The sequence below is a fragment of the Cupressus sempervirens genome, chromosome 4, assembly GCF_028749045.1.
Source record: "Cupressus sempervirens isolate cs-2001-9-10 chromosome 4, ASM2874904v1, whole genome shotgun sequence".
Taxonomy (NCBI): Eukaryota; Viridiplantae; Streptophyta; class Pinopsida; order Cupressales; family Cupressaceae; genus Cupressus; species Cupressus sempervirens.
In genome coordinates this window covers 551,556,442-551,628,530 of record NC_143121.1, presented here as the reverse complement: position 1 = coordinate 551,628,530, position 72,089 = coordinate 551,556,442, and the positions used below count along the sequence as shown (strand labels likewise).

The window sequence follows — 72,089 nt, the reverse complement described above, 5'->3', positions numbered from 1 at the left end:
GAAATAAGACAAAAATTAATTCCCCTAGTTACCAGTTTTGACATTATTATTGGTTGTCTTGACTAATCAAATATAATTGCATCGCAATAGATAATATAATTTCATATACAAGTTTGGAAGACTCAGAATACCAATTAAGCTTGCAAGTGTTTTTAGAAAAATTTCAAAGATATTAAGAATATACACCATTAGAACTGTAGCTAGCCTGCAGTAGTCCTAAATTAAATGGATTTTGTGACTTAATAGGGTTCATTCTATAAGATGCAAGCACTGAAAGACAACTTAGGAGAATTTATTTAGTCACATTATCATTTCAAATGCATACATCAATTCAATTTGGGAGAGAAAAAACTATTTAGTAACTATAAAATTCTACACCAATTCAATTACGAAAAACCCTCAAACTACTAAAGACGTCAAATTGAACCCTCAAGCAAATGAATATTTTGCATACCTGTCAGTGCGTGAAGTTCTCTGATCTCTAGTCCTCTGAAACAATCTATCTACAATATTTATAAGCAGCAATTGAGAGCACGAGAAGATAAATCCCTAGTATTTTTTTCAAGAAGGGAGGGTCGAATAAAATAGACCTAAATTGCCACATAATATAAGAGGAAAATATAGCAATAGTGAAAGTGTTTTTTTTTCCATGAGCAAGAATAAAATAGAATGAAAATAGATCAATGAGTTGATATCCTAATTAGGAAAAACAAAAATAAAATGAAGCTATGGATTTCTTTGCGGGATGATGTAATGACTGCCCCTACAAAACAAATGCCACATCAGCAATCTCCGTAATATGCAAAAAAATCAACGAGAGTCAAAGTCTTTTGAATATTGACTAGTCAACATTAGCCGATTAACTATCATTAACTTTACATATATGCTCAAATTTAAAAGAAACTATAAATTCGTTACCAGATTACTAATACCAGATACCAGATACCAGGTGGTAAACCATGACGACCAAGTTGAAAAGAGCTCCAAAACCTGTCTAAGAATACAAGGCAAGAATATTGTAGGAGTGCTTTTCCACCCTACCACGAAGCTGTTAAGCTTCCCCAAAATCTTTCCTAACATGAAAGATACCCAGCCCGGCAACAAGATAGTCTAAACAAGTAAAACTTAGAGGAGTAATGGAATTCGTGTTGTTAAAATAAAATTCATGGTCTAATTACCATTCACTAACACGTGGATATCTGCATTAGTGTATGAAAGAAAGTCAATAACATTTCTTAATCAACATGTACAGATCTGTTTTCTATCACATTTGTATTTCCCCTATGCATTATCTACATCTATGCATCAGTTCAAAGTAATGTAACACTTAATGCATTTATTTTAATCTATGTCATTAAGTACAGTGTTAGTTTTAACAAGTCGTTAAAATACAAATGAAAAGGAGATGTTATCAAAATTCCTCATGCTTCTCATAATATTCTTGAGAAATAAATAACAAGGATTCATATCCTTCTTTCCTGGTTTATCAGATGGAAGCATACTTTCAATTTCTATATCATTAGGAACTTTCATCCATTTTGAACAACTTTATTTGCAAGTAAAAACATATGCAGTGTTAGGAAAATATTTGTTTATTTTTATGGAACGCCATATCCAGAGTTTGAATTATATTAACATTTGTTTTCATCTACTAGCAAGAATACTTTCTTCAAATAAAATAATACATAGCTATGACATTCCTACTCATTTCTTCAATAATAATTGTTCTCTACTGTTCATGCATAGCCAGCTCATTGACACATCCAACAAGTAATAATAAATAAATGTGTGTGATGAAGTTCACCATCTAGGAAATGAAACATAAGGAGTTTTTCTATAAAAAAATATTTTAAACTGTTATAAAGAGGGACAGTAGCTGCAACTTATTGAACACAACATTGGAGATCAAATCCAACATTTACCATGCTTCAATGCTAAATTTAGATTTTTATATTTGATTGATACCAAGTTAATGGTGATCCTCTCTTTCAAGAATAGAATAGTTGAGGAGATTGTTTCAATAGAATAATTTCACTCATCAGCAACAAGAAATCTGACTTCATATGAATAAAAGACTTGCTTCTAGGCATCGAATGAGACAGCCGATAAAGAGAGAATGGTCACAGTATTTTGGATAAACACACAATATTAGGATAATCCTATTTAGACTCTTTGAGCTAGATGACCCATATCCTATTCATAGATAATCGGCTAAAGGGAAAGAAAAGGAACATTCATGTTATAGTATAGAATCTTCACCGTTTCCCTAATGTATATCTGTTCAATTAAACATTTATAACAAGTATTGTGGATTAATAGGCCACACAATCAATTCATGTACTAGACTGAACTATAAGTTACATGCACACTACAAAGTTTGCCATTTATAAAGAAATGATTTCTAACTCTATAAAATGATATCCAATCCATTAATCATACGGCAAAAGATCATCAAGAATGGTATTGAGTTGTTTAATGATAATGGTTGGAATAACGGTAATGTTCTATGTTCTTAATCAAAACCATAAATTCAGTCATCCCCACAGCCAGAAAACAAAGACACTATCATTTATCTAGTATTGGAAAATACGCATTTCATCATTTTGCAAAGGAAAGTTAGAAATTTTAACCAAAAAGATTGGAACCTGGTAGTACTTCGTGGTTGTCAATATCTCCTCTTGTGACGCTGCCCGTGGGCAAGTGTGGACTTTAACAAGAAGGCTAATCCCAGCCTAGCGAGAGAAGAGCAGGTTGAACTATACGGATGCATTCAGTTATTCTCTTCATGGCATTTGCAAAAAGCTTCTTCTTCTTTCCTGCTGGAGCAGCGCCTGATGCTCCCAACATCACCATCTTCATGTCGTTGGTCTTGTCCATATGCCTGAAGGGTCGTATATTAAGCCATTGCGCCTGGGAGAGTCGGAGGGCAACATGGTGTAGGGAGAACTAGGTGACTCCGGTGTGTCCGTGGGAGAAAGATCAAGTGCGTCACCCATTGCAGAAACCCTCAGAATCTTTGGAGCCAACTCCATTGGAGATGCAACCAAGAAAACACCTTGGCAGCCCGAAATGGGTGAATCAAAGCTGCCTTCCACTCGCAGATCTGCGTTGAAGAGCTTAAGCCTTTCATGGGCACCAGGAAGTTGATGTAGATAGTTTATATCATCATTCCCAGATGCTGGAAGAATAGTTGCATGGACAGAAAAGCCTCTGCTGAGAAGAAAGTTAACGAGCGATGAGCCATAGAAACCATCTCCACCTACTACGCAAAACTTTCTTTGCATTGTTGATCTCCTGCATTATAGCCTATATTTCAATTGTGCGCCCATATATCCATATATGGAATACCAACCAAATCTTTAATCTTTTTTTGGCCTTCTCTCATTAGTTCTCGTTTATTACCGGAGAGAGAGATTCTCGCAAGTGGGATATCATCTCGGTTATGTAGGTTATAACGATTTGGTGGTTATTTCCTTATAACAACTTTTAACAAAATTGGTCATAGTTTTATTCTAATTCACGCAATTAATTTAATGGCTTTGCCCAGGTGGCAATCCAGTAGCGATTTATTCGGTATGTTAAGGAGTGGGTCGTGACAGATGAGTAGAACACATGCAGCAGCAATAAAACAAAAAAGAACATAGCAATCCTCGATAGAAATCAGCGATACAATTTGGTTAGTTATATGGTATCAGATTACAGTGAGAAATCTTTCCTACAGTCGTTTGCAACCAAGATAATACCAAAGGTTGTATTTCTAGCATGAGATGAACACCCATGTTCGGCCATTACAAAATAGCAACAACTTCTCTTAATTCACCCTCAAGCTTTTATATTTCTGAAAGTCTGGCTGTCATCAAAATCTATACGGAGCCTAATACACGTGACACTCCTCTAACCTGCATGCAGAAAAGTCTTAACTAGTGGATTATGTGACAAGTAACCTTCATTGACAGCTACTCTTTCTTTTGCCGTTGTCTACACGCCATAGCCTTGGAGTTGGAGTTCGTTGATCAAGATAACACATCACATTAAGACACTAAACCCTAAGCACCAATTGTACTAAGTCTCTGCAAGAATAGCCTTTGAAAGCGTGCGTTCTCTGGTGTCGATTACTGTGAAGGGCTCTGGTCACCGTCTAAAATGCAAATTAGAGCCCACCAAAATGATTCTTGCTTAAAGATGAGTTTAAAATGAGCGACTTAGTAACTTGAAACATTAGAGATAGAGCTTCTACAAATAATCCCAGACATTTGATTGGTTGGTCGATGACAGATTAATCACTCCTTGAGATTGAGCCTTGGCAATAGTTCTCTGCCATGGCAGGAACTAATAATTGAAACTTTATTTTGTTTGTTTTCCAGCTATAATACAGACGTTAAAATAAAATTGTCATTTGACCAATTTAAATTATTCTAGGTAACAACAGTAGTGGATGCAATGGAAAGAACATGTATGGCTATTTATAATTCATTTTTCATCTTAACTTACTTCATACTTTAAAAAACTTGAAAACTTGTTAAGAACAGAGGTAAACAATCACATTTTTCATTGTTTATAAATTTTATTCTCTCCAAAATATCAATTATTAATTTTATTCTAGAAACCAACATTTTTTAATTTTTCTTTGGTTAATAAAATCTTATAGCAACTTGCCACTTTTGCCTAAAAAAACAAAATTCTCTAAAGAAAGTGTTCACGCAAACTGTAAAATTACAAATCTCTTAAGAGAATCCAACAAAGCAATAGCAAGATTCAACTTACAGATATGGATCAAAGGCTCTAAAATTGGTGAATACTCTGTAAAGTTTTATCTCATGCATTTATTTACCAATGAATGCTTAAATTTTGATTTTAATAACCATTAACCAAGTCAATCTACTCTGTACATGAGTAGAACTAGGGAGAGAAAAATTGCTTAACATTAATGAATCCTTCTGCCAATACTTGCAACTACCGCTAAAATGGGAAGCCAGTTAAAACTAATTCTTTGAGATTTGAACAACAAATAGGTGGTTTAGAAGACAACCTTTAGACACAATGCAATCGCAAATAGTATCATGACATTCAAAAAAATGGAAAAAAAACATGATACGTATCACATCAGACAAAATCAATACCATGAATAAATTTTATGGACCAACAGCAAAGACTTAATCCCCCATCGAAAGCTTTCAAGAGTACTTCTGGGCTAAAAACATGTGATAAACAAGGGCAAAAACTATTGCAAAATATTAAGGCATGAGATAAGATTTTACTAACCATATTAGAAAAGAGAATAAGGAAACAATGTACTTACTCTAATATCTATAGTATCCGAGCTAGAACACTTTGGAGAGGTTCCTCCTCTTTTTTACATGCTTCAGTCAAGCTTCCAAGCTATACTTCAAATTTATTATCAAGGACAATGCTAGTTGCTTGAACACCCATGTTTAAACACCCAGGGTAACTGCACCCTATATAATACTAAACATATAATTACGCAGCTTCCAGACAAGATAAAAGGTATATATTTGAAAGGACCTTCAGGATGTCAATCTAAATTGGAAATACAGCAAAGGACAAGCATGCACTATCAATATATTATACCTACAACGGAGAAATTACATGTGAATGCATAGACCTAGAACATAGGAAAATAGGTACCCATTATTTCAATTCATTCAATTTGTTACAGTAGAACTACAACATGAGAAAATTAAAAACTAGATATTTATTTTGAAGATCACATTTGTTGACAGTGGAAGAAGTGTCTGGCTTTCCCAAAATGAAAAATCTAACCTTTTTTCTCAACACAATCAGACAGACAAATAAAACTAGAATGATAGCTTTCACATAACCCAATATTATAGGTACTTTTTTAGAATATTTTTCTACAAAATACAAATTTGTTTTTATTTATTAGAATCCTAGCACTATTCTCCTAAATGTTCCATACAAGAAAGCTTGGTTACAAGTTCAGTCACAATTATGAGTTAAATATCTTCTACATATGAATAAAATACAAACTCATTGTGTATATGTTGCTAAAGGGTTATAGCCTCAAATCAAGATAGTTACTCAAATAGCATTGTCATTCAAAAGATTAGCTTAACCATTCAAATCTGAATGAAATAACTAAAGAGAACTAATGGCTCTTACACTCTGGTGTGGAATGAGATTCCTGAGGGGAAGGAGAGGGTGATTGGGCAGTGTCAAAAAATTGGGTAAATCTCATATCTTGCAAATCTTGCTGAGATACAAAGTTTGTTCATTTTTAACACAACATTTGCTGAAATTTTCTCTTGTCGTAAGAAACTATTTTCTATAATCGTGTACTGATATATCTCTCCAACAATGAAGTAAACCATATGACTTTTTGACCGGAGTGCGGAGATTGCCAAGTTTATAAGCATGCAGTATAACACTTGTTGTTTTTAGTTGTAATCTAAACCAACCCTGTAGCGCACTGCTCCAAACATTGTAGCATGTTCCTTCTCTAGCATTGGAAATGTAAAACTTTCCTTTTTTATTTGTGCAACCGAAAAGTAAGCCAATAATGGAACTCCAACCAAAAAAAAATTTGTTTTAACAACCTTGCAATTTTACTGATATAGAGAGGGGCAGGAACTTAAAAATCATATGAAAGATGAAATTTAATTGGTTGTCCAGAATCAGTTTAATCACAGGATAAGCATAGCCCCTCCACTATAGTTAATGCCACGCATGGCAGGAACTAATAATCTAATAATCACCATTTATAATAGATTAATGAACTAATAATCACCATTTATAATAGATTAATGATAATAAATTACATGGTTTTTCATATATATATATATATATATATGAAAGGTTAATATCAAAAGAGATTATTGATTCATCAATATTTAAAATTTAAATGAAATAATTATTATCACAGGAATTATTAAAATGCATATATAGATATTTATATATATTATATTGAAATGATCTTATTATGCAAAATTATTTATTGGTTTTTGAGTATTATATTAATCTTTGTATTTGCCTTGACATTTTTCTTTGAGAATGTACTTGCAAAAAGAAAAAAAATGGGAGATTGATTTCAGATTCTGACACTTCTTCAAAGGCAACTTTAGATGAGGAGCTTAGATGATTGATATTCAGAGGGAATTTGAAAGTCTATTTGTGCAAGAAGTAACAACTTCCAAATGATTATCACTTGTACATCATGAGTTAACTGTCGGAACAAGACTCCATCAAACTATTGACATATCGAACCGTTGAAGAATTTGATATATTAAAATATTACATTGGTTTCTATAATCGTTGAGGATTATAACATGTATACTAAATAATTACAAATGTTCACTGTGTATTCTTAAATATTGACTTTATATTCAACAATCTCCCCTAAATATAAATTGGTGACTTGTCCTTAGTATTGGCAATTCCTTGAAAGAAATTGTTTCTGCCAATGACAATTTATTGAGGGTATAGTGACAAGAAAGCCTGGTGCATGGATTTGAAGGAATGTTTTTCTGATGCTTCTATAACTAGAGATCGAGCAATTAGATTTGAACTTTTTGTTGTTGTGTGAATTCTATGCTTATAAGGATTCCAAGTTTTGGCATAGTTGTATGTGGTGAATTGTAAATTGAACTAAGATAAAGAGGATAAATTAGTCTATGGCAGCTCTTGAATAAATAATTTGCACGAAGACTTCCCTTGTGTGTTTTCCATAATTAATGCAAAATTATTCATTGATATAAGAGTGAGAATTTTACTTTGTGGAGAGAGGGGGTGAGAAATAATAACCAATGTTCCATTCCCAATTGAACCATCTTTACTTTAAAAGGGAAACGCAAGGGAAGGGACATCATCAGAGTTTCGAATTTGAATCATCTTTTGATTTGATGCATATAGGCCTTGACTAGAGCAACTTATATTAAAGATGTTGACATGCAGAGGAATATTCTTCCAAGAAAAGAAGAATGATGCATTAGGAATGTTGTTGAGTGATAACATACGAGACAATGAAATAAAGACAAGGGGCTCTTTCATCGAGAGAGAGAGAGAGAGAGAGAGAGTAGACTACAATGGAATTTATTTTTCTATAATCAAGTTTGGTCGTTGAGATGATCTTGTCATAGTAGTTCAAGAGTAAGTAACTAGAGGATCTACATTAGTTGACATTGGAGGATCTTGGATATTTTGTTTCAGAGAGAGTCCAACAAACAACCTTGGATGTAAAAGTCACAAGACTAAGATCTACTTAATGGGATATGCTTAATGAAGAAGAAGTTCGAGGTGAAATTCCTTGTAAGACATTATTCTCTGCCAGAAAGAAGTTTGAGGTAAAAGTCTTTGTTCCGCAACTATGGTGGATCCACCCTTCAACATGATTCATGGTGGATATCATGTGAGTTAGTATTTTGCATATGTGGATAATGTCATGAAAGGTGGTGATCTTTCATTGATGTGTTTGTGAGGTCACTATTGTAACTTGGTAATGACATGTTATAATGATGGACTACATTAAGTTGTTGTTCTGCAATGTATTGAAGATCATGATGACAAACGTATCATGATAGACTACATTAAGTTGTTGTCCTAGAATATGTCAGAGATCATGATACTTGTCATGATAGACTACATTAAGTTGTCCTTGAGATCATATTGTTCTATAATAGACTAGATTCAATTGTTGTCCAAGAGTGTGTCAAAGATCAGATAACCAATATCCTTCTATGATAGGGTATATTATTTTGGTCTCTTGGTAGGCATCATGGAAATGATGTCAATGCGCATACCAAGACAATATAAGTATGATGAATATCATATGGTTGATATTCCTTGTTGAATCATACTTCAGATGATATCGAAAGTTAACAATTGTTTTGATGGGTATATATTGATATCCTTGAATTTTTTTTCAAGAATATTATATTGAGATGATCTCTCTTCATATGCTAGAGAGAGAAAAATGTGTAAGAGGGAGTGTTGATTTGTAGCTTCAGTCAAATTAAATTGATCTAGAGTTAATCCCCTATGGTTATTTGTTAAATGCTATTGCATTTATTATATATATAAGCAATAAATTATTTGTTTGTGTTTTCAAAGGGTCCCCACATTGAAGAGATGAGAGATTGAAGAGTCAAGACATTGAAGGGTCAAGACAATAAAGTATCTTCACTTTGTAACTATAATTGTTTGTTTGTCGAAATTTGATTGGAATAAGAATGGAGATTTGGAATTTATTTTCAATTTTATGTTTGGTGTTTCAAAGTAGCATTGAGAATAAGATAAGATAATGATATTAATGTCCAATAAAAGACCAAAAAGAGGTTTATGGAACTAAAATATTACAATAGTGAGGCAGACACCAACAGGGGCACACAAAGGTGTCCAAAAATAAGCGAAAACAACCAAAGAAATAGCAACAAAGAACAGAGACAAGGAAAGCACTAGGAGGCTTTCTTGGGCGAAAAGAAATCAGTCACAGAATGATACACATGCCAATGTATAGAGGAACTGCACTATCTCCAACCAATCACAGAGGAGTGTCTCTACTGCAAATAACCAAAACAGAATCTGAGACATCTGGAAAGCTTGTTAGGTCAAATAGAGCTAGAGGGCCTTTTCACACCACGCAAAGGGGATAATGGTGTAAAAAAGGTAGTAATGAGCTGAGTGGACAAGTGTCAGCACGGAAGCAGTGTCTAGATCATGCTATCACAGAGCGTGGTGGCCTCATGAAGATACAGTCCAAGGCATCTCTAATCATAATAGTTGGAGAAGTCATAGAGAGAGAAGCACTCCTGGAATAGACAAAAGAATCTCCCTCTGATCTCATAATAAATAGGGCATCGAAAAAGAAAATGAGCCTCATTCTCAACCTTCCCTAAAGTATAGAGCATACAGATTCGCTCCCCACTATCAATATGATCATTCTAAGCTCGAAAACGATGAGAACCAACTCTGAAAGAACCTAAAGAGATCCATAGGGCATGAGACCAAGGCCATGAGAGATAGTTAGAACGGGCAATAATCCTATCAAAAATCTCCAAAAATGTGCCTCATAAAAAGACATCTGTGGGCGTAACCCGCCAAGAGGGTTAACCCAAGTAGTAGTAATATAATGTCTATAAATATCTAGACGAGCATGCTTATTTAACTCTTGCCGAGAAGGGAGAAGATGAGTCAGGGCGATCAACATCAATCCCAATCAAACTCAGCAAAGAAGAAACCTATGCATACCAATATCGTGTGCAAGAACCAGACTCAGCAACCACAATGGAAATAGAAGAGCAATAAGCTAAACAGGAGTAGTGGCCCTAGTCCCCAACATTATCTGCAAACCCACAAAGGCGATGAAGGAACCAAACCAAGTCAAAAATGGCCACGAGTCTGAAAGGATGAGCACCGAACTCAACAAGAATGACACTATGAGGAGTGAACCTGTGACATCTAATAATGTGCCTCAAGAACAAACTCTAAACCCACTCAATCAAGGCCCAATCAGAGCTAGGAAGAGAAGGGCCCCAAACCACAGAATTATAAAGAATAGTTGGTTGAACAAAAGCATCTAAGAGAGATAGCTTAGACAAGGTATCTTGGAAGTGATGTCTGAAGCACTGTTTCTCAAGAAAAGCAAGAGAACCCATATCCTTATTAACTCTGGGCTGAATAGCTGGTCTTATACTAAACTATAGACCGGAAAACATAACCCCCAAATATGTGTAGGATGAAGTGATTTCAATCTCTTGACCCTAAAATATGAAGTGAAGATGAGAAGTCTTTAAACAATTAAAAATCATGACCCGAGTCTTACCCATGTTAACCACAAGTTGTCTCTGATCACAAAATAAAGCCAAGCCATCAAGAAGTCTCTGTAACATGTCTGGAGAGGAAGCAAGGAGAACATCCTCTGCAAAAAGAAAGATAGAGATTAGAACTTGATGAAGATAACAACCATCTTCTGGGAGAAAAGACTTCAAGAGGAAGTCCTCAAGCTCATCAATATATAACCCAAATAAGGTATAGAGAGAGAGGACACCCCTTCTTAACTCTAATGGTGCTATGGATCAGATCTGAGAAGCCCTCAAGGGTCCAGAATTTTCCAACCATAGTCTCATACAATCTCATAATAGCGATACGTAGCATCTCACAAATACCAATCTCCCTAAGTCTCTCAAATAGAGCCACCCTAGGAACAGAGTCAAAAGCTTTGCAAAAATAAACAAAGCAATAATAGACCTTCTCTAATATGTGTCTAGTCTCCTCAATAATAGCCTATAGCATGAAGATGTGATCCATAGTCTGATAGTCTGCCCGAAAAATAGCTTACCCTCTAGTCATACAACCAATCTTGTCGAGCTTCATAGATAGCATAGTATTAAGATTCTTCGCATACAATTTGGCAAAAGTGTGCCCAATCATCATGGTTCTATAGTTCCCCAGATCAGAGACAGGGTCAGTCTTGTGAATAGGATAAATCAAATGCCTAGACCAAGAAGTTAGAAACCTAGTGTGAATCACTCTATTAAAAAGAATAGAGAGATAAGGGCCCAGAACTAAGGCACCAAACTTGAAAAGCTCAGCCTAAAAACTCTCCTCATCAACAGCTCTACTACACTTCATGGATCTGATTGCCTCAAAAATAAGGGAAGGGGTGAAAAGGAGAAAAAAAGGAGGCAAGAAGGGGTGGATGGAAGGTTGCCCAGGAATTTCATAAAGAGCCATGGTGTGCAAGGTAAGGGAGTGAAAGTCAAGGGTGGAAGGTGGAGGGGAATTATGGGGGAAAAGAGTGTGCCAAAAGAGCTGGGGATTGTGAATCAGCGTGGAGCAAAGAGACTTGCATTTAGAGGCAGTAAAGTTATGCTTCTTACTCTAAAGCAAGTAGAGATAAGATGAGTGAATATTGGCAAAGTCAATGGAGTGAGCCTCAAAAGTAGAGTGCATAACATGATGGAAGGATTTGCAATCCGAATCAAACCACTAGTTCATAGGGCAGGTAGAACAACGTTTACTGTGAAAGAGAAAGGAAGGACGATGAGGAATGGAAAGGGTGGCAGACTTAAGGATAGCTATCATGAGCAAGTCAAACATGGAGGTAGTCTCGCACGAGTCTGAGAAGCATAGAGGGCTAAAAAGTCTCAAAAGGTGAGCGGAGAAGAGCTCACAGTCACCATCAATAAAATGGAATTGAATGGACAAGCGAGTAGTGAAAGAAGAATGATGAGGCAACATGAGAGGGGAGAGGCAAAAATGAATACTGAGGAGAGCATGATCCGCTAGAGGAAGGCACAAGATGGTGAAATTGCAGATGTAAGGGATGAAGGAGAGACAGGCAAGAACATAATCCATAACACTAGCACCACCACGATGGGGCCAACAAGTGAAGAGCTCAGAATCAGGAAAGCAAGAGAGGTCATTCAAGACCATGAAGCCAGAAGACTCACAAAGCCATAGAAAATGTCTACCATACACGAACAACGGCCCAAGATCATCCTCAGAATATCTCTAAAGCCCTAAAGAAGTAGGATCAATCTCAGTGGAGCATATGGAATATGAACTATGATCATAAAGTGGAGTCTGCAGTGTATATGCTACTTTAGTATGTTAGAAACACTAAATTAAAACAATCAAAAAGCATTTGCATACTAATTTAACATAACTTCATGAGAGACAAAGTGAAGTCCTTAAATGAGAATATGAGCCATGGATAGGCTCTCTCAATGAGGATGATCACTTGATGTAGAGGTGTGTCTAATAGCTAAGATGGCTTGATTATGTATGTATGCTCAAATGCTCAAATGGGCTTCAATGGAGGATTTTTGATAGATTTTGGTGAATGAATTTGATGTAAAAATGGCTTCTCAAAATGGCATTATGGCTTTACTTTCTAGATTGTGTTGTTTTTGCAAAGGGGAAGAATCCAATTTATAGGCAAGAGGCTTGAGGGATGGAAGGCTAAGATGGAAGGAAAGGAGAAAGCTTATGGAGGGCTCAAATTGAATGAGAGGAGAGCACATGGATTGTGCTTTCTTACAGCCAATCAGGGAGTGACACATGTCACAAGGTGAGAGGATGGAAGAAAGAGCAAGGATGAGTCAACAAAGGAGGCTCAAGGGATAATATCTTCATAAAGACCCTTCATAAGTGCTTTGTAAGAGCATTGAAAGAGAGTGTAAGAGATATTTGAGGGTCATTTATGTTGGAGGGTGAGGAATTTTGACTTGGGTTGGATTAGGAAGGTTTTAAGCTTGCTTAAGATTGTGCAAATGATTAGAGGATGGATTAGGATAGTTTAGGATTAGCTTAGGGATAGGCAAGTGGATGGCAATAAATGAGGGTGGGTGAAGGAGGAGATATTTGTTAACTTTGGCTTGGGTTAGCAAGTCTTAACCCATGTTTAGGGAATGTGACAAGGTTAGGAGGGGATTAGGATTAGGATTAAAGATAAGAATTGACATCTTCTAGAAGAGTCTAGGCTTTGGATGGGGATGAAGACTTTCTAGAAGAGTCTAGAACTTCCTAGGATGAGGATAAAAAAAAAATTTAGAAAATAAATAAAGTTTTATTTATTTCAAGGGTTTGGGTTGAGGAGATATTTATTAAAACATTTTCAATAAACATGAGGATTAATATTTAATTTTAATTAAATATTTTGAGTTGGGATTAGGGATAGGAAATGATGGTATTAGCCTTTAATCGAAATTAAAGAAGGATTAGAAGATTTTGGAAGAGGTTAGTGGTCTTAAGGAAATTGGCCAAGTTTTGGAAAAAAAAAATATTATTTATTTATTTTGGGATTTTTGGTCAATTTATTAATTAAATAATTAATAAATAAGGAAATAATGTTTAAATAAGATTTAAAAAATTTTGGGAGGGATTCCTTAATTAAATATTTTTAATTAAGATAAAGGGATTCAATGGCATAAAAAATTAATTAATTAATTAATTAATGATGATGTCATCAGAGACTTTTTTTAGAAAATAAAAATATTTTATTTTCTAAAGAATGTTTAGGTGTCTACATTTTGCCCCTCTTTGATGTGATGCCGCAAGTGGCATGGCATCAAAGATAATAAAATAAGATGCCCAACGCTAAAGCAGAAGAGGAGAGAATGGATTGTGAGATGCCCCCTCAAGAAGGTGGTGGGGAGAGAAAGCAAGGCTCGACAGCTTCTTGAAAAGTACAAGAATCTTGGCGAGTGGGAGAACGAAGAGTGGCTTAAGAGAAGGGGTTTGGTTAGCTCAAACTCTCACTATGGGAGAATGATAAAGGGGAAAATCAAAGGCACAAGAGTAAATAAGCTTAAGACTTTCAGGATTGGGAGGAGGATGAAGGAGCATAGCGCTATAAAAAGGAATCCAGGATAGGGAGATGGATGATGGGATGATAAAGCTGATGCAACAGGATTTCAAAGAGCTAGATTGGCGAGAGATGGGTTTCGGAGATCCCTAGGACTAGGATTGTGAATCTCGAAAGATGAGGCTTGGTGGATTGATTTGATTGGTGGATCCTAAGACTAGGATTGTGGATCCCTAAAGCTAAGAGTGATGATTGATTCAAAGAGATACTGATGCATAAGCTGGGGTAGGAGAGACAGATGCTAGATATGGATGGGGAATAATGGAGATGAAGGGATTCCATTGAAACTTTTTGAGCGGGGGAATACTTCAATGAGAAGTACCACCATGTAGTTGAGCACTAGATTTGCTATAGAACTGTTGGTTAATTGCCAAGGTTACCAAGAACATCAAGGCATTTTCACCAACTGTCCAGAGGACTGACAGACCTGACTCAAAACAAACACGTAAGGATTGCCCCAGTAGCACACATGAATCCCGGAGGAAGCAGCGTGGAACTGACACTAGGTAACCCACAAGCAAAAAAGAAAAACAAACAAAGACCTGATCAAAACCTTACGCTCAGATTGCCCCATTCGCAGTATACCATGATATGGAAGATCGTGGCAACCTTGAGGAGGGAACAAAAAGATTGCTTGGAAAAGATACTTCAAGACCCAAAGGGAAGATTCCAAATCAAAAGAAAGTGAAAATCCAAAAGAGAACTGTTTGCCAATGAGATGGGTAGGATGAGGTACTAACAAACCGAGATCAGACATGAGGAAAGCTATATCTTACAAGGATCTATCAGAGAGAACCTAAGCTGATGGATTTGGATGAGTGATGCATCTCGCAAGCTGAACTAAGAAGGATAACACTTTGGTGACAAGAGATCTAGCTAAAGGATGTATTGGAATAGCTAACCAAGGGTTGTGTGATGTGTGCAAGATGTTGATCAAGGATGAACTAACATGAAATCTAGATAGATACAAATGGTACTAAGCTAAAGAGGATGTACAAGCTGACAGACCAAGATATGTTACAAATGTACAAGGTTGTTCATGTTTGAGTTTTGTGAGATGGAAATGTTTTAGAGTGTGTTGGATGGATATTTGGATAATTTGATGGTTTTGTGAAAAGCTTAAGGAAAATGGGATTCTTTTTGTGCATGTGATAGGATACAAACTAGGATACAAGATTATTTACAAGCTGGAATATGGTACAAGTTTTGGACAAGATTTGGATATACAAGCTATGATACAAGGGATGATACAAGATTTACAAGGTATGATACAAGCTTTGGTACAAGATTTACAAGCTGTACAAGAGGTATTTACAAGCTTCATTAGATGTTGGATATTTGGTTGGAACACCAAGGGAACAAGCAGGTGTTTTATGGGATGGTGAGTGGATGGATGAGGGATAGGATAGTGATAGATAATAGATTAGTGTTAGTACACAAGGCACCTGAATTATTAGGTTTTCACAAAGGTACCTATCCAAGGCGCTTGAATTGCCAAGATTTCACCATTAGACGCTTATTTCTCTTTACTATTTTTTTTGTATTTTTCAAAAGTTGGGTATACCAAGGATCTTCAAGCATAGAACTTCTTGAGATGAATGATGTTAGTAGGATCATTCAAGAGTTCTCCTTCCAGTGTAGATAGTTGATAGGCTCCGGAGCCAAAGGAGGTAGTGACAACATAAGGACCAAGCCATGTAGGTTCAAACTTGCCTTTCTTTTCTCAATCGACTTGGACTTTCATATTTTCTTTGAGGACCATGTCGCCTAGCTGAAAGTGTCAGGAAGCACCTTCTTATTGAAGTTCCTTTTGAGGTGAGATTGATAGACTGTGAGGTGATCATAGGCATGTTGTCGCTTCTCATCTAGGAGATCTAGCTGGGTGAGCTGAGCTACTCTATATTCTTCATCTGATATTTTCTCTCGCAAAGATATGCGCAAGGAGGGAAGTTCAACCTCTATGGGTAGTACCACTTTGGCACCATAGACTAGGGAGTATGGAGTTGTTCCTGTGGATGTACGAAAGGAGTTTCGATAGGCCCATAGGGCTAGATTTATTTGTAGGTGCCAATCACAGCCGGAATCATTGACAACTTTCTTTACGATTTTGAGGAGGGTTTTGTTAGTTGCCTCTGCCTGGCCATTACCTTGTGGGAAATATGGGCTAGAAAAGCGGTGATGGATGCAGAGGGAAGTACATAATTCTTCCATGTTGAGATTTTCAAAGTTACCTTTGTGGTCGGTGAAGATGGTGGATAGGATGTTGAAGCAGCAAACAATGTGGTACAAGATGAACTTGGAGACCTAAACTCCTGTAGTTGAGACTAGGGGGACTGCTTCCACCCATTTAGTGAAATAGTCTGTAGCTGTTATTATCCATTTATGTCCATCAGATGAGAGAGGTGTGATAGTTCCAACTAGATCAAGGCCCCAACATGCAAAGGGTCAAGGTGGTGCAATAGGCTGTAGATCTTGTGCTGGAGAGTGCACAAGATTGGCGTGCTGCTAACATGGGAGACATTTTCTAACAAATTCACAGGAGTCTTCTTCGATGGTAGGCCAATAGTAGCCTACTTTAAGGATTTGTTGTGCTAGGACAATACCACTCGTGTGGGCATCGCAAAGTCTAGAGTGTACTTCTTTTAACGCAATCGTAGCCTCGTTTTGGTCTAAACACCTAGAGAGAGTATCATGATAACCCTGACGATATAGGGTATTGGTTATGATGACATAGCGAGATGATTTTCGAATGAGGTTTTGGCATTGGGTTCGTGTGAGGTGAGGGGATATGATACCATCTTTAAGGTAAGTGTGGATTTCATGGTACCAAGGGGATTGAGGACCAACCAAGATGCAAACATGATTTGAATCCTCATTCGCATAGGCGGGTGTGAGGAGCTGCTTGACTAAAAACTCATACTGCATAGCCGCTTGGAGAATTTCAAAGAGTGAGCCGATAGTAGCCATAGCATCTGCTGCTTTGTTCTGCATTCGAGGCACTTGTATAAACTAAAGCTTTGTAAAATGCTGGGTTAGCTTATCAACTAGCTCTTTGTAGGGTAATAGCTTTTCATCTTTGGTTTGATATTCATTTAGGACTTGCTTGATGATGAGCTGAGAATCGCCAAATATTTGTAATTCAGTGATGTTCCATTCTGCGGCTATCTTTAATCCTGCTATGAGAGCCTCATATTCAGCTATATTGTTGGTGCTAGGGAATTGTAGCTTAAAAGCTTTTGGAATGTAATCTCCTTGAGGTGTGACCAATAATATTCCTGCCCCTGATCCATGAGATGTGTATGAGCCATCAAAATAAAGTTTCCATGGGGGTTGTTCTTCAATTAGACAGATATGTTCATCTGAAAAATCTGTAATCAAAGGATATGTATCTACTAGAGGTGCATCAGCTAGGTGATCTACTATATCTTGCCCTTTGATTTCCTTTCTGTCCACATACTAGATGTCAAATTCACTAAGGAGCATAACCCATTTGGCCAAACGGCTTGTAAGTGCTGTTCTAGAGAGCATATACTTGAGAGGATCAATTTTGGATACTAGCTGGACGGTATGACTTAGCATGTAGTGGCAAAGCTTTTGAGTTGAGAAAACAACTGCCAAACAAGCTTTTTCCATAGGAGTGTAATTGAGTTCATAACCAACTAGGGTTCTACTGATATAGTAGATGGCTCTTTCTCTGTCGTAGTCATCCTGTTGTGCTAGAAGTGCCCCTAGAGCAATAGGCATTGATGATATGTACAAGATGAAGGGATGACCAGGAACTGGTGGAACCAAGATAGGGGGATTGGCAAGATACTACTTGAGCTGATCGAAGCTACATTGACATAAAGAATCCCACTTGAAGTTCTCATCTTTCTTTAGTAGATGTGCAAATGGCGTACACTTATCTGCAAGCTGGGAGATGAAGTGCCCGACGGATTGAAGCTTTCCCTGAAGAGTATGAAGCTTTCGCACTGTCTGGGGAGGAGGCATGTCTAAGATAGCCTTGACCTTCTTGGGGTCAATCTCTATACCTCGTTTAGAAACTATAAAGCCTAGAAGCTTGCCAGATGTGACCCCAAAGACACATTTCTTGGGATTCAGCATGAGATGATATTTGGCTAACCTATCAAAGACTTTCTCCAGGTCAGCAAGATGATCCATGAAGGTGTGAGATTTAACCAAGATATCATCCACATAATCCTTCAAAATGCTATGGATAAGATCAGGGAAAATGGCTATCATAGCTCTTTGATAGGTAGCCCCAGCATTCTTTAGGCCAAAAGGCATCATGTTGTAGCAAAAGGTTCCCCAAGGGGTAGTGAATGTTGTCTTATGTTGATCCTCTTTTGCAATCTTGATTTGATTATACCCAAAAAATCCATCCATGATGGATAGAATTTCATGTCTAGCTGTAAGGTCTACAATCATATCTATGTTGGGTAAGGGAAAATCATCTTTTGGACAAGCTTTGTTAAGATCTCTGAAATCAGTGCAGCTTCTGATGTCACCTGTAGGCTTAGTGACGGGGATCATGTTGGAGATCCACTCTGAGTAGTCAATAGGTCAGATAAACTTAGCAGCTAACATTCTTTCTAATTCAGCTTTGACTAGTAATGCCACCTTGGGGTGCATTTTTCTAAGCTTTTGTATGACGGGCCTGATCTTTGGATCAACTGTAAGATGATAAACTACAAGCTTTGGATCAAGTCTTGGCATGTCCTAATATGACCATGCAAATTGACCAATGTTCTCTCTTAAGACCTCAAAGAGGAGATCAGCTTGGTCTTGCGATAGGGATGCAGCAATGTGAACAAGTCTGGGGATCTCTAAAGAACCAATGTTGACTTCTCTAGTATCCTCAATTAGAATAGAAGACACCTCTAGTCGATTATCTTGAGGAGGCAATGCTAAATCCTCATGTTCTGCTTGTGACTCTAGATTTTCTTGCTAAGGGGCTCTCTTCGCTGTCTGAGCTAGTCTCTGATTCGCCTTAGTTCCAATTTTGGGTGTATCGGAACTAGGTTGGGGATTTTCTCCAAGATACCCCTTGGGATCTAGCTTATAGATATAGGCAGAATCTGGCTTTATTTTTTTGTGAGGAGTTTTGGCTCCCATGAATCTTAGAAGCACTTCCTCTTATGTGAACTCATCAATGTGTATGATGCTTGGTTGGTCCCAATCTATGAGTTCAGGGTGAGCGAGTGGTAGGTCGATGAAATGGATGGATAGTTCTTGGAGAACAGAGTCTCCCAGGGAGATTTGGTCTGGGATATCGTCGTAGGCTCTCTTTTCAACTTCCTTCAAAAAAATTTCGATTTCTACAAGGTCACAGTGGATGTTCAAAAAAGCATGATCGTCCGTATTGGTGCCCCCAGTTGTGGGTATGCCAAAGCCTAGACCTAACTTCTTTTCCCGTTTGTGTGCTTCAATGGGACACTGCATGCCTCTTTCCTCTGGTCCTAGACCACCACCTTGATAGTTCCATTTTTCAGTGATGAGCTTATGTGCTTGGGGATACTTCTAGCTAAAGTGATCAAGGTGTGCTTGATTTCTTGGAGGTGCATCCTTATGTAACCAATTGTTGATATCCAGAGTGAGCTCCTCATGAAGAGGGATTTTCGGGGATACAAAGGTTGTTGGGCCAAGCTATGTGTATCAAGGAGGTGGAGTCTCCTTGGCTCTATGATATGTGGGTCGTCCATGGGTGTGTGGATCAAGTGGCAATGCACCAACTGCAAATGCATCAGACATGCTATACTCTCCACAACCTTTGTTGTTGATCTTTAGGGTAGATAGGGTGGAGGCGAGGATGGTTTTTGAGTCATTACAGGTGTTGGATGAACTGGCGATGGATTGGTCGATTTCGATGCCAGGTCAATAGTTTGTATATGAGGCTTTAACTGCATTGTAATAAGCAAAGGTTTCTAGATCGGCATGGATCGTCACTTCAGTGCCCTGATGCAGAAATTTGAGGTATTGATGATATGGATAGCACTAATGATATGTGGATGGAACGGCCTTCATGGCATGGATCCATGGGCGTCCAAGGAGGATGTTAAATGGTAGGTTTAGATCAACAACATGGCAAATTGTTTCCTGGATGACCAGCCCAACCTTGATGGGTAGCAAAATTGTTCCCTCTGTGGTTCTCTCCAAATTATCATAAGCTTTAATGGTGATAACCTCATTGATGATATCTGCCTCAGTATACCCAGCTTGTTTTATAAATTTTAGGGTGCAAATATTCAAGGCTAATCCATTATCTATCATTACTCTTTTTACGGCAAAATTGGATACCATAATGGCTATGCGAAGTGGAAGGGTGTGATCTGGCTCGACTATGGGTGTGTTAGTGGGCTTGAATGATAAGGCACATGAGGATGAAAGGTGTCCAACAAGATTATCAAAATCAGTCGCATTGATATCCGAAGGGACACGAGATTCTATGAGAGCACTATCAAGGATGTCTTTGTACACAGGACTAGTGCGGAGAAGGTCTAAAATGGAGATTTGGGTTGGCATGTTCCCAAGGTGTTTCAAGATATTGTACTGGCTTTTTGATGGAGTTGATGATGTTGTTGGGGTTGATAGTGCTGATGGGAGTGCGATGTTCAATCACGCTCTTTGAGTGGTGACTACACACTCATTGTTTGGGCCTTGGATATTGATAACATTGATAGAAGGCTCTTTCTCATATATACAACCTATGAGGCTACCATAGTCTATGTAGGATGAAGTTTGGTCATTGTTCTTCCCATGCTATTGGTTTGGCTGGTAGTTGTTGGTGTTGTTGTTGTTGGTTTGGATGGGTGCTTTTCCAAGATTTTGTTTGTTGTGAGGAGGAAAAGCATTTTGATAGATTTGCAAGCCTGCATTGGGAGAGGTTTGTGCTCCAACTGTGATTTCTTTCCGATCAATGAGGTCCTGCACATAATCTTTCAGCTTCATGCATCTGAGGGTGGTGTGCCCTTTCACCCTATGAAACTTGCAATACTCATTGTCTCTATACCATGCAGTTTTGGATTGGCCTGGGTCGATTTGCTGGGTAGGAGGAAATTTGATGAGGTTTTCCTTGACTAATTTATCAAAAATGACATCCAATGGCTCACCAAGGGGTGTATAGTTTTCAGGTGCAGGTTGGAACTTAGGCTTTGGTCCTACAGCTACATTGATGGCATTAGTTTGATTGTTAAACCCTTGAAAGTTGGGCTTTGGATTGTGGCTTTGAAAGCTTTGTTGATTCTGCTATTGGTTGTTGATAGATTGTTGATTGTTTGGTTGATAAGGTGGGTTGGACTGATTTTGGGAAGGACCAACAATATTCACATGTCTGGTGTCAGTGACCCCATCTGTTGCAACATGCTTTTTTTTGTTCCAATACCTAGACTTGTCATTTGAATGTGTTTGATTTTGGTTGGCTTCTTTGTAAATCTTGACCACACCATCTTTAATGAGTCCTTGCTCAAGGATTATTCCTTTTTCTTTGATATCTTTGTAGGTCTGCAAACAGTTCATGGTCATGTGGTGAGCTAAGCTGGGATGGGCATTATCAATAAACATTTTCACCAAATGGCGCTCTGGCGGGGTGCAAGATATACAGGTGGTAAGGGTTTTCTATCTTTGCAGATATTCACCAAGACTTTCTCCACCTTTTTGCTTGGTGTGGACAAGATCAACCACTAATAATTCTGTCTCAACAAGATGGGCATATTGGGCTACAAATGCCTCAAACAATTCAGCAAATTTTTTGATTGTGCCATATGGGATTCTATAAAACCATTCAAGAGCTGGTCCAGCCAAACTTTTGGGGAAGAGGCGCAAAAGAAAGATGTCACTGTATGCCACTTCTTGGCAGTGCATGTAAAATTCTTTGACATGTGTGACAGGGTCTCCTTTTCCTCTAAATTTGTCAACCTTGGGTATCTCAAAGTGTTTGGGAAATGGTGTCATGGTAATGGCTCTGTCAAATGGGTAAGGACACACATTCTCAAACTTGAAGGTTTTTGGGTCATTTCCCTCCTGGATGTTCTTCATGGCTTGCCATTCTAAATTAATGGGTGATGGCTATGATGCCTCCACTATAGGAGCACTTTGAGGGAGATATGCGCTGAATGGTGCAATTGAATATGGATGGCTTTGAGGTATGGGCTGGTAGGGATTGTACATGGCTTGGGCAACTGAATGGTGGATGATAGGTTGTTGAGGTGGAGGTGGCACATATTGTTGCATGTGTTGCAAGGCTTGCTGTTGATATTAGATTTGAGGTTGGGATTGAGGAACATAAGCTGGCTATGGGATAAATGGATTGCTTTGTGGAGGTAAGGTATAAGATGGTTGTGAAGCTTTGGGAAAGGATCGGGGAGCTTGTGGAACTTGACTTTGGATTTGAGGAGTTTGACCAATATATGTGGGTTGTGCCCCCATTTGGGAGGGTATCTGCATGGCAAAAGATGCCAAGTAATTGGTGGTTGGTGGTGGTGGATTTCCTCCTAGAAGTAGCATAGAAAAATAGTTAGTAATAGGAGGCAATGGATTAGTTGGTGGTGGAGGTGGTGGGAATTGAAAGCTTGGAAATGGAACTAATGGTGTTTGATAGCTTGGTGGCTGGATTTGAAACCTTGGTAGAGTGGTGGCAGGAGCTTGGGTCACTTGAGAGCTTGGTAGAACATTGGTAGTAGCTTGTGGGGTTTGATAGCTTTGTGGAGTGAGGGCAGTAGCTTGTGGATTTGTGGTTGATGGCACTGAGCTCCAAGGACCTAGTGAAAATGATGGAATTATGCTCTGAGCTGAGGTAAACAAGCTGGGGGTGATGAAAGGTTGATTACTTGGCCCCATGGGTGGCATCCTAGTTGTATATTGCTGAGGTTGGCCAAAGCTGCTAGAACTGATTTGGGAGATGGGTGGATTTGGAAGGTTGGGTTGGAGAGCAGCAACAACAATAGTGAAGGGAGTGAATAATAAGGTGTTTTGGCGAAGGGGGTTTGGGATGGAGTGGTATGGACCAATGGTGGAGTGGTGGTAGCTGGATTGGCTTGCGGAATACAGATTTCAACTTGAGTGGAGGCTGGTATGTTTGGGTCTGTTGGATCATATGAGGTGGGTTGAGGTTCTTCTTTTGGTATATACAAAGGATGATTTGGATCGTAAGAGCCTATGGATGGTGGCAGCTACTCAAATAGAGGGTGAGAAGGATCTAATAAGGGAGGAGGTCTTCCAAAATTGAAGGCTCCTACGTTGTCCCTTTGAAAGTTTGACATGATTGTTTCTTTGTTCTTGTCTATAATGGCGTTCACCAATACTGCATTTCCTAGTTGGTTCATGAAAGCTTCAATGTCAGTAGGTGATGGTATAGCATTCTCTGGGCTGAAGGATGGTTGAGTGCTCAAGGGGAGTGATGTTGTCTGATCCAAATGATAGGGCTCCATTGTTTCCTTCTTCTTCTTGGCTAAGCGAGTGACCGATGGCATGAAAATGTTCCTAGGGATGAGGTGCAACAATGTTGATGGATGCAAAGGGGGGAGGCTTTTCTATGCAAATGATTTCCTAGGCTGAGGCAAAGCTATATGACAAACCTAAGGAAGACTAGGTTGGGGATTCTAACTTCAAAGATATGTTGCCAAAGCATGAAAGGTTTGCTTTCCTATGTGCAAGCTTGGTGGTGATTGTGTTAACTTAAGGATAGACAAATGATCCCTTAGGAAAAACACGAGATTGACCACTTGTGGATCCCAACCTTTAGCTCAAGGTGATGAGGGATAACAAGTGACAAGTCTAGATTACCCTAGACAAATCTCTATCAAAGGGATAACCTTGGTGAGACTAGTGGATTTTCAAGATGATAGGAAAAGCAAGTTCTAGCAATGTGACAACAATTTTGAAGGCTTGGATGTGAACTTTTTGATTGTTGGCTAGATGGTTTGGTTCTAAGGCAAGGAACTAGATGAGATGGATGAGCTAAAATGCTTAAAGGGATAACCTAGAATGGTTGGCTTTCCTACAAAGATGACTCTAAAATGAAACTTATGCAAGAATATGTGGAGAAACAAGGGGGCCTAATCATAGAAATCATGCCTAGTTGGTAAGACATAAGCAGGGTTAACTCCTGGATCGTTGCTAAATTTGATAGTGTGATCTAACCAAGCGTCTTGAAGGGCTTCGTCAGCAGTTTTGTCTTCTACTTTGTGGAGTTTGCTAATTCGAGGGCTTGGTGTTACTTCCTTTCTCTTGGCTGAAATTTTTTGGTATACCTAAGATGGCTTGAGTTTGGCTTTGTGAAACTTCTGTTTGGGTTTGGGTTGTTCTGACATAAATTCCTGAGTCTGTTTGGCTTTGAGAGATCGTGGTTGTTTTGCTTCAACTTTGTTCAACTTCTTAAACAGGCAGTGACTACGCTAAGTGTGCCTTAAGCTAGGATTGATCGAGTTTGGAAAATATTCATTCAAAAAGTAAAAGATCAAGCAATAGATAGGAACAACCAGATAGAAGTTTTGATTCTCAGAAGACAGTAACTGCGCCATGGAGTGTGTATATTCTACAAATGTTTCGATCAGTCACTTCAAACACATTAACATCCTAGATGGTTGTTTACAAGGCTGACAGTTGGTTTAGCCAAGGAGTCCTCGATATACCCAAGGTACGTGAGGCCCAAATCCGTAGATGAAACCAAAACAATGTCACACAGCCAAGAGGAGCGGTAACCCACTTCTCCTCTTTCACTTCTCAAGGGTATAAAGCTCCTTGAGGCTTAGCCCGAGTGACAGAATTTTGATCCCCAAGAAAGGTGTCTTTGGATTCACCTCTCGATCTTTATACTCCGTCGAAATGCTGGAGTTGAGGTTGTCCCAAGGGGTGATGAAATCCCCAAGTAGGCCTCCTAAAAGCTAAGACAAGATTTTGGATCCTAATCTTATGCACCCAAGATGGCCTCGAAAGACGACAAGGGGAGAGAAGACTTGGATGATCTTGGGCTAAAAGATAGAGTTCTTTTCCAATTGACGCTTTAAGTTTTCTGATCTAGACCTTTTGAAAACACACGTGATTTAAGATGCAAAGGTTCAATTCCAATTTGAAATGCGCCAACAAAAGAGAAGTGATCGAAGAATGAATATGCCAAGAAGATTTAGGGTCAACAAAAAGTAAACTCGCGCGTCTGAAGGCCCTCCAGGTCAAGTATCGATTGATTTTCTTTAAAGCATTCAAGATTGAGTGTGAGTTTGTTTTGAGCCCAAAACAAAAATGTGTGTAAAGCTCGATTTCAAGCACGCGCCTAGAAGCCCTCCACGTCAAAATTTGTTCAATTTTTATGCCCAAATGAAGTGTTAGCGAGACTAATGTGCATTCAAAAAAAATTCTATCTTAGAAAAACCAATAAAAACTCAAGTGAGTGAAATTTGATTTTTGTGGAGCACTTAACACCTTCTTAGGTAGACCCATCCCCATATATGGCGTTGATATTGCAACCAATAGTTAGAATGATGGGTGTTTAAAGAGGGTGAGTCCAACAACAAATTCACTCAAAGTGTCTTTATTTGTTTTTATAGCTTAAAAAGTTTCTAAAATGTGGATTCTTTTTATGCCCCAAAAGATGATTATTTGATCTATGGCATTCAAGATTGGATTTGTTGTTTTAATCATACATTCATAAAAAATAAAAATAAAAAAACTTGATTTTAATCCATGGCACTCAAGAGTGATTTTAGCAACATGCATTCAAATCAAAGACAAGTGATTAAACATTCAAGTTTTTTCCTTTGAGCATTCAAGATTGAGATTTTGTGTGTTGTTTTAAGAACTTTGAAGTGCTTTGTTTTAACCTTAGATCATTCAAGATTGTTTTGGACTCAAAAGTGAAAATGACTCTTTGGACTTTGGTTTTCATTCAAGATTGTGTGTTCTAGTTTGCATGTTTTAAGCCTAAAAAAATGATATTCCTAGATTGTTTTGACGCATGAAAAACCTAGGAAACATTCAAGATTTTGCAACAAGACATTTGTTTGGAACAAATAACAAAGCTTTTAGGACAATTTTGGCAACCATTTAGGACTCTTAGTTTTCATGAGATTTTTAAAAGAACTTTAAAATATTTGCAAATGAGGTTCATTTTATCCTTGATTGATGCTTTGAGTTTGATTTAGATTTTAGTGTGCACTTAGTGTTGATTTTGAACCTTTTGAAATGGAAACTTGAAGTTCTTTTTAAATTTCCAAAAATGAAGTGTTCCTAACTTTGCATGAATGCATCTAAAACCTTGATGTTGCAAGGATGCAAATGATTGGATTGGTTTAGTTTCACTTGTTAAAAGATGTTTTTTTTTTCTTTTTGCAAATTTTTAGTTTTTAATGGATTTAAGTATGATTTGGGGGGTCATTTTAAGCACTTATAAAAAAGTGTGTATGATTTTGCTTCCTAAAAAAAAAAATGCCAAGATCTCTCAAGAAGAAGAAGTAGTAGATGGAATAGAAGAAGAATATAGACAAGAGAGGAAGAAGAATTCCAAGTGCTCCATCCACCTATAAGCTTGAAAATTTTGCAAACACTATGAGATAGACTATGAGTTCCTTTGTCTTCTTCATGCTCATGTGGACTTGCAAAACCAATTTATACAATCTTACCCATCACAAAAATAAGCAAAATTAGCCAAAATTAGCAAATGACATACAAAATTTAACTTAAAAAGCTAATGAAGATGACCCATGCAGGGTCCCACCGAGCGTGCCAAAATGTATATGCTACTTTAGTATGTTAGAAACACTAAATTAAAACAATTAAAAAGCATTTGTATACTAATTTAACATAACTTCATGAGAGACAAAGTGAAGTCCTCAAATGAGAATATGAGCCATGGATAGGCTCTCTCAATAAGGATGATCACTTGATGTAGAGGTGTGTATAATAGCTAAGATGGCTTGATTATGTATCTATGCTCAAATGCTCAAATGGGCTTCAATGGAGGATTTTTGATAGATTTTGGTGAAGGGATTTGATGTAAAAATGGCTTCTCAAAATGGCATTATGGCTTTACTTTCTAGATTGTGTTGTTTTTGCAAAGGGGAAGGATCCAATTTATAGGCAAGAGGCTTGAGGGATGGAGGGCTAAGATGAAAGGAAAGGAGAAAGCTTATGGAGGGCTCAGATTGAATGAGAGGAGAGCACATGGATTGTGCTTCTTTACAGCCAATCAGGGAGTGACACATGTCACAGGGTGAGAGGATGGAGGAAAGGGCAAGGATGAGTCAACAAAGGAGACTCAAGGGATAATATCTTCATAAAGACCCTTCATAAGTGTTTTGTAAGAGCATTGAAGGAGAGTGTAAGAGATACTTGAGGGTCATTTATGTTAGAGGGTGAGGAATTTCGACTTGGGTTGGATTAGGAAGGTTTTAAGCTTGCTTAAGATTGTGCAAATGATTAGAGGATGGATTAGGATAGTTTAGGATTAGCTTAGGGATAGGCAAGTGGATGGCAATAAATGAGGGTGGGTGAAGGCAGAGATATTTGTTAACTTTGGCTTGGGTTAGCAAGTCTTAACCCATGTTTAGGGAATGTGACAAGGTTAGGAGGGGATTAGGATTAGGATTAAAGATAAAGATTGACATCTTCTAGAAGAGTCTAGGCTTTGGATGAGGATGAAGACTTTCTAGAAGAGTCTCGAACTTCCTAGGATGAGGATAAAAAAGGTTTTTTAGAAAATAAATAAAGTTTTATTTATTTCAAGGGTTTGAAAGGTTGAGGAGATATTTATTAAAATATTTATAATAAACATGAGGATTAATATTTAATCTTAATTAAATATTTTGAGTTGGGATGAGGGATAGGAAATGATGGGATTAGCCTTTAATCGAAATTAAAGAAGGATTAGAAGATTTTGGAAGAGGTTAGTGGTCTTAAGGAAAATGGCCAAGTTTTGGGCAAAAAAAATATTATTTATTTATTTTGGGATTTTTGGTCAATTTATTAATTAAATAATTAATAAATAAAGAAATAATGTTTAAATAAGATTTAAACATTTTTGGGAGGGATTCCTTAATTAAATATTTTTAATTAAGATAAAGGGATTTAATGGCATAAAAAATTAATTAATTAATGATGATGTCATCGGGGACTTTTTTCATAAAATAAAATTATTTTATTTTCTAAAAGATTTTTAGGTGTCTACATGTAGTACTTTGGTTCTCGAATTGAAGTCTCTGAGAATAATAATGTCCCCTAGAGCAACAAACTGTGAGATAGTCTCACAAAGATCAATAAAAGGGTCTCTGTCATCGGTACCATGAATAGCATAGTGAGAAGTAGTTGGTGGAAAGTAGCAAGCGGCCAAATAGAGATCTCTTTGAGGGTGAGACTTACAGTCAATGCAGACCAACATAAATCTGGCAAACATGTCTGAGTATACAATAGAAGTGCTACTGAAAATATCTTCCTTAATCAAACAGGCCACACCACCCGAGCGTCATACACCACCAAAAACCTAAACCTCCTCTCTACAAATGGATAACCATTGAAAATCGGTGACACCTAGAAGAGGACGCACAGGACTCTCATGAGTCTCTGATATGACAAGAATATTTGCAGAGCCCATAACATCATGCAGAAGACCAAGTAATGACCATAAAGATCCATTTCCATTCCAGCAGTTAACAAGAAGGGAGCAGTTGGTGGTCTCCCTCTTGTCTAACTGCTGGTGGGACCGTCATTTGGCCTTGGAGGCCTGTCTCTCTTCCCAACCACTGGGGGCGGAATCTCTAATACCTACTTTCAAATTTCTAATAACAGCCCATTTACCAACCTGTCTCGCTTTTGCAACAATATCGCGAGCATGTTTGAGCTCTACAACCTGAGCCTTCGTGAGATCTTCATCTAAGAAGATCTTTGAGGGAAGAGAAAACAACTTCCTCTTAGCACGGAGAGCCTGAAGCCTGTCTGCAAGTGAAAAGAATCTAATAAAAAGGACATCCCCATGTCCAAACCAGCACCTATCTAACGTGATATCGGTAAGACCAAGTTGATCACAAAGGAAAGAGCACCCAGCTACGAGAGGATCCTGAGTAGAGGGAAGTCCACAAACTCGCAAGTTGAGCTCATGAACCTGTCTCATTCTCTCATCCTCAATCTTACCTTGTACCATTTTATCAATACTAGCCAGAGGTTGAGAATTTGTGTTACTACAAAGAGAGGCCGATGACTTAACTTTTTGTTCAACTTCTGAAACAAGAGAGAAGTGCTTAGGTGCTATGATGGATTGTCGATCTTTGATGGCATCAAGACCCTTCAATTGTGAGATGATAGAGCTGATACTGGTTTGCAATCCCGTTGTCTCAGTAGTGAAAGTATCTGAGAAACATTAGAACCAAGCCACATTAGAGGTTGTGGTACTCTTTAAGTTCAGAAATGGTAACAGTAAGAGAGGTAACCTACTCTCTCAATTGAACATTGTCAGATTCTAGCTTGGCAATTCTGTTGGGGGTGGAGATCGGGTTCTTATGTAAGCAACAATCAAGTTGGTCATTCAAATCCATTTGTATACCTATGAGAGAGTTGCCCACATGCTGTTTCAAATCATTAACTATCTTGTGTAGGAACTGTATGGTATCGCGAAGAGTTTGATTCTCAAATTCAGCCTCTTTCAACTGATACCCGATCTTAAGAGAGAGCAAGGATGCCGCAACAACAATGTCTTTCAAGGCTGCATTATCAGTCTCAACTTTTGTCATCTGGTCAAGTAATTGCTAAAGTGAAATGGGGTCTGACATTCTGTCGAATAGTTCACGTGCAGTTGGGGTTTAAATTTATTTTTAATCCTCTATTTGGTACGTCAAATTAGAATTCGTATTCCCAATTTGGCCCCAAAATGAGCATGTATCCATTCTAAAAAATACTTGTTATTGGAATAGCTATTCCTATTCTTATTTTAACTTTTTCTTATTTGACAAAATTTTGAAGTCCACCGCACTCCATTGCCCTATTCAATTTTGAAGTTTGTTGCACTCCATTGTCTATTCCAGCTTGAATCTGCCTTGCCAATTCAGATCTTTCAAACACCCTGCACTCTCAAGCAAAACCAGAGAGTTACAATTATCAGCTACATTGTTCCACACTTCATTGGTACTATCATTTATTTGCAATGCATTGTCTGTTAACAAAAGAATACACATCCTCGTTGTGGTGACCCCTTGGCATGGAGACTCCTAAATGTTGTGTTGGGCCATTGTATTAATGACATCAACATAGCAGTACTCTGAGCCAAGTCCTCCAAGACCTAAATTTGTCTATTTTCTCACAAGCATTCCTCTAAATGTGCCCAATTGGGATGTCAAAAATGGTTGCAATGTTGTCAATCCATTTCTAGTGGCTCTAACTGGTATTAGGACGAGCTACTAATAGTTGCTACCTCCATGCAAAATTACTTCTCCCCTTCCTCAATTTCTTCTAATCACTTTACTACAACCATGGTTTCATTTGGCAATTCACCCGTATAAACTATTCCAAACCCATCAGAACCTACCTTCTCTGTAAAATTCTATGTGCAGTGCAACAAATCTTTGTTGGAAAACTGAACTAGGGTTCCGAAGGCATATTCAAGTGAAACCTCAATCTCAATGCTACACTTTCTTCAATATGTTTGAAAGGATGATCTATCATTTTTTTTGTTATGTTTTCATCAACTCAAGTTTTGTAGAACCAAACAAAGTGCACAGTAACAAATCTCATTCCTATTCCTATTGTTGATTCTCAATTCTTTTTTCCAATTCCTATTCTTCATTTCTATTTCTATTCCTATTCCCCATTCCTATTTTGAATTTCCTATTCTCGCAACCAAACGAGCCCTAAGACAATGAAGAGCCAGAACAATTTTATATATTCTTCTAGAACTCATACATATATAGGAAGCCAGAGAGAGAGGTTTCATATTCCTTGTGGAGAAAACTGATATATGGGTATTGTAGGCATATCATATCAGTGATGATCATTGCTCCAATTTGAACCCTATGTTTGTAGGAAATTGTATCTCAATCTTCTCTTTCATTAATATATAAGTGATACATTTGTAACTGAGTTTTTCCCCACGATTTGGAGGGTTTTTGCATTATTTTGCGTTGCATGTCTATCTTATTTCTGAAATCGAAAAATCAATAATATTAACAGCTATAGTAACTAATTGCGATGATCTCATTCACTCACCACACTCTACTAACCATGTGCTTGTATAGTATCAATCTTTTGTAGTGTTATCTATGCCACCCACATCAATATTGTATAAAACAAACAAAAAACGATTCTTATATAGAGAAATTAATCAGATTTCTATTTCTGCACAATACCATATGTCTTTCCAACTGGACTGATTCCTTTTAACCTAACCTCCTACTTGAGCACGAAAAACCGCACGCATTCAAAAGTCGGGAAGATTTGAAATCAAAATTCAACGGCGGAATTCTTTATGAGAATCAAATGCTAAATTATGACATTAGGATTACATGATTGTTTCACCATTCTTGTAAGAAAACATGTTTTTGAGGAGCTCCTCAGGCTAAGCATTTGCTAGTTGGCTTCAGAAACATTATTGCAAGCAAAATGATACTAGAAAGCATCATCCCGGCACAAGAGTTTAGATCACCTATCAAATATATACAAAACATGTCATTATATTCACCCATCAGTAGTACGAGTCTGTCTTACCAACCCCATCTCTAACCGTTGTAAATATCATGGCAATGCCCTCAATCTCTTTAAGCTTCTCTACTGGATCTTGTGAACATACTCTGACCCTGAATGTATGCTCAAAAACTGAAGGTTATACCATGTGGTTGATGGTTTACAATCATACGGTAAACCATATATCTTAGAATCTCGAAAGGGTATAACATTGAGAATGGCACAAAATCAAAGATAAATTGATTTCATTATTACCTGTATGTTCAGAGTAGTTTAGCTGTTAAATATGAGAAATAAGACATTAAAACACTAATTCCATTTCGCATTAGCTGTTAAATATGAGAAATAAGACATTAAAACACTAATTCCATTTCGCATTAAATGCATGCATATATATCTTTCATGAAATCTAAATACATATTCCATACATCTATATCTACATGTATTATTATACTTCATATATAGATCATACCATCTCAAGGGTAAGGATATTGGAAACAATTACAAACAATAGTTATTTTACTAGATTATTAATATGTATAAATTAAAACAACTCAATGATAAGGATGTACCAGAAGAATGAAAAAGATAGTTATACAGATACAGATACTTGCAACATTGATACAAATAGAACAACTCGGAATTAGGGGTTCGCAGAAATTTAATAACTCCATATAATGATTACTCTATATACTTGTATTAATGGTCATATGTATTAGAGGCGAGCAGAACTGTATCAAGGTAGGGTATACTAAGAGATTGGAACTTGACAGCTTATATAGGTTGATCAATACCTATGGTCAACTGTCTAATTTAGCAGAATTTATAATACCAACTCGAGTGAGATTTCAAGAATTCGATAACGAAGAGATGATTTATATTTTGCATTCCACCAATCAATTAGTCATTGGAAAGAGTCAAGCAGGAGATAGTAGTGTTGTGAACGGATGACCCGCATTTATGCAACTGATAATCGAACACTTCAGCCAATGTCTGTACCCACAAGTTTCATGCTAGTCAGAACCCATGCCAACCAAGGGTATGCCGAGATTGACGTGACATGTCCATATTCACATTTGTACTTGACGCTTGAATTTGGTTGTACCACAAACGTCCCTGTCTATCATCCTCATTTAAGAGTCATGCCACCTCCAATGAGACTACATTTGGGCAACCATATTGCTTGAACTTGGACGAGATGACTATGACTGAAGGTTAACTCATTTATAATAAAAAGTTAGCATTTCTATATTTATGTAGCTTGGCAGACTGTTAGGATGGTAGTCCTAACCCAGATTACATCTGAAGTGCAAAATTAAATCATGGTAGTCTATGAAATGCACAAATGATAGCATCTTTAATCTGAAATGAGAATCTGTATGTTTGTCGATTTATATCTTAAATTATATAAGAATTCACAGAAGAAGAAAAAAGTTGTGGCATTTTTGTGTTACTAACTTATTAGATTACAGTTCAAACTTAAATGTCTGCTACTTCTGACAGGCAGCTATATATATTTCATTTTCCTGTTAAGCATCTGTCTCAATTAACATAGCAAAAATCATGGGATTTAAGAAATACAGCACTTGCTTTTTTGAAGTGCTTTACAAAAGGTGCAGAAACTTGTGTATGAGAGGCGACCAGAGGTAATTGGGGTTTCTAGTAATTACAACGGCTAAGCAATAAGAAATACAGCACTTGCTTTTTTGAAGTGCTTTACAAAAGGTGCAGAAACTTGTGTATGAGAGGCGACCAGAGGTAATTGGGGTTTCTAGTAATTACAACGGCTAAGCAACATATTGTTAGTCCCTGCCTTGCATAAGGCAGGGTACTAATGTTTTCAGTGGTGGCTATAATTAATTTTCACAGCTAACTTCAATTTGATGAATTCTTAAAGTTTAAAATATACTTTATTTTTTAATTAATTTTGTGTAAAAACTTTTTTTTTGATTGGCTGAGGGTACTTATGCTAGGGGTTAAAATGATTTTTTTACATCAGAAATTGGGAAACATTTTCTAGAAACTTCCCCAGATTTTTACGGAGAGCTCTAAAATTTCAATTTTTGTAAAGATAACATGATCTGAGATGTTATCTTTGTCATAACTGCCAACGCCAAAACCTCATAGAGCCACCAAATTCCAGTAGCAAAAGCTGCACTGAATCTCTACCTCGTTCCAGAAATCTGCATCTTCTTCGACAGAGCACTTCTTCATTCTCTTGACGGCAATCATCCGACCGTTAGGAAGTTTTCTCTTGAACACCATTCCAAAACTCCCCTGCGCGATTAAATTCGTGCAACTGAAATCATTTGTGGCTTTCTTGCACAGATTCATTTTGTTTTGCACATATTCACGGAGGTGAGGCGGCAGTTGTTTTTATCGTGTTTGGTTATTTATTTTGTGTTTGTTTACTTTTAAATTCTCACTCATGTACTATTTTCAGGGTGTTTGTATAAGAGTGGCAGGGGCAAGATATGAGGTTCGTTAAGGCAGTATATCCGCAATGCTCAGACTAGGTTTGAGTACAATTTGACAGAGGTTTAGATTCTGGGACAGAGTAAAAGTTGTGTTTTATAAACTCTTTGACAAGAAACGTTCTACTTCAGGCATGGAGAAAAAGAAAAGCAAACTCCTACCAAAGCACCTAGATTTGTGCTGGCATGTTCTTCAGCTAGCTATACCCTTTATCCCACCTCTATTTATTATTCATTGATACACATCATTGATATTTTATACATATTCAAATTTCCAATTCATTGATACACATCATTGATATTTTATACATATTCAAATTTCCATGTACCAAATAAGACATTGCAATAGCTTTGAGTTTTATTCAGCAACTACTTGTAATGCAATACCATTTCGGTAGATGATACTCTCTTTGATAACATTATCAAACCCAATTCTGTCATTCAGAGTACCATACAGTTCTTTCCTTACATAAATTAACAAGCAGTTTATCGCTCCCCTTATATAGGCTGACACCCAATTATCTCCAAAAATGTCTGTAAAACCCTAGCCACCCTTGCAGGTTGTACACAGCTAACAACAATAACAAACAGATAAAGAATATTAATGAGAATGAACTAACAAGATTATAACAGAACTCTATTGCATAACAGAGTATGTTCTGTTTTAGAGCAGCAAATCTTGATTCTTATGGCAGCCTTAAAAGAATTTAAAAAGAAAACAATTTACATTATGCTAGATAAATCATGTTTAAAACATTGCTATTTGGAATATTACTATGGAGAAAAACTATAGTGCACTGCTTGTAACAACAGTTTAAACAACCTGTTAACTTCCAGATTTCCAATGCTTGCTTAATAAAACTTGCGGTAGCTGAAATCAAAGTCTCCTTATTTGAACTCAAACTTCAAACCAAAGCATGCAAATCCTATAAACTATGCATTAGTATTTATATTATATGGTTCCATTTCATTAAGTTAGTTAATAATGTACTTTTCTCTGTAGTACTGTCATTCATGTTCAGCAATCAATTTACATGGCAAAAATCCAAAGAACCAAAACCTAAAATGCAGTTGACAGTGCTCATATCTATGAAATTGGACACTGATCTTAGCAACAGGCAGAAATATCTGAAACTGACTTTCCTTCATTGACCGAGGTCTGGCCTGTGATTGGAAAATACTATAGCATATATTCATTCTTTCAAGCAATGAACACAAAATTCTTTTACCATTACATTTGCATAAAATATAGCATATATCACTGATTAGCTCTACCTATTTCATTTGGAATGAAGCTTGAAAGAACATTATCAAACAGACTCATTTCCAGACAAAATGTACTAAAGATAAAACAAAGTCAAACTTTTTTTTTTTATCAGATTCAGGAAAACATAGTGATTTTTTTCCAATTTTTTTGTTGTTTTCCACTACAAACTATGCAGATCATGAAGATCAAATGCTGAAATTTTCAAAAAAATCCATAATGTTTTTGATTTTTTGAAAATTGGTCAACTGTATAGTTTGTAAGGAAGATAGCTGCGTCCATAATTTTATGTGGACTCCTTTCACTTTAATTATCGTTTTCTAATACTACCATACTTTTCCCTGTATTGGTAATACAACCTGTCATATGTCTGTATTGGTAAAACCACCAATCGCTGGAGAGGAAAAGGACTCAACCTAAAGTATTTAATCATCCATCTAAAATCTTCTATCAGCTAGATGTCTCAATGGAAAAAAATAAGGTGAAGTACGAGTTGGCAGGAGAAAAAAATCAGGACGAATATTTGTTAATCGTAGATGTTTCTAGAATGTCAACTACAAACATTGAGCTCAAAATCAGTAGATACTTATTTTTGAATCCTATAAAAATGAGAGGTTTTGTTGAGACAGTAGTGGTATTTATCTGCTTTAATTCATAAATTTTGTTCAATTTTAGAATAAGCTAATTAACATTCAATGTGTCTTTCCAATTAATATCAACATTAGATTATGATTTTGTAAGCATAAATCATTAAAAAATTTAACTCTTTTTTTTCGTAAAATTGATATTTAAATGAACTTTTTTTTATCTAAGGTACTTGCGATTGAGTAAATTTTGACATAAAGATTTTGTCATTTAGTTATTTATTTTAAATTTGTAAGACAATTTTAAAAATTTAAATTATAAAATTGTTCAAGATATTATAATTATCAATTATTTGTGTATTTAGAAAAATAAATAAAATATTATTTATTTTATTATTTCTATATTAATTATTATTTTGCTTATAATTTGTTGGTCAAGGTGGGAACATTCAAATCTAGCAAAAAATTTTCAACTCATATTTTTATAATATATATAAAAAAATTATTAAGAAATTGATAAAGCAAAAATTTCATAAAAATTTCATAAATTGCATAGGCAGGGACTCAAGCTCTCTGCATAGAGCTCTTGTTTTAAGCCTGTGACAAGTTACAACACACAGTGAATGGGAAATTCTATTTTATTTGTGTATTGTAACAGGAGCTGGCCACAATCCTGTAAACTTGTATTCAGATTAATTAAATTCCTAACTTATTGTACGGATACTTTACAAATGATATTAATTCACAATTTATTTGCTGCTGTTGTGAACTAGCTGGATGTGCATGGCTGCTGGTATTAGCTGCCCCTCTGAGGTTACCTGATCCTTGACTGCAGCATTTAATGTTTGAGCAGTTGCCAAAATGGTCACATTATGACTGATGCAAGAATGTAGTTGTTTCCAACCTGCACAATTGAGGCAGGTAATATTCATCAAATTCAAGATTATAATGCTCTAGTCAGAAGCTAGAATATACAATAACGAGTCTTAAAAAATTCTATGATGCACACAGAAAAATAATCTATTTATTAAAAATCTATCAATGAGAGTGCAGAGAAGGGCAGGAGGGAGGCATATAATTACTCACACCATCACCGGCTCTTACCTTCTTCAACAAGAAACTGAAGGTCATCATTTTGTAGCTTGAAACCTACTTTTTTTTGGTAGAGCCAACTTTGTCCTCTGCCACCTTTCTCAAGATTTCATGAGCCGTATTGAAGACACCAGATGTTGGTTTGTTGCAAACAAAACAATTTTTGTTCCTTGCATGATGCTGCTTCATACAATATAAATTTATGCTCAGCTCTCAGATGATGATATAGAGTAGAATCAAAATTCTATAATAGCATCTAGATAACAAGGCAGCATAGCCACTAACAGAGTGGGATAGTGATAGAACAACAGGGATATCATTTTGATAATAGGGTATGAAACTATGAATGGGAGGAAGGGAAGATTACATTTAATTATTGTCAATAGAAAATATAGGTACAAATATGAAACAGGGTCATCATATTTAAACATTTAACCATATTTCCTCCTGACTAAATATTTCCTTGAGACTATATTTCACAGTCTCACTTGATTAGCTATTGCATTTTCAACATTATAGCCAAAAAGTCTTAGTCAATCATAGAGGCGAAATTCATCAAGCTAAGGATTTTCTCAAACTTTAGATCTTTCGGTCAATCATATAGCCAACATCTTCAAGCAGTCATTGTCAAGCTAGGGATTTACTCCAACCTTGAGAAACTGTATTTAAAATGGAAAAACAAGTGAAGTCACTTTCTCTGAAGATTCAGCCTATTAAAGTCAACTTCCTTTGCCCTCCAAATTGGGTTTCAGGGGATAACTGTCAAACCCTTTTCCCTGGGTATGTGATGTCCCCTTTCTGAGATAGGATTAAATAATTGATCATAATAATAAGACTGAATAATAATTAAGAACTGAAATGTGAAAAAAATCAATAATAAAATACAATTTTATATATCAATCAAGTTATCAAATATCACTATATAAAAGATATATATAAATGTTTAGAAACAGTAAGAAGCCATGCTAAAGAAATTACCAGTAAAAAAGGGTGACAGTGCTATGCTTATAAAAGCATCAAATAGACCAAACATGAAGAAGCCACGGAAGTGTTAAAACTATACTGCAATTAATGTTATTGTCTAAATTTGCCGTGGATGATGAACTATGTTGATAATATAATGCTGACAATTACTACACACTGAAAATCATTGTGGAAGAGACATGGGCATGAATTAGACAAAGATCAAGATATGAAGTGATAAAAATTATAATAGTTAACCGAACGATGAAGGAGAACCATCGTTTAATACATTGCAAACTATGATTAATGATCTCATAAAGTTTTTGATTATCCTTATAGAATACCATAGGAATTACTATAGCAGCAAATAATACTAATTGAAGGATTTGTTATCAATATTATGAAGTGGCAGCAACACCGTATAACCATTACTATGCCTCAAACAACAATGCTATGAAAATACATGGATAAAGATAAAAGAAATGATTAATATGAGGACCGCTATAAGATTATTTACTGATTAAAAAGATAGCAAATCCAAAAATTTACACAGCAGCTGGTAATTGATGAAATGCAATCTTCTAGGAGACACGTCCCATAGCAATCCGATGTTGTGGACTTGCAACTCTTCGATCTCAGGAGATATAAATACATTTTGGTTTCTGATCGATGAGAAAAAATCACACTATGTTAATTCATTGTGGATCACTGGCATCGACAGAAACAGATCAAATGATTATCAAGGGGCATATCAGACTCTAGTAATTGCTACTCGTTATTAATTGTGTGTATATATATTATTGAATGCTCCAATATATGTGTATATCTCCTTAATATCCTTTTCATTATTATTTTAATGGTCAATATTCTAAGTTTTTGAATATCAGAATGTTTCTGATATTATAGATATTCTTTCATAATAAAATTGTGTCTAATAACAACGATTGTTTTGTAATAGAAACATTGTCTTTGTAAACTATAAATGAGCATCTTGGTCATTCATTAATTTATCCCATTTTACCAATTAACTGTGTTATATGATATCAGAGCTAACTTAGTTATTTCTTTTTGAAAAATTTATAATTTCCCTCGTAAAGTATTAGTTTTTTAATTTTTTCCAGATTTTATCTTGGTATCTAAGGTTCTCTTTGAAATTTTTATCAAAATTATCTGCAATTTGTGAATCTTTGACTAAGATTTTTTCTGCATCTCAAAACACGTTTTCCCATCCTTAGGTGCCAAATTTTGTCCTCCCGTGGCTCTTCTTTGGCCTCTCAACACATCTAGTGGCTTGTATTTGGGGCTTGCATCTGTATTTTTTATCATTTTGTTGTTCATTGTTTTTGCTCCAAACACACCGACATTTTGACATGGGTTTTTATCATCGACCCATGACTTCCAGTCCTTTTTCTTCAAGCACGAAGTTTTTCTCTGCAACTTATGTTTGGTGTCTCATTTGGCTTGCACAACCACTGTATCAGTCAGCTATCCTTGTGTAATTAATCAAGTGGGAAGTTATGTTGAATTGAAGGCCCTTAGAATAGTATGGGTGCGGTGCCAACGGCCTCTTCCTAGGCTAGACAACATTCTTCTTTTCAATAAATGGTTTCAACGGTTTTTCTGCAACAGTTTTTCCCTGCTGTTGCACTGCAACTGCTTCAAAATCTAGGTCCTTATCAGATTGTGGAATTGTTGTGTCTGGATACAAGACTCCTCCTCAAGCTCGTTCTCTCTCTACTACCCCATATGATACTACAACCTATGTCTAGGGCTTGACTTTCTCATGATCTACAAACTCTTCCTTCAGCCAGCTAAAATTTTTGCAATACCCTCTACATTTTTTGTTGGGTTGAAATTCTGATTATAAAGTTGTGAGTTTTCTGAGAACTTTTATGGGTGTCTCAAAATTTTCTAGGTCTTCCAAAAATCTTGCCTTGGGAGCTATCTTTCTCTCCTAAATTTAATATATATAAATAATATATTCTTTATTAAAGTCTTCGAAGGGTCCTCGCCTTGAAGATACAAGATTGAAGAGATCCTGTTACCATCTGGTCAACCACTTTTGACCTCAGTTTTCTGAAATGGCTTCCATGACAGATATCCTGCTTGAGGGCCAGAAATTTAATGGCAGAAACTACAATAATTGGAAGCAGTGTATGATGACAATCTTTGCATACATATGTCTCAATAAAATTATTTTGAGCAAGACTGATTGTCCTAAAAATGAAGGTACAGAGCAGGACAAATTTGATGAACAAAATTGAGAAGTTGTCATGCTAATCAAACTCTCGGTCACTAATGATCAATTATTGCAGGTTCCTTCTGGCAAAACAATTGCAAGAATTTGGAGTCATAAAAGATTTGCATGAAACCATTGATACGAGCCGTGTGTTCTTCTTGAAGAATGTGCTCTTCACAATCATGACGAATGAATGTGTCCTTGCCAAATCATCTCAATAAAATCAAGGACATCTGAAATCAATTGGAAGCCATTGGACGCAAAATGGAAGAAGACATGGTGGTGATCACTTTGAAGAGTCTATTGTCTTCCTATGACACTTTGCTAAAACTCTCAGCATTGCTTCCACTCATGCTAATGTAATCACCCAAAAGTGGTCATCTAGACTATAAGGCCCCTTTCTACCATTTTTGCATAATTTATCGATTGCTTATTCTTGACCAAATCATCAATTTATTATTTATTCAATTATAACCTATGGTTTGACCACTATATCCTAGGTTCCTATTTAATTAGAAGAGCTCGCTCCTTTTTAATTATATAAAAAGCCCCACTTCCCACTTACCCCAAGTGTGCACACAAAGCATTATTCCTATTTTAAAAGTAAAAGAAAAGGCATTTTTGTCTTGCACAGTTTTCTATGTGAGAGGAATCTTCTATTTTTTTTAAAACTTTATTCTCCTCCACACATTTCTCTCCCTCTCAACAGTCAACTATTGTTTGTGATTGGCGGAGATGCTTGTGCACATGGATCACTCAAGATGCATTCTCCTCCCTTGATTATGCCTTTTTTGCCTCTTAATCCCTACCGTCCATTTATCTTTAAAAGGAGGGCTCTCTCCTCATTCTTTAATCTTAGACTCTCATGCTAACGTTATGTTGCAGGTTTTCTAGGTGATTTTGGAGCTTTGAAGGACTTGGAGCACTCTTACATTTACATTTCATATTTGCTTTCTCATTCTTCCATTATGGCATTTCAATTTAGATTTCTTTTATGCTCATAGCTTAGACCACATAGTCTAAATAGGAGGTTTTGTAATATTTCATACTTGTTAGCTTGCATCTTGCATCTCATTTAGTTTAGCTTTCATTTTGCATTGCATACCCATTTAAGGATTGTTGGATATTGGCACTCATTGTCTCTACTCTTTAAATCTCTCATTCTATGGTGCACCTTTCAAGGGTTGCATAGCCTTGGTTCATTTGTGAGCCACCATTTCACTATTTACACCTTTGCACGTCATAGATAAAGAGCTATAAGCTGCCTCTTGAGATGTTATCTTTCATGGGTATTCTTGAGAATAATGGTTTATAGAAGTGTGCCACATTTTTTGCACATAGTGTTAGAATCTGATAAGATTAATAACCCAGAAAACTAGTGTAAAAAATAAATATCTAAACTATGAATGTAAATGATACAAAATCATAATAGCATCATAGAGTTAGTCTCCAAGAGAGTAATGCAAATGCTGGAAGCAAAATAGCATTAAGAGGATGCAAATACAAGCCAGGTAGCATGCTTATATAGGCTAGGAAGAGGGAGGAGGTGACAGCACCAACCAATGAGGAGCAACCATCTATCGGACTAAAGATAGCAAAGTATCTTCCCAAGATAGCTGACGGATGCTCACATGTAGGAAGGTGACACCTCACAACCGTTCACCTAATAAGACATGCTTTATTAACCTAAGCGAGATTATTAAAAGTGTAGGAAAAACCTTGCAAAATAGGAAAAATAAAAAACTACACTAACACCCCCCCATAAGCGAAGCTTAGGTGGATGTAGAAATGGGTTCCGGCAAGTCAAGCCCGATGAGGTACCCATGTACATAAAATTCCCCCAAAAGAGAAAGAAAAGAGACTCCCCAAAGAAAATTAGGACTCCAAGTGGGAGGAAGAGCCCCCCCCAAAAAATGAAGCATCCCGCACCCCCAGCAAAGCTTGCAAATTTTGTCCGGTAGATCCACTTACATCGAACAAGTTTTCTTCCCTTAGGAAAAGGGACAAGATCCCAAGTGTGGTTCCTCATCAAGAAACTATACTCTTCCTGCATAGCTGTATCCCACTCAGAAATAGAAAAAGCCTCATGAAAGGACTGTGGATTTGAGGCAATAGCATTGAAGATATGCAAAGCATCCTGGAATTGCGAACGAGTCTGCTTGGTGTCTGATGGATCCCCAATCCAATCACCTGCAAACTGCAAGGTCTGTCTAGCCCAAAGTGGACCAGAAGATGGAGAATCTAGAGGAGAATCATCAACCTATGAATGATGACTAGGAGAGGAAGGAGGTGAGTCCTTTGAATCACTCTTTGCATCAAAAGTGGAGGTAGAAGACTACTCAAGTGAATCTGACCCATTAGAAGATCTATCATGTATTCCAAGTGACTCCAATGTCAAAGTAGAAGGCAACCCTGTGAACATGCTCTGCTGGTTAAGCTGATGCAAGTAGTGGAAGTTAAGATGGCCAAACCGCTCATGCCATAATCTGCTCACATCATTAGAGTGAGTGAGTGAAACAGTTAAAGGAGGATCAGGAACAAAGTGAGAAAACATATAGAATCGTGACTAATGATCTGCTCTCCCAACTGCAACTGTAGAATCATTGTGCAACTCACGTATCTCCACTGAACTAGGAGTGAACTCAACCCGCTTGCCTAAACTTGTGTGAGTGATCTGGTATACCGATAGGAGATTAGTTGACAATGAGGGTACACAAGGAACATCATGGAATGTGCCATCCCCCACATCAACGGACCCTCTCTCACACACCTCAACAGGAGTGTTATCACCCATCAAAATAGAAGGCATAGTACACGGCTCCAAGGATGCAAGTTCTTCCTTAGATGAAGCCATGTGGTGTGAAGCACCCGAATCAAGAACCCAAGTGGATGGTGAGGAAGCAACTACAAAAAAGGCCTTGCCCTTTCCTTTCCCCTTGCTGTTTTCTTTTTCCTTGTTAGACCCTTCATTAGAACTTTGTTTGATAGACTCAGGAACACTGATATTATTCTTCTCAAGAATGTATGTCAAGTGATCAAGTTCTTTCTGCAAACATTTATGTTAATCATGACCAGGTCTTTCACAATAGGCACATTTGACCTTTTCTTTCTTAGGCTTATCGCCCTTGGAAGATGGTGTATCAATAGTTGCTTTTGAAGAAATTGATATCTGATCCTTTTTCTCCTCGCTATTATTTTGTTTCTTGTCCTTACTATTTTTGTTACTACTTTGTCCTTCTTGTTCTTTTGTGCCTTGGTTGGCAGCCAAGGCATGTGACTTAGAGGACTTAAGAGTGCCCATCTGGATTAGCTTGTCCTGTTCTCGAGTGAGATTGACAGCAAAATCATCTAAAGATGGTATGGTGAATTGAGTACCAAGTGCACCCTTAGTAGCATAGAAGGTAGAGACAAACACAGAATATTCTGAACTTAGCTTAGAGAGAATACGAAGAATCAGTTGTTCATCTTTCTTTTCAATTCCACATTGTTTTAACTGCAGCCTTAGTGATTTCAATTTGGTGAAAAAATCTTGGATTGTGTTGAAATTGCCTAAACTCAAACTAATTAATTCATTTTCCAACATATGACCCCTCATTGAATCTTGTGTGCCAAATAGTGTTTCTAACTTTGTCCATACTTCATTTGGTGTATCCAAAGACTCAATGTGAAATAGCAAGTTAGGAGAAACAGACAAACACAATGTTCCATATGCCTCATCACATTTGTTAAACCACTTAGGCTTATCTTCATCTTTAGCAGGTTCAGTTTCAAGTCTCATAGTTATCCTATTTAATCCAGCTTTCCTTAAGTGAATTGTCATGCGTGATTTCCACTCAAAGTAATTATATGGAGTTAGGATGGGCATATTTGTTTGATCCATGATGAAGAAATGCTAAAAAGAAGAGAACCCAACCACGACAATGCCCCCCCCCCCCCCCCCTTTTTACTCAATCAAAGAACCCCCCAAAAGAAATATGATTTGGCACTTTATTTTAGTGCGTTTACAACTACCACTAGAAAGAAATACTTAGTGGTCTTGATTTCAATGCATTACAAACCCTCATGAAGAGCATATGTTGAAAGTAAAATTTAGGCACAATAATCAAGGAAACAAATAGCACCACTGTGATCTACTCGAAAAATCATGCACTTTCAAAAAAAGAATCGCCTCGATACGAGGTCGTATGAGAAAGTTATGGTCCTCCAAAGTTTCCAAAACGAGAACTATGCACAGTCACGGCCAAGAATCTGCAAATTCTGAAGAATTAATGCATGAAAATCAAAAAAAAACTCCACTAGTGGATAGAGCACAAAAAAATAGCCAAGTTCATAACAAGAATCATCAAAATCAGAGTTCGTATGAGCAAGAACGAGACATTTGAAACCTGCGTTCAAATCTGCGATTGCCAATGAAGAGGGGTATGGCTGTAGCTTTTCATGCTCGATTCTGCAAAATATACAGCTTGCATGCAAAATCTAAAAGATACCCATAGGGTCTTTCGGGGCTGCGAACAAAATCCAAAAAGCATTTTTCTTGCTGATGTACAGAAGATGTTGCTGTAATGTAAATCAGACGCCTTTAACAGTAAAAAACGGCTCCAAAAATCAAAAAACGACTCCAGCAACCAGAATATGACATGCAAATGCTGGATCAGCTTCCTAAGTCCATCAATGGCATGCTGGAACCTGCAAAACTGATTGAAAACTCCAAATATGCAAATTGGTTGTCAGATTTGAGATTGAAACCCCAGAGAAAAATCGTTTTTGTCAAAACTTTTCTGATTCTCAAGATCATCCAAAGATGCAAGAGAAGAGCATACTTCGTTTTTCAAAAAACTACAATAAAGTTTATTAGCCCCCCCCAAATCTCTCAAATAAGGAAACTAAAATCTACTCTTGCACATAGAAAAGCTCTGATACCATGTTAGAATCTGATAAGATTAATAACCCAGAAAACTAATGCAAAGAATAAATATCTAAACTATGAATGCAAATGATACAAAATCAAAATAGCATCATAGAGTTAGTCTCCAAGAGAGTAATGCAAATGCTGGAAGCAAAATAGCATTAAGAGGATGCAAAAACAAGAGATGCAAATACAAGCCAAGTAGCATGCTTATATAGGCTAGGAAGAGGGAGGAGGTGACAACACCAACCAATGAGGAGCAACCATCTATCGGACTAAAGATAGCAAAGTATCTTCCCAAGATAGCTAATGGATGCTCACATGTAAGAAGGTGACACCTCACAACCGTTCACCTAATAAGACATGCTTTATTAACCTAAGCGAGATTATTAGAAGTGTAGGAAAAACCTTGCAAAATAGGAAAAATAAAAAACTACACTAACACATAGCTAATGTTTCATTTTCCAATCTCTACATGTTTCATTTTCCAATCTCTACTTGATGCTTTTATAAGAAAATCGCTAGAAACAACAATTCGACAGTGGTACCAGTTCATCTTCGAACACACGAGCTTTCTTAGCGCACTCCATCCATGTAGATATAGGCAACTATCAGTTCTCTCAGTCTTCTCAGCAGATTCCCTCTACTCAATCATTAGAAGGGCTGAAAAAGAAAGGCATTCAATACAACTACTGCCATAAGTTTGGTCACTATGATGTTGGAGTGTCCTAAACACTTGGTTGCTTAAGTCAAGCAATTTGGTTCATAGACTAAAGCACATGTTATAGAGCACACTGAACAAGGTGAGTCTACCTTTCACGCTTTAATGGTTAAAAGACCTTCAGATCGTGTAAAAACTTTTGCCAAGTATATTGATTCAGGTGCCCCTCACCACTTCACTCATCATCAAAATTTATTTACAAATTTTCAACAATTCTCAAATTCAATCATTTTTGGAGGGGAAGAGTACACTATTGTCAGAAAAGGCAATATATTGATTCAATTTGGAGGAAGGAAACTGATTTTCTTTGATGTATACCATGTTCCAAGATTAAAACTCAACCTTCACTTTGTCAGTCAAATTTTGAGACATTCCCCTCGACTAGACGTGACCTTCAATTCACATTAGTACAATATCATTGATCAAGAGACTCAATCTATCATTATCATAGGTGTTGAGGATCGTGGTCTTTTCAGATTTTTTTTCTATTCTCTGGAGCTTGCTATGGCAGCCCAATGTTTCTCTATTAGTGCACTATGCAATCAACAGTATGGACATTTAAATGTGTGCTATCTTTCTCATCTTGTTTTTGAAGATCTTGTCATTGGACTGCCAGAGATTCGAACCCAAAACCTTGGAGTTTGTGGAGCATGTCAGTCTAGGAAGTAGCATTGCACTCCTTTTTCATATGGAAATTCCTGGAGAACCTCTAAGGTATTACAATTGGTTCATGTTGATATTTGTGGACCTATGGCTATGGCTACTCCTCTTGTACTTGATCCATGTTTTTTTGCATTTTTGTTGAGAATTTCAGTTATAAAATGTGGCTGCATTTCCTTCGTCAAAAATTAGAGGTGTTTGTTTTGTTTCAAAAGTTCAAAGCATTTGTAAAAAGAGTTTGGTCAACATATATATATATATATATATTGCTTGAGATGGATGCCTATAATAATGCAACAGGGCCCATTTTTTCAAGCCAAATCTGCAAAGGAAGTCGTACAAAATTGCAGCTAGGTAACAAGTACAGCTTAAGCCTTATGCACATTGCATTTTAATTTTATTATCTAGTTTCTAACTTTCTAGCGTTAAAGGTTGAAATGAGACTAATATTTTGTTCTTTTCCTTTTTTCAAATAGATGGTGGCAAATGTTCGGGCCTTCAACCAAAAACCTTCAACAAATCGCCATCTGCATATTGAGCTAGTCATGTATGTTGATGTTTGGTAGATTCAATTGAATAAACTATGAGACTAAAGTATATATATATATATCATTTGTTATTATCAAGGTTGCATGGGTACTCATACCCACACCCTTGGTACTCGTACCCACGTACCCAAGTACCAAGTACACGTATCCCACGTACCGGGTACTCAATGGAGAGCATCATAGCTAAGGACCTTGATTAAGATTCTGATTTTTTTTTTTTGGTTTTTTATTTTTGTATTTGCTTGTTGTTTATCAAACTTAATTCAATACCAAATCAGTTTGAAACTTTGATACTCATTAACAATAAACTTTATCACTGTTAGAGTCATAAGTTTATCATTTGCAATATGTCATTGTCATATGATTTAAGATCTTCTTGTTCATGTTTGAAGTCTGCCTTCTTTGTTATGCATCTAAGCATTTATCATGTATCATTATTTCAAACATATAGCAAATCTGAAACTGAAAACAATACATTACATTTGCAAACTTTATCACTGTTCTTATTTTGAAAAACCATTGTCATGACTCATAATTTCAGATTTTTTATAAATATAAAAGTATAATTTTTAAATAAGTTTGACATACCCAAGTACCTCCATCCCCTATTATGAAAAATACTTTAAACATTAAACTTTCAGCAATAGCATAATTATAATTTCACTTATGGCTCATATTTTCAAATTTCTTGTTTTGAATGTTCAATGTCATGACTCATGACATATATTTTGATTTTTATATTTTCTTTAAAATATTAATTATATAGAAAAAATTAGGCATACACACAAACCCCCGTCCCCTATTTTGAAAAATATGCGTACCCGTACCCGTTCCCGTACCCACGTACCGTGCAACCTTGGTTATTATATTAATTAGACAATAATGGATAGACATGTCTCATGCGGAGACATGTCTCCCACGTCTTGTCCTTAATATAAATGAGTGATATCACTGCCATTGGAAAACATATACCGTACAGGCAATGCAATTACATCTACAAGTGATCCTCATTTCTGAACATGGTATCAAACCCTTACTTGCAAATGTAAATCAAATAAATAAATAAAGAACACGAGTTATTGCCACATCTATAGGAGATCAAGTACATGCAAAGGAATAAAACATGGAAAGTAGAACCCATGGCAAGGTGCGTAACCATTAATTCTGCATCACTAAACAAGGACCGTACAACAAATATATATCTGGGGCTGGGACTCCATATACTGCAGATGCTTGTCCGAAGGACTATACCATCATGTTGATTGCATCTCCCACACCAAGCGACAACTACTTCCATTATGTGGTCATCATTGAGAAGGGAAGATTTAATATACTGTAAACATTACAAGTGATGTATATCATTTCCCTGATCATTCAATGGTACCAAACGCTCCTTCTGACTATACAGTCTTTTGTCCTAAGCATCCACTAGTGATTTGGGGACATTGATGTGTCTATGGATATATCAGTCAACCCGAATGTGGTGCTATCATTGTGGAATGGAAAAACAAAATTGAAAATTCAATGCAAGACAAATTCACATAATTGAGGAAATCAACTATCATAAATATAATTAACAAAGTTTTTGAGATGATCCAACAACACACGATAATACCATTAGACCCAAGATTGATTATGTAGGAAGAGAATGCACCAAAGATGCATATAGAATTGTAGAAGTTTGTTAAGATAGAGATCCCATGCTGACTAGGAATCAACAAGATGAACCTCAAATCAAGCATCCAAATGTAATGCAAATCGATATTGCTTCTAATTAGATTGTTCAGGAATCACCCCTATTCTTTAACCGCTCAGATGGATTGATAATAATAGATCATAAAAGACCGATAGTTCCTTGAGAAAGGGCCCACGTCAGCAATAAAACATGTTTCACTTTCATGAGACGTGAACCAAACCAACCAAACCAAGGGACGTAAACGTAAAGTACAAAGGAGAGTTTCATTGAATTACATCAAAACAAATGACTTATGTCATTTTAGTTGTTGGCAAAGGCATTCTACAAAATGCCAAGTCCATTGCGGTTGGATGTGAGTAGTTGAGGTTTCTTTATTTAGTGTAGGTGTCTATTTATCTCGGGTTGTGACCTCTCTTATTAATGTGGTCGTCATATGGTAAATTTAAAGATAAGATGATTATATTTAAATTGGAGAGTGAGACTAATAGAAGAAGTCACCACATGAGATAAGTATCTTCTCTTAAGCATAATTTTCAAGTATTACTAATATAGTAAATCTAACATGATATCTTATTTGTAATTCTATATATTATGAAAGTTTCAAATATGAATTATAGCTTGTGTACTCAACAATATTTCTATTGTTCATATAGTTAAAATATAATATTATTGAGAATAATTATATTAAAAATGATTTATTTATTTAGTTGTTACTATAAGAGCTATTTGTCCTAATCTTCTCCTCTGAGAATTATTGTAGGGAAAGACAGATTGATATCAGATTCAGAGGGAGTAAAGCATGTTGAGATGGATTCTCTGATAATCAATAAATTGTAGCAATCAAGAGGACTATGCTTCATACATCATGACTATGTGATTTTAATGGGCCTACCCACTGTGTACATCATGAGGAAGTGACGAATTCCAAATGATTATCACTCGTATTTACAAAAGTTATTGAAAGGTGACAATCTTTCAATAACTTAATTTTTTATTATGATAGATATCTTATGATGTCTATGAAGATCATGATAGATTATACTATTCATTGTGGATGTTCATATGGTAAGCATTATGAAAATGCACATGCACATACCTTATGAACATTTTGAGTACATAGTGAATGATTATGCAAATTAATGTTCAGGAGGCCATTATACAAAGTGTTGGTTCCCAAAACCGCAGATTGGAATCCTATGAGCCTTACCTGCTCGATGCTGGGATATCCAACTCGTTAAGGCCAACTTGACGAAACTGGATAATACGGTCCAAGTTCCCTGCACTTCCGGCTCTGCAAAACCGAAGTGGGTGTACCTGATCCTGGACAAAACACTAATATCCAAAACACTTAAAGCAGATTAATTAGAATGCGAATGTTATAAAGGCTTTTAAAACGGCAAGAATTTTAGAAAGCTATTAGGATTGCAAGTTTCGAATTAAAGATAAAAGTAAATAATTGTATGAATGTTTTTAAATAAAAGTGATTATTACAAATGATTGCAATGAATGAATATATTAATTCTTCAAAGGCAAGAAATGAAACATTTGCCAGCATATGGATTATGAATTAAGAATAAAAGACCAGTGCTTAATTAAATGGGCAATAGAGTCAATATTATTAGTTGAAACGTACAACTTTATAAAGTTCAATATATTACACTATAAACAATTTTAATAATCAGACGCGATGGATCAATTATTCAAATGCAATTTTAAATAAGTCTAAAATGCACTTTAACTCCTACTGAGACAAATTAGACATAAATACAGAAACAATAAAATATTTCACAATATTTACGTTTATCAAATTTAAAATGCAATAATGATCCAATCCACTTATCCGAATATTAAAATATTTATAGAAAATAAATTAAAAACATTTACAAAGGACACAACTTAATAAAAAATTAAAACTCTAATGCAAATAAATTAAATAAATACTTCTCACGGATCCGGAAGTAAAATCGTATTGGAGACAGTCCTCACAAATGATCAATCCAATATAATTCCACTCCAGAATTGCACAATAATTTATTCCATAATCCACCATCCACAGGCTTAGTTCAATTGCTCATTTCTCCGCCAATAAAATAATTTAATACATCATAGAGCAGGTAAAATTAAATAATATTGTCATAAGTCTCTTCTTCTTTTGTTTGGCTTTTACATCTCATATTTATAATAGACGAAGAGGCATCCCTCAACCATCATACCTCTTCATAAAAGAAACTAATTTTATGTTATAAAATTAATTCCTTAGAATCACTTCTAACTATCGGCTCTTAATAATCAACTGACTTGGATTAGGATAATATAAAGCCAGATTAATTTCTATGATGTTTGAAGCTTGGGTAAAGTATACAAACATTTAATCGCCCAACGAGCAATGTCAAATTTCTTTATCTGTGCTTGCTTTCGATTTGAATGGTATGAATGGTGCGGCATCATAACTCCACTCGCAAGAGTTCTCTTTCCTTTGTATACCGTTGTAGCATCTAACAAGCTGCGTATAATTTACTCTGCACACCCCGAGACAAAATGCCCTCCAGCAGTTCATCCTTCATGCTTGGTGACTCCACACTTCAGATCTGCACGGGCTTCTCCTCCATGCACACATTCATGCCTTCATCCGCATAGACAACACCCTTCACACCTGCAAGAAACATCAATAACGTTAGATTCAAATTTATCAAATACCGGTTAGTAAGAAGGTAATTCGAAATTCTTGCTTAGAAAGTTCCTGTGAGCGCTTTTGTTTGCAATCTTCTGTCCACTGAACAGCTTCTTTCTCCAAATCATAATCTGTAACATTCCATTTTCTTTTCCATACAATACTCAAATCGTATACAGTTTTAGAGCCGCCATGGTTATGACTTGGAACGGGTAGTGTAATTGATGTCTGAAAACAAATATTGTGCCCCATTCTCGGATTTTAAGCCTCCGCAGTCAACACATGATGCGCTCCTTATTGGAAGTTTCATCCACACAATTTATCTTTTCCATCGCACTCCATCATCAAACTCGTGTAAATCTACTGTTGATGACTTCCCAAAAATAGCAAGGGCTTTCTTGATGGATGAGGGACGCACTACCATTGAACTCCCAGAAGCAATTTGAAACATTGCAGTTGCCTCATTTACAGTCTATGACTTGAATCTAATATGTAATTCAGAAAATGTGAAAGACGTGTCTTTCTCCAAATTATTTTCTGCTCTCTGGATTGACAAAGAGGAATCGTTTACAGGATGCCAACTTCAAAATTTGATGTGGTTTGACTCTGAGAAAATAACACTGTCTCATGATTCTCTTTGGCAGCACCAAACATTTTCATATCCTTATTCCTAGTTTGAGGAACAGATTTGCAATGTGATTTGACCAACTCCAAAGTAGGATGTTCACAAATAGTAGATTGTGGTCTCATGATAGAAGATGTTGGAATTGCTTCAGGATCTTCTCCTTCAGTAATTTGAGGCACCAGCATACTGTGGGATTCCAACACTTCAGATGCAACATCTTCAAAACAAAGAAGCTGTGCCCTCTTGATAGATGGGATTGTAACAGCTGGAGGGATTATGGAAGCGGTTGGTAACAGTCCCCTAACTTCACCATTCTCTGAAATATCAGCAGAGCCAGGGTCATTTTAATTCTGAACCAAAATCCTTGCCAAGAATTACCCTAGCTCTTCATTGCGAAAAGATGATTTGAACACTGATCGTTTCCTGCTATATTTTTTGCCCAGCTTCCCTATTTCAGCAGTGTTACAAGTTAAGGATGAGGTACTAGCAGATATCTGTGGACTACTGGCATGGAGGTTTGAATCCTGCTCTGCCACAAATTTGCTACGATAATCTTATTCGTATTCTGCATCATGTCCATTGACAAGGAACTCTGAACGATAAGGATTTAAATGTGGTATGTCAACAGAATTTGAGGTGATCTGCAAGGTAATTGGTTTCTGCAAAGATCCATCACATCCATTTTCCTTCGCAGAATATTTGTCACATCTGGTTTCCTTTAGAAATTAATTCACCGAGGGAAGGCATGCTGTTCTGATCCTTGTCTGCAATCGGGCCACCATTTTTAGACACAAAATTTTCTCCTCTCTCGAGCTTCCGCTTCCCACTCTCCCCTCTACAGGGGTCACAGATTTGTGAAAAAGGAATTTCATCAGTCCAATTCATTATGACTGGAAACCTTATCTCAACCTTATATACTAACAAGTGCCGCTTCATTCCTTGAAACTCAATCGACGATTCTTCACAAGAAGAAACTCCATCAATTTTACTGACAACAATGAAAACTTTATCAAGTCTCTAAAAAATGTTTTATCACAAATGGAGGCCATATTTCAAGGCTCCATCACAGAGTACTTGGCGAATATAAAATGAGTTGACATTCAGAGGCCATTACTCACAATTTTGGTGAATATCTTGCAACTCAACATTCAGGAGGCCATTGCTCAAAGAGTAAATGGTGAATGTCAAATGAGTTGACATTTTGGAGGCCATTACTCCCAATATCTTTATATTACATTGAGGTAATATATGGTCATGTGTTCCTCCCTAGCTAAGAGGGAGTGTTGATGTTTGGTAGCTTTAGTCGGATAAACCATGAGACTAAAGTGCATTTATATATATATATATATATATAATCATTTGTTATTATATTAATTAGACAATAATGGATAGACATGTCTCATGAGGAGACATGTCTCCCATATCTCTTCCTTAATATAAATGAGAGTGATATTGCTGCCATTGGAAAACATATACCTTACAAGCAATGCAATTACATCTGCAAGCGATCCTCATTTCTCAACAATGTAGCGCTTCTGGATGTGAGCGCAAGCGTAGCATGTTCGAGCACATCCACTCGAAGAGGCTTAACAAGTTGTCTATGGAAAAAATGAATAAACTAGTCTTTGTGCATTACAACCTGTGCATTAGGACCAAGGAGATTTTGGATGGTGACACCTCTCTGATTACTCTAGAGGAAGTTGATCCAAAGTCTGAGTGAATTACTGAGGCTAGTAATCCTATCTTCGATGATGAGGACCTAGAGTGGGTTAACGAGGTAGACAGAGAGGTTGAGGCTGTGGCTATGGCGACAGAGGAGCAAGGAGCTACAATTGATCCTAGTGGCACTTCACAGGCACTGATAGAGACTACAGTTGATCCTAGAAGCACCTCAAGCTCACAAGCAGAGGCTATGGCTAATCAATCATCCAATACCTACCTTAAACGCCTTACTAGGAGGCATATTGTAGATCATTCTAAGGCTGATATTGGGGATGAGGACTAGGAGCCATAGCTATAGACTTGTTTTAACTTTTTGTTTAAAATATGTTTGGAACATTAGATAATAACTACTGACATGATGGATTTCATGGATTTGATATAGAATTTGATGGATTATATGGATTTTATAATATATATATATATATATATATATATATATATATATATATATATATATATGTTTGTGTTTGTTGTTTCCTTGAGCTACTATTTAGTAAGTTACTTTTGTAATTATGTAACTAATGTATGTTTATGTATGTGATCAAATTACCTTATATTTCATGATGTTCTTGTGTCTTTAAGCTTTATTCAATAATAGGTGCATGAAATGTTCATTAAATCCTAAAAAAATCTCTAAATTTCAAAGGTTTTGTCACTTTGTCAAGTCATTGTTGAGTCACAGGCGAGTTTGAGCCAAGTCACGAGTCAAGTTGCCCTTACCAAGTTCAAGGTGGGTAACAAGTCAAGTTACCCTTGCCAAGTCCAAGTCTCGTTACTTTGGTTTGAACCTCAAACATATTCCGAGGCTAAAGGAATTCTAGAATAGGAACAAGCCATGACATCTAAACACTAGAGCCTATTGAAGAATAACACCTAGGTCCTTTCTGATTTCCATCATGGGAGAAATCTGGTGGCTGCAAATGGGTTTACAAAATCAAATACAAATATGATGGTACTTTGGATAAGTACAAAGCTCGTTTAGTTGCAAAGGGCTTTTCTCAAAGTCAAGGTATTGATTATGAGGAGATCTTTGCTCCTACTGCAAAGATGAACACAATCAGATTAGTCCTTGCCATGGCCACACAATTTGGCTGGAACACGTCAAGAGTGCTTTTCTAAATGGTGATCTCCACAAAGAGGTCTACATGACACAGCCTACTAGTTTCAAGGTTGTCAGTAAAGAACACCATGTTCTCAGATTAGTGAAAGCTTTCTATGGCTTGAAGTACCCCCCTAGGGCTTGGTACATGAAAATTGGTAAGTACCTCAGTGATCAAGGCTTCCAAAGGAGTTCTTCAAACTCAAATTTATACATCAAGACTACTTAGAGTCAAATCATCTTTCTAGTTATTTATGTGAATGATTTGATCATCACTAGTAGTTTAGCATCTTTGATTCAAGCAATCAACCAAAATTTATGCTAGTCTTTTGATATGACTGACCTTGGGCTCATGCATTATTGCCTAAGAGTTGAGGTTTGGCGACAGTCTTCTGTTATATTAATCTCTCAATCCAAATATGGCAAGGCTCTTATGACAAATTTTGTATGTAGAATTGCAAGCCTGCATCCACACCTATGGAGAAAGGTCTCAAGTTATCAACAAAGTGTGATTCTCCTCCCATTGATGATACTACATGCAGGTAACTAGTAGGCAGCCTCATCTACCTCTCTACTACTAGGCCTGATATTAGCTTCACGGTCAGCTACATCTCCCGCTTTATGACAACTCTAAAGGCTGATCATTGAATGGCAGCAAAGCACGTGCTTCGTTATGTGAAGGGCACTTCAGATTATGGACTTCTTTACTTTCGAATTTCTAATCCTAGCCTCAGTAGGTTCACAAATTCAGATTGGGCAAGCTTTGTTGATGATAAGAAGTCAACTTCTGGATATGAGTTCAGTTGGGATCAACTGTCGTCAGATGGACCAGTAAGAAGTAGCAAGCAGATTCTTTCTCCTCTACAGAAGATGAATACAAAAGGACAGTCAAGGCAGGTTGTGAAGTTGTTTAGCTTCGTCGGATGATTGGGGATATGCAGATGTCACCAATAGGACTGACCACTTTATTTGTTGATAACGAAGGTGTTATCAAATTAGCACGAAATCCAATCTTCCATGAACGAACCAAGCATGTGGATGTTCAATGTCACTACATACAACAACTAGTTGAAAACTGGACAATAGACTTGCAGTATGTTCCTACAATGGATCACACTACAAACATTCTCACCAAGCCTCTTGGTCCTAATAAGTTTGTCAAATTCAAAGGACGGATTGGCGTTATGGATAGATTAACCATTGAGAGGGTACTACGATAATAAATAGCTTCTATTATTAATTTATTAGTCAATGGTTATCTATTTGTAATTTATTGTAAATATTAGAATGTTTCTAATATTTAGTTAGGTTGTAGATAATTGTTTGTTTTTGTCCAACTAGAATAGAAAGTTTCTATTATTTACAATTGTTTCCTAAGGAAACATCGTTTTATTCTTTTGTATATATTGACCTCTCCGCCTCTATTAATAACAAGCAAATATTTTCCAATTTCTTTGTAATAAAACATACACAGAGGAGATTGGATATCTAAGTGGATAGAAGTTATTAAGACTGAGCATCATAGTCTGTTGAAAATTAACACTTGGGTTTTGGTGAATCTTCCTTTAGGAAAGAGACACAAAGTCAACTATGAGGCGAGTGGTACTTAAGATAAGTACAATGCTCGTCTTGTTGTCAAAGACCTCTCTTGGCATAAAGAAATTGATTATGAGCTAACGTTTGCTCCAACAACAAAGATGAGCACCATCAAATTAGTCCTAGCCATGAAAACTCAATGTGGAAGGTCCATCTAATGGATGTCAAGGGTGCCTTCCTAAAGAGTGAGTTACAAGAAGAGGTTTGCATAACACGACCTCCTAGATTCAAGGTTATTAGTAAAGAACACCAAGTGCTTAAACTAGAGAAAGCACTCTAACGCCTCAAACTAGCTCCTCGGGCATGATATATAAAAATTGATAAGTACCTTACAAATCAAGCTTTATAGAGGAATACTTCTTACTCGAATTTGTATGTCAAAACTACTAGTAGTGACATCATCCTTCTTGTTATTTATGTTGATGATCTTATCATAACTGGTAGTTTGGCATCTTTGATTCAAGAAATCAAACAAAATTTATGCCAGCCCCTTGACATGACCAACCTTGAGCTTCTCACTACTACTTAAGTGTCCAAGTTTGGCAGTAGTCACATGGCATCTCCATCCCTCAGACTAAGCAAGCACAAGCTTTACTTGATGAATTCAAAATGCAGGGCTACAAACTTGCATCTACACCTACGAAGTTTGGTCTAAAGTTGTCAACCAAATCTCGTTCTCTTGTTGGGAATGAGCCCACATTAAAGCAATTAGTGGGCAATTTGATCTATCTCACAGCCAGCAGACCTAATCTCAGTTTTCCAGTAAGTTATATTATTTCACGATAGCTCCTACTTCAAATCATTAGGTTGCAGCAAAGCGCATTTTGCACTATGTCAAGAGCACAACAAACATTGGTATCCTATACAGACAAACCAAAGATCCCCAATTGGTTACACAGACTTGAATTGGGGAGGCTTTGTTCATGGGAAAAAGTTCACTTTCGGGAATGTCTTCAATTTGGGCATATATGTTATCACTTGGACCAGCAAGAAGCAACAAGTTGTCTCTTTACTCAAGGGAAGTTCAATATCGACGAACAATCAAAGCAGGTTATGAGGTAGTTTGGCTTCAAAGGATACTTTGCAACATTGATAAGAAACGGCCTTGGTATCTTCTTTTGCTTCTTATATTTGCTAGGTTACTAACAGCCCAAGTATCCCCTTCGAAATCAATGATCTCTTCGAGGAAAGAAATCAACATTAATTCAAGGATTTTCCTATCATTTATGCTTGCTTCACCACTAGTGTCTTTACACCCTTCATGTGCATCACGCCTCCAAACCATCTAAAGGTCTTACACGAGTGTGGAGGCCTATTTCTTAGGTTTGGGTTGCTCTATTAGATGTCTTGAATTCATATTTTAGTAGATCTTGCTTAATGATCTCACCAAACGGCTTCAATTTCTCATTAGGCCAATTAGGCCTCCTAGTCCAGTTTTGAGGCTTTTTCTCCCAAAACTTCTTAACAACCCTAAGAACAAGCTGGCATTCAGAATACACTTTTTTATGATCGTTCAGATATTCTGAGATTTAAATTCTATTCAGATTTGTATATGCTCAAACCAAAAAGTGAGGGTAGACCAGCCTAGAGTTAGGCTTTCAACACTCCTTCAAATGAATTGATCAACTCCTCTCATTAATCTTGCACACTCATTAGACATCCCCCTAACACAAGCTAAAGTCATTTGAGGAAGTGCTATCCACTCCTGCAATTTCTATGCACATCTTTGTGTCAGCCACCTAGCTGGGTTGCTCCAAGACTTGCCTAGGGCTGGCTTGTAAAATTATTAAATTGCAGTTTACCTCTCCAACCAAAAATGGATTGATGTACAGAGGGTCTACTCTAATTTCCCACAAGGCCGTGATTTTCTAAACATGGAAAATGAAGTCAGACTCCATTCTTCCCCAGCTGCCTAGGTTTGTCTAGAGATTGGCAGAGTTTGAAGAATTTGAATTTACCCTACTAAAACTGATCACACAAACTTGTAACTATGTACAGAACTTGGAAAGCATCTAATCCACCAACTGAAAGTAAAGGAAAACAAGAATCATTCCATTAAACACAAAGATTGTCTTGGTTTGCACAAGTCTGCAGCGAAATTGCTTGGCTTTCACTTACTTCAAACTTGCAACTTCAACATCCAACCATACAAGATGGTTTGGATGGCTTAAATAACCATTCCACACTGCCCAAATTGATTCTTGAGCGTTAGGAACCAACTGATCACACTTTACATGACTTTGCAAAAGCTGCTCAAAAAGTTGTAAAAGTTGCAAAATTGCAACTTGGCAACTTTTGCAATTTCTAGACAACTTTTGCATTTCACTTGTTTCCTTGCAACCAAAAGGTGTAAAACGATGTCAAATGGTATCCTGAGACTATGTGGACCTATTCCAAGCCATTCTAGACCTTTTACCCACATTTGACTCCTAGAGTCAATTAAATCAACTTGACAACTTTTCACCCAGGCAATGCAACTTTTACAGTTTTTGCCACAACTTTTACATATGACTTTGCAAACATACCAAGATGCACTTGGATATCACCTTAAGCTTCCATTGAGCTCTTATTACACACCATGGCCCATTAAAGAGCCAAACACAACAAAATTTCATGAGGACTTTAACAAGCCCTAGGGTGCTCCTACACCATTCTCCTCCAACAAAGAAGTCCTCATGGGACTATGGGAGATACCAAACTGAGATCTATCCCCTTCTTTTTGGAAATCAGTCTCTAGTATCCACGTGGCTTCATGCCTACTTTACTCTTCCATTTTATCAGGTACTCCATGTAGGTCTTGTGCCTAGTTGTAATGTCCCCTATTGGGACTTAAGTCAATTATTTCCCAGTAAGCTACTCGAAGACCTAATTCATATATTCTCCATATTTCTTAATTTCTGAATCATTAACTCTCAATGTTAAAACTCTATATATATAGTTTTTAATTAAGAGTCGTATGTTTTCATAAATATTATATTGTATTAATGATTTAATTATATCAATTATATTAATTATACATATAACATAATATATATTATGTTAATAATAATATAAAATATATTTCTTATTAATATTTTATTATTATTTATATTAATAACATTATTTTAATACTATTACATAATATATTTACTTTATATATTATTATTAATAATATTAAACTCTCATATTTCAAAAGTATTATATTATGCAATATTATAATAGGATTATAATAAATCATAATTATATTATTATTCTATTATTTATCTATATTATATGGAACTAATATTGATGATGATATCACAGTCCTCCCCTCTTACATTTTGCTTGTCCTCAAGCAAAAGTCATCTATACATGACTTTTTTTTGTAGAACCATCATACAAAGTATATAACTGGATGGACAAAGATTTAGAATACATCATAATGCATGAAAACACAAAGCATACACCGACTAGACATATGAATGCATGAAGACATGAAGAAGACACGTGAAAACACAAAGAAAACACATTAATCCATGAAAACATGGAGCAGAAATGATGTAAACACATTATACATGCATTCTTGATTAATGCTTTATAGTTCACTAGAGTCGAGAAGAAAATTTACTTTTACAATAGAATCCTTCAACCGCAAGTGATCATTAGTACACGTATATATAAGTTCAAGAAAATGTGAGTCAAGATAATTATTCCAAACCAATCCCATACTTCCACATGAGGTGGCTTACTTAGGGGGATGCTTGTTTTGTTTTTTACTTATTATCATTCTTCAGTTGAGAAGAACACTCAGGATGTAAATAGATCACTTAGGCACCAAACTAAACGGTCTTCCTCAAGGTTTCTATGGATCCAAGCCCACAATCCCATCTTGGAATGACCTCAAGGCAACATGATCCCATCTTGGTCAAACCTCAAGTAAACTATAGGGATGCTGATCCTACCCATCTCAAAATAACCGATTGGTTGGATTAGCCTAAATACACCTTTGTTCTCTCTTGAGGCTTCCTTTTTAGGTAAGTAATAAACTATATATGAATTAAAAAGGTCATGTTATTCCGACTATGACTCTAGTCTAGAAGGAAGGCTAAGATGCAATGGGTCACTTTGACACCAAACTCAACAATCTTCCTCAAGGTTTTTGAGGATCCAAGCCCACAATCCCATCTTGGAATGACCTCAAGGAAACTTGATCCCATCTTGGTCAAACCTAAAGGCAACTATAGGGACGTTGATCCTTACCCATCTCGGAATAACCTGTTCGCTGGATTTAAACAAGCCTTTCCCATATTGTATATCTATCTATCCCTTCTAGCCTAGATTTTATAATTGTATTAAGCGTGGATATTATTCAAATGAATTGATTAATAAATAACATACTTACCTCAAAGATGTGTAAGTCTTAACAGAATATCTTTCCTTCTACGTTCGTTATGTGTTTAAGCCTGACCGTATCAGACATAGATTGCAGAACCCTTGCATGGAGATGCCTTTCTAATACCAGTCTTGAAAATATTTCACCAAAAATCTGTTGGTATGATCTCTTAGTGTTTACTTTCACATAATAATTTTCATTGTATTTTTTCCTTTCATAAATTTTACCAATGATTAATCCTCAATTATCTACATCTCTTCTACTCATACTACCACTGACAGATATTAGAAATATGGTCTAACTTTATCGATTTAAAAATTTAATATACTGGACCCATTTTCCCAACTTATTCAGATAGCTGCTCTTTCAAATTTGATGTGCTGGGATCTTCAATTCCAATTGGTATTTGCAGAATATTAATTTCTTAAATTTCCCAATTATCAGTCCATAACCAGCAATCATGACATGTAGATATGAATCTTTCTGGTACACTGAATACCTCATAACAGTAAGATTCCCAACAATATTTATTCCAACATTTTCACTCTTCCACGATGATTTCAGTTTCCAGGCACACTGTCAAACAGTTGGATTGTAGGTGTAAAAATTTATTTTTTACCATAAATCATTTAGCTTCAGATCTAAACTGTTACAGAATCAATAACTAGTAGAATGATTGAATGACTCAGATTTTTTGCACAGATTATTATTTGAATCCATTACACCACCACAGTTCATTTTGTTTAGTACAGCCAAGATACAAAAATATTCAATTCTACCCACAGACAGAGCCTTCAGCACCTAATTCCTGTTCTCCAAGGTTTATTCATATATACTCTGACATGTATGTCACAACAATCCTCCTTCAAATATGATGAAACAACTTATGTGCCAGGTCAAATAAATATTTACTGTGTTGATGAAGTTCAGAATCCAGATTATGAAATATACAGAGAGTCTACTCTCATTTCCCACAAGGCCATGATTTTCTAAACGTGGAAAATGAAGTTAGACTACATTCTTCCAAAACTGCTTGGATTTGTCCAGAGACTGGCAGACTGAAGAATTTAAATTTACCCTACTAAAACTGATCACACAAACTTGTAACTATGTACAGAACTTGTAAAACATCTAATCTACCAACTGAAAGTAAAGAAAAACAAGAGTCATTCCATTAAACACAAAACTGTCTTGGTTTGCACAAGTCTACAGCAAAATTGCTTGGCTTTCACTTACTTCAAACTTGCAACTTCAACATCCAACAGTACAAAATCGTTTGGATGGGCTTAAATAACCATTCCACACCTGCCCCAACTAATTCTTGAGTGGAGGGAACCAACTGATCACACTTTACATGACTTTGCAAAAGTTGCTCAGAAAATTGTCAAAGTTGAAAAAATTGCAACTTGACAACTTTTGCAATTTCTAGAGAATGTTTGCATTTCACTTGTTTCCTTGCAACCAAAAGGTGTAAAAAGATGTCAAATGGTATCCTAAGGCTGTGTGGACCTATTCCAAGCCATTCAATGTCTTTTACCCACATTTTGACTCCTAAAGTCAATTAGACTTCACAACTTTTCACCTAGGCAATGCAACTTTTACACTTTTTGCCACAACTTTTATATTTGACTTTGCAAAATACCAAGATGCACTTGGATATCACCTTGAGTTTCCATTGAGCTCTTATTACACACTACCACCCGTTAAAGAGCCAAACACAACAAAATTTCATGAGGACTTTAACAAGCACTAGGGTGCTCCTGCACCGGACATCCCATATGTCTCAGGCAGGCTCTTCACCCCTCTTCTATGACAATCAAAGGGTCCTCAACTTTGCCAAAAATCCAGTCTTCCATAAGCGAACCAAGCATATTGACATTCATTGTCACTTCATTTATCAGCTAGTTGAAGATGGATACGTAGATTTGCAGTATGTTCCTACAGCGGACCAGCCTCCCAATATTGTCACCAAGTCCCTTCTTGCAGAGAAGTTTGCTAAGTTCAAGGGGCTCTTCAATGTCATTTAGACAGATTGACCATTAAGGAAGGGTATTAGAATAATATCTCCTTTATATCCTTTTGTTATTTTAATGGTCAATATTGTAAATCTTGTGAATTAGAATGTTTCTAATAACAACGAAAGCTCATAATAGAAACATCATCTTTGTAAACTATGAATGAGTATCTTGCTCATTCATCAATTTATTCAATATTTTACCAATTACCTCTGTAATAATGTTAAATATATATATGAAATATAGTTGAATTTTATATATATATATATATATATATATATATATTCTGCTATTTAGATATACTTAGCCTATTTCTTGTTCACTTCTTTTATATATATATATATATATATATATATATATATATATATATATATATGAATGTTCTACTTCTGATAGATATATATATCATACTAATTGATATTAAGAGGATAGGGAGTGTACGTAGGAAGAGAATGAGAAAATTCAGTCATGTGACAGGAAGATCCTGAGATAGGTAGAACCTTGAGAGAGCATGCTTGTAGACTGTGTCCAGCTCCCAAGCACAAAAATCTACCATCTTTCTTATGGCTACTAAAGGATAGAAATAAGGAATTAGAGCTCAAGTATGTAGTATGGATCAATGAAATTATCAGCTGTTACTATAGCTTGATACAGTCAGTATTCTAATATTTAATGATAAGAAAGAAAGTTATGAATAATAAGAAATATAAGCTATGTTCCCTCGAGTTTCCGGTACGGGGACGGTGGGGGACGGTGGGATGGGTTTACGAGACGGCAAATTTTTTTTGGTGATTTTGGGGATGGGGGGGGGAGGGGGGGGACGGCAAACAAGGACAGCTATCTATATAGGGAAATTTTAAAATATACATTGAAATTTGCAAGCTGTCATTCATATGAAACCAAGCGCAAAGCATGTCATTCAAACACTATAGAACCATAGCATACAACATTTGAATGCCATCCAAGAAAAAATATCCGATTTCAATACTCAATTGTCAAAATGCATATCAATATCAGTGAACAATATCATAATGATAAACATGACAAATCTGAAAATCTAAATCTAAATATACCTAAAGCTATACGCCCAAAGGCTAGAGGGCTGCCATAAAGTAATAAATATCAATGTATCATAAGCATGTTGACGTTCAACATTAAAAACATAACATAGAAAAATGAAGCAGACTACTACTCCTATTCTGCCTTTACCAGATTTGGTGGAGTGGGGCCCACCTCGGCGACCTAGTAAGGAGCCTTATATTTTTTAATATTTTTGCATTAAAAAAAAATTTAAAAATTAATTTAAAAAAAAAATTGGGGACGGCTGGCCGTAACTAGTACGGTTGGGGGACATCTAGGCATCCCCTTTCCGTACTGAGGATGGCTTTTTTTCCCCAGCCGTCCCCTAGTAATTTGCCTTTTTTGGGGACGGTTGGGGGACGTCCCATACCTGTCCCCCCATCCCCAGGACGTCCCCGTTTCTAGAACTCCTCGTTTTAGGCTGGGTACGCATCGCCGAGGAACATAGAATATAACGGTTATATGGTATGTGTGTGTGTGTGTGAGTAAGTGTGTGTGTGTGTGTGTGCGCGTGCGTGTGCGTGTGCATGTGTGTGTGTTCAAATCCAAGAAAGTTATGGATAATAAGAAATACAAGGGTTATCAAAAATAAATGGTAAGCATATATAGACATGTTCAGATCTGTTGCTTCTAAGAATCTGAAGAGGAAGGGTTTCCAAAGAGGAGGCCGTCTAAATCCAGCCAATATGATGAATCCCAAGATAAGGTAGGGATCAACACCCCTTGAACCTTGAGGGTATGGTCCAAGATAGGTTAAGGGCTTGGATTTGTAAACTTTGAGGAAGCCTATTGTGGTTGGTTTCTAAGCACTCTGGTTACATTGATATCTTCTCCCTTCTCAGAATGAAGTAGCAATGAGATGAGAATTGACATTAAGAATTATAAACAGCAAAACAGCCAGATCACCTAATATGTTTAGCATGATAAATGAACCATTTTTCTTACTTTGAAGTTTGAGTTATGGAATAACATAGATTTGATTCAATGCAACTTAGTCCATTCAGTTTAAGACTTGAGAATATTAAAATGGGTTATCTCTGGTTATAACAGGCCTAAACCTACAGGGTACATTATAGGGTACATCAAGTTATCAATATTGTTGTATACCTTATAGCAGCATGTATGGGCCTTTATGATACAGCTTATTCTCATATATTCCAAGGGTAACTGTATAAATAAGAGGCCATGCCTCATGCCTAATTTATTCTATTTGTGAATCCATTTATTATACTTATTTTGGTGTTTCTAGGTGCTGCTATAGATGTGTGTTGTTTCTTTGCTTGATGAATAATCTCACATGATGGATTGCTTAGGCATTAAACTTTTCTTTAGACTTTTTTTGGGGAAGAAAATAAACCAAACAAGCATTCCTAAAGCAATTTTGTTTTGGTGTGAAACTAGATTATCTTGTCTTCATGCAGTAATAGTTATTTGATTTGATTTAAAATCAAGTAAATTCCCTTTTAGTGATTCTTTTGAATCTTTTATGACGTTGCTAATCTCTTTGGGTACATGAACAAAAAAACCAATACAATATTGTTCATTTCTAAGCATAATCCTATAGTTTCGTTGAGAAAGCATTTCCTAAATCTAAGATGAGAGTTCACTCGTTGCAGGTGAGACCAACATAGTTAACTAACTCCTTGATGTTGAGTGCTGTAAATGAGGGAAAAAAACAAATGATGGAGATATTTTATTCCAACAGACAATCAATAAAATCATTTCTACAAATCAGGAATAAACAAAGATAGCAAATGCATGTTATGTTTAATGTGAATGTACATACCTTCAAGGCACAATGCTCACAGAAGTAATGCTTGCACCTGGTAACAACAGGGTCCTGAAATGGCTCCCTGCATATAAAGCAAGCAAATGGCAAAGAATCTTCATCTTCGTCATCACTTTCAGCATCCTCATCTTCCCCCTCAGCCACTCTCAGTGCCAATTTTGCCTTCCGCTTCTTCTCAGCCTCATCCCATTCTCTCTCCATCTGCCAACCAGACTTATAATCCCCTCTATCATGCATAAACTTACAAGAGTCCCCATATCCACAGTAGCCTGTCTCTTTGTAATCTTTACAAATGTCAGGTTGATAATCAAACCTGACAGAAGTCCTAATATTAGCAGAAGCTCTGAGAGGCCCATGTGCACCCCCAGCCTTCTCCCCTGCAATAGTCTGTTCTCTTCTAAATCCTGCTTTAAAATCAGTGTATCCATGAATGCCCTTGTAAAGTTTTTCATTTCCAGCAGCTTTGCCCTTGAGAGATTCTTCTGCTTGCTTCAAAACTCTTTCTCTGATGGCTCTAGCGTCTATTGAGAACTCTGTCTCCGTATCCAGAGTTGCAGTTGCCCTGCTATCATTTTGAACCTGAATTTCCTTTGAGGATTCATAGAAAAATGTGGCAGGTATTTCAGAGTCCTCATTATCATCCTGGCCAATTTTTTTAGATGAATTAGCAGATGAAAATGTCAACTTATTGTCACTTTTCCTTAAAAGTTTCGCCTTCGGAAGAACAGTGGGACCTTCGTCTTCTTCTTCTTCTACTTCACGTTTCCTTATATTTTTGTTGCGCGAGGGTTTTTTGAAAAAAGTACATTCTGAATATAGACAACACAGTTTTGTTTATTATGAAGAAGATGCAAAAACAATTATAATTTGATACACAGAGAAACTATGAGATAAAACTTACTTGCAGAATTTTTCCCTTCGCCATTGTCCGCCATTGCCAATCAAATCCAACCGTAAAACGTCCGACTGGTTTAAGCGGCACCCTATATAGAAACATAAAAAGAAAATATTAGGTGTGAGACTTTTGATCAACAAGAGCTCTTTGTGAGCTTGAGTCGCTACTTTTTGGATTTTGGGGTATCTACTTGAAATGGTTATGTCAAAACTTTAGTGTTGCCAGATTTCAAGATGACTTTGTGCCTTTGCTTTTCTTCTTTTCCATGATTATAAATTTTAAATTTTCACTTTTGCTATCATTATGTTTTGGAAAAAAATATTATTATTATTTTTAAAAAAATTAAATAGTCCTAAATTATAAATATTTTTGTAATTACAACACAATTAAAAATGGGATAATTTTCACTAAGAATTTATCTCAATGTTTTTTCTAGTGTAATAGTTTTTAAATTCTCTTATAATTTTAAAACTTTTGAAATTAAAGAATTTGTATGTTTAATTTTAAAAAGCTATTAAATTAATATTTGACAACATAAATGATTATAAATTTTTGAATTTTCACTTTTTTCTATCATCAATCATGTTTTTGAAAAAGAATTATAACTTTTTTTAAAAAATAAAAATAGAATCAAATTATAAATATTTTTGTAATCACAACACAATTTAAAATCTTGATTATATTTTTTTTAATTTTCACTTTTTCTATCATTATGTTTTGGAGAAAAAATAATAATTTTAAAGTAGTCTAAATTATAAATGTTTTTGAAATTAATTTTTTTCTTTAATAGGATTGTTTTGATTTATTTATAATTTTATTTTAAGATAAATTGTCACTTGTTAAAAAAAATTAAATAGAGAAACAACATTAAAAATTCTTTTTGCTTGGTGAATTTGGTTCTTAAAAAAAATAAAGTTGTGACTTCTATTAGTCCATTATTAATATTTTTAACAATTAAAACAAATCAAAATTTCAAACAAGCAAATATAAACATACATGAACACCCACATTCGTTGCACATAAAGCAACTCAGTCGATGGTTGGTGGACTCCACACCACCACAACATTTTTACCATGCTTACGATTATTTAATTTGAAAAATTGTCCAATCTCATAAATTCTGACAAGCTAACAACTTAATGCTACAACAAGCACATACATTACATTAGCTAAAATATATAATATATTTTGTAGGAAACTGATAGAAGTTTCAGGAAGATTTGACAAAGGTTATTGGAGGGATCTAAGAAACTTGTCACATCAACGTGTTCTAGCTTCCAATGTTATTCTTAAATTTTTCCACCGCTCTAGCTATTGATGAATGAAATTAAAATATACTACAATTTTTTTACTCAGTGTCAACAAAATAATGATAATTGGTTGGTTAAATTTGGGTGATTGTGTCATTTCTAAACTAAACCACCCAAGGGAGATAGCACGGCTGGCAATAGGATAAGAGTGTTGGCCTAGATAAGATAGGCTATAAGCATCCATATTAATTTGTTGTGAGAAACCACAAGCATGGTATTTAATATTTTCTGATTTTCATATTTACGAAAATAGCATAAACCCCAGCAAATTCGGTTAGACCAATCAGAAAATAGGAAAGAGTCTTCTATATTTGATTTATTAAATCTTAGCTTTCGAAACTTTAGCCTTTTGCATTTATCTGCTGAAAAATTAATAGCACGGGCAGGGAAGGAAACGATAACATAAGTTCCCTACCTAATAAAAAGTGAATCTATACTAAAATTAGAAGAAAATAAGCATATCATCACAATCACACTCGAGAAGGGCATCTATAACTCAACATAATTAAAAAACTAGCTATATAAGCTTGACATATGGCCTTAATAATATATGATAAATGCGACTTATAGTTCATGATGACAATTCAATTTATTAGATGGGATACACAACCTCTAAATAATAGTGATTTTTTCATAGTGAAGTATGTTAAGTTATGTCAAGAGACTAAATGAATGAAATTCATCCTAATGAAGAATTTTGACACTATAGGGTTAATTATGTACACTATGAAAGGGACTTCTACTAATTAGCATCTAGATCTAATCCAATGTTGATATACAACACATATCTTTGATCATTATTAAAGTTTGCCTTAACCAATTTTTCTGTTGCACTGCTTGCTTCTGGAGGACCTCCAATGAAAGTGTTATTTCAGATAATTAGGATTTAATATTGAGATCTTTCACCCTATGTGGTTTGTCTTGAAATTCAAGATAGCATGGTTAAGCATACATTAGACAAGCTTATTCTTGGGTATTATTATCACTGTTTCCTTTAGAAACAATGGTGGTGCTTTGCAAATGAGCTAGGGTTTCTCAATGATTCAAACACAATTTCATTGCAGAGTTTTGACCAATGGATGAACCAGTTCTATTGTGTTCCCTCCTTCTTTTTCTTCAATGTATGTTTCTTAAGAACTCTCTTGTATCCAAAAATGACATTTTTCTCTCTTTTCACAACAAACTCAAAGATTCATTCCAATCACATTGAAAAAAACAAGTGCTTCACATTGGGACCTTTATACTTCTGAACTCGCATCAATCTATCTGGGATTTTGAGAAGGGTTTTTTTAGCGGTTGAATTGAGGTTTCAAACAAGGTTTTATCAGTTAGGCAAGGTTAGAGCAAGGTTCGAGTGGGATTTTGAGCTCAAGGGACTTGACTAGGGTTTGAACTATGTGCCTTTTAGCTTTGTTCTTGGTCTCTGAAAATTGTCTCTATCTTTCTTTCTCACCACAAACTCAAACTAGGGTTTGGTTATCCACCAAATGATACTAAACTAAGGGTTTGGGGAAGCAAGGGGGCAGTGATTTTAGGGTTTTTCTAGTCTCTAGCTCCTCTAGAGTCATGTAGAACATAATGAGGTTAAGGATAGGGGGTCCTTTGTTAGAAACCCAAGATCATGATAATCATCAAAAAGGGAACTTAAACCACTGCTTGAACAACCTATGGTTGGCATAATGGGCACTATTAACCCTCAACTAAGAAGGTTACCACCGAGGGTTAGTTCAGATCGACAGTCCAATCTATCAAAGGCTCAATAGAGGGAACCTCACAACGTAAACACTAAGTTTGTCTTCCTGGATTAAAAGCAATATTTGGGAATACTTAAACAGAAATAGATTTGAAGGAAGAAAAACCTATGGTTGGCACAATGGGCACTATCTAACCCTCAATTGAGAAGGTTACCACTGGGGGTTAGTTCAGATCAATAGTTCAATTTATCAAAGGCTCAACAGAGGGAACCTCACAACGTAAACACTAAGTTTATCTTCTTGAATTAAAAGTAATATTTGGGAATACTTATATAGAGATAGATTCGAAGGAAGAAAAATCTTATCGTGATTCTACCTAGGGCGGCTAAACCTCTTTAGGTAACTACTCCAGAGGATCAAGCAACAAATGACCCAGTAGCCCATGAGGGAATCAAGGAGTCTATGATAGAGATTCCTAAAATAAAGGCTATGACAAACAAAGGGACTAGTGAGGGGGGGTTCCTACAAGAATCTTATAGCCCTTACTCCTCTCCTTTTCTTTGGTCATCAAAACTGTATGTCAACGATCTTATGGACATAAAAAGAAGACTAGAAGCCTTGGAGGAGAAGGGACAACAAGAGAACGAAAAACTATAATAGGTTACAATAGCCAATTGGGAACTTGAAAGAGAGAACAAATGGCTAAAAAGCATGGTCTAAGTCTGCAAGATGACATCGAGAGGAAAGGAGAAAAGAGTGGGAGAAAGTAAAATCAGCAAGGGTTGCACACAAATGAGCTTGGATGAGAAATGGTAGAGCACAAATTGCTGATACACCAAAAACTCAAAAATAAGAACTTAGGCCCCACAAGATTATCTAAACATGGTGAGTTGGAATTAGAGAGGATACTCATGGAAAAGAGGACCAAGGTTGGGGCCCATAGCTGAAGGGTAAGACATTATATGCCTCATAGAAACAAATGAACATGAAGGGTGTGGGATTTCAAAATTTGAAGGGTACGATAAAAATTCCATGTGGAATGAAGAAACAGAGACAGGTAAAGGCCATGGAGGGATTACAATTTTAATAAAAGATACGTGGAACAACAACATAAAAGTAGACAAAGAAGACTCAAATAAGCAATTTATATGGCTAAAAAATGAGGACAACGAAGAGATTACATGGCTAGCAGCATGCTATTTTGCACCTAAAAGTTCAAAGTTCTACAAAAGGAGAGATCTAGACAATGAAGACCCATTTGCAGTCCTAAAGAAGGATATTCTCTCTTTTATTTTTGCCAAAAACACAATCCTAGTAGGAGATTTTAATGCTAGGACTGTGAGTAATCAGTCTATTTAGCTGCATAATGATTCAACAGAAAACAACAATCCCTTGGTGGCTAAAAGAGGATGAAGACAATATCAATAAAATGCTCTCACAGGATGAGCAAAGTGGTGTGTCCCACTTTGGGGCTGAATTATTGGGGCTCTGTATCCTTCACGGTCTGATTATCTGCAATGGCATGAAGATATGGCCAAAATCAAACAAAATCACTATAAGACATATAACGAACAAAACGTAGTGGACTATATGATGTGTTCTCACTAACCTATTACCAAGGTTTTAGATTTCAGGATTGAACGATGTCCTACAAAACTAAACTCAGACCATATGCCTCTCTTTATTAAATACAATGTTAAAGTTAGAAAGTTACAAAGCAATCAGTATCGGGGTGATAGCACAAAAGATCATAAAAGGGAAAAATACTCATAAATAGAGAGAATAAGAAGATATTTTGCACCACCCTTGAACAACAGATCCAAATGATTCATGACAACACAAATTACAATGAATGCAATGCTAAGAAAGAATACATTAGCAACAACTTAGTAATCCCCCTAACTCGGAGAGCTCTAAAGGGTTGTAAGAGGACAAGAACAAAGAAGAGCATCTCAAACACTTTTTTGCCTAATCCGTGGTATGACAAAGAATGCAAGACTACAAAAAGAGACCTTAAAGGGAGAAACAAAAACAAGGTAATCATAAGAGAATACAAAAAGCTGATCAAATCTAAAAAAGATGAATATGTAATGAACCGAAGG

General features: G+C 36.3%; 1 protein-coding gene across 1 annotated transcript; it reads right to left on the bottom strand.

Annotated features, from left to right (window-relative positions):
- Positions 1–36,828: 36,828 nt before the first annotated feature.
- LOC149562370 (Zinc finger (CCCH-type/C3HC4-type RING finger) family protein) lies at positions 36,829–67,212 on the bottom strand. Its single transcript, XM_089825897.1, has 4 exons — positions 66,990–67,212; positions 66,086–66,897; positions 37,420–37,587; positions 36,829–37,219 (listed from the first exon to the last, which is right to left on the bottom strand). The coding sequence occupies exons 1-3, from the start codon at positions 67,021–67,023 to the stop codon at positions 37,465–37,467; spliced, it is 969 nt and encodes a 322-aa protein (XP_089682023.1). The 5' UTR covers positions 67,024–67,212; the 3' UTR covers positions 36,829–37,219; positions 37,420–37,464.
- Between the last annotated feature and the right edge of the window lie 4,877 nt (positions 67,213–72,089).

Excerpts from the sequence above, each read along its gene's own strand:
- LOC149562370 (XM_089825897.1), bottom strand. The coding sequence starts at position 67,023 with ATGGCGGACAATGGCGAAGGGAAAAATTCTGCAA. Across the intron at positions 66,898-66,989 it reads CGAAGGGAAAAATTCTGCAA|AATGTACTTTTTTCAAAAAA; the intron begins GTAAGTTTTATC and ends GTCTATATTCAG. Across the intron at positions 37,588-66,085 it reads GTGAGCATTGTGCCTTGAAG|CATCATGCAAGGAACAAAAA; the intron begins GTATGTACATTC and ends TGTATGAAGCAG.